Here is a 72,089-nt window from a genome sequence, read left to right on the forward strand (position 1 = left end):
ATTAAAACCTTTACGGGAACCCTTATAAGTATCATGATAGTAACTTAGCTCGTTTAATGTGTAGGCTAATGAGATAGAGGACCCAGAGATGTTCGAGCGTGAGCATGATGAGGCACAGCTAGATGCCGAGGATCAGGAGGAACCTGAGATGGAGGAGGAGGAGGACCCCTCAGAGGAGTCAGAGACGGAGGTTATTGCGAGTTCAGATGAGGAGGACTCAGATGAGGTCCTAGTAGTTGAGGAGCATATCGGAGCTATGGTAGAGTACACTGGTACCCCTTTACCCTCACTCCCGGTGGTCAGAGCTCCTACCCCTCCACCACTATCTTGGAGACCCTATGATGACAACTCTGAGAGCCATACTCCCGAGCCTAGGCAGACCGAGGAGGCACCCCCAGCGGCTCCGGATTCACCACCTCTCGACCCTGCCCATAGGCAGTCTTTGTTAGCTCACGGCTATGTTCAGGATGTACTGAGAACTCGAGTGGCTGTTGCTGAGGCCCGGCTGGATGAGGTCGGGAGGGAGTTGGAGGTGGAGAGGGCTGGTCGACGTGCCCGATCTTATGAGTCTAGAGCTACCATACCCCGATCCCTGAGAAGGTAGCTGAATAGGATAGAGCTCACGGCCCGTGCGAGACTCCAATCACTCCAGGGGGACAGGCACGGCAGGATCTCTAGGAGGCAGGCTGACTACATCTTCCGTCGTGTGATGGAAAGGGCGTGGGAGCTGACCCGCTCCGGTGTGTGATTCAGGACCAGTGATGGGGTAGTCTAGTCGTCTAGTTAGTCGAGGCCATAGTAAGAGCCAATTTTCCGGGATATTTGGCTTGTATATAGCATCCCTTTCTCTGACTAGACAGATAGACTCTTGTGTATCGCTTTTGGGCAGATGGCTGTAGAACTGTTGTACTTTTGACCAGATCAAACTATGTATTTCTCGCATTATGTATATATTTTTTTCCTTTCAGTTCAGTTCCTTAGTGACGAGATCACTGTTTTTATCATTATTATTACTGTACTTCTTATTAGAACTGTCATAATATAATAGAATTATGAGATACATTCTCCCCATTATAGAACTGTGCAAGGCACAATTTTATGTATGATTGTGACATAACGTTGAATTTTCCAAAAATTTATCAGTATCATTCCGCCAAGAAAGATTGGAACTAGGGCGAACCCTGGATCTGAGGACCAGGGAAGCCATAACCAGGACGGTAGGAACCCAGAACACAGTGAAGAGGAAGATGAGGATTATGTTGAACAGGATGACTCCCTGTATGAAGAGGAGGAGGAAATATATGATGTTGAAGGATTTGACATAGAGGCTGAAGAAGGAGAAACTGAGGTTGAGCAACCAGTACCAAACACAGACATGGATCCCATGGGATAGTTCATGCAACTACTAAGGCAGAACTTGGAACGGTAACCCAACCCACCCCCTCAAGGAAATAACAATGTTGTGGCAAACTGTTTCAGGGCTTTCAAGTCCCTTAAGCCCCCCGAGTTCCACGGATCAGCCGACCCAGTTGAGGTAAGGGCATGGATAAAGGAAATGGAGAAATCCTTTGAGATTCTGAGTACCGATGAGGCACAGAAGACTGTATTTGCTACCTACCTTCTGAAAGGAGAGGCCAACTACTGGTGGGAGGCCAAGAAAAACATGGAGACAAATGCTATTATAACCTGGGAGAAATTCAGTCAGTTGTTTTTGGTAAAGTATTTCCCGAGGTTTATGGAGAACCAGATGGAGCTCAAGTTCTTGGAGCTAAAGCAGATTAATTTATCTGTGGCAGAGTACGAAGCAAAATTTACTGAGTTATCAAGGTTTGTGCTGGATTTTGTGAGCACCGAGAAAAAGAAAGCTAGGAGGTTTCAGAAGGGACTGAAACCGTGGATTCAGAATAGGGTGGCAATCCTTGAACTTACTGATTATTCCACTTTGGTGCAGAAGGCAACAATTGTAGAAGCCGGAAGTGAACAGATGCAGAAGGAAAGAGAGAAGAAGGGAATAAAGAGGAAAAGTATGAGCATGGGTGGAGGTTCCGCAGGAGGGAGCTTCCCAACTAGATTTAATCGAGGAGCAGTGTCCCTACCGGGAAAGAACATCGGGTTTAAGCGGCCAATGAGTGTGAATGTGAGCCAGAGCGGCCAGAAGTCAAGAATGTCCTTTTCCAACCAGTCTCGACCCCCATTACCAGCTTGTAACACTTGTGGAAGGATGCATACTGGGGACTGTAAAGGAAAGCCAGTAACGTGCTTTAAGTGCGGTCGAGAGGGTCACTATTCAACTAAGTGCCCTTCATCAACCCCTGCTGTCATTCCAACCACCACTTGTCATCAGTGCGGACGCCCGGGTCATTGGAAGAGGGAATGCCCAATGAACAAACCAGCAGCTTCAGGAGCAAGCAGAGCTGCTTCTAATAAGCCACCTACTGCGAGGACTTTCAACATGACAGTCCAAGATGCTATGAAAGACTCGGATGTGATAGCAGGTACCCTTTCTCTCAATTCAATCAGTGCAAATATTTTATTTGATTCTGGAGCAACTAAATCTTTTATATCAAAGAACTTTGCGCATAAATTAAGACTTAAGGCTGAACCCTTGATAGAACCCTTACAAGTGGAAATAGCCAACCATGAAATTATTCATGTTAACCAGATTCACCCCGCCTGTGAGATAGGCATAGGGGACCAATCTTTTAGTGTTGATCTAATTCCTTTTAAATTAGGGGAGTTTGATGTAATTTTGGGAATGGACTGGCTATCTAGCAATGATGCTCAGATAGACTGTAAGGGGAAGAAAGTTAAGTTGAATATCCCAGGGAAGAAAGAAGTCATATTTAGAGGAAAAAGGCAGACACAAAAATTTTTGACCATGGCCCAGGCCAATAAGATGCTACGAAAAGGAAACGAGGCTTACCTAGCCTATGTGGTGGACACCCAGAAAGAGGTGCCCAACTTGCAAGATGTTCCGGTAGTCAACGAATTTGAAGATGTATTCCCACAAGACCTTCCGGGATTGCCACCCGATAGAGTGATTGAATTTGCTATTGAGTTGGCCCCAGGGACGGCGCCAGTTTCAAAGGCACCTTACCGGTTAGCCCCATTAGAAATGAAGGAATTAGCTACCCAATTGCATGAACTTTTGGATAAGGGTATGATAAGACCCAGTATGTCTCCGTGGGGAGCACCAGTGTTATTTGTTAAGAAGAAATATGGGAGCATGAGGCTGTGCATCGACTATCGAGAGTTGAACAAGCTAACCATAAAGAACAAGTACCCGTTACCTAGAATAGACGATCTGTTCGACCAGTTAAAGGATGCTGTTTATTTTTCCAAGATTGACCTGAGAACTGGATATCACCAACTAAAGATTAAACCCGAAGTATTCCCAAGACCGTGTTCCGTACCAGGTATGGGCACTATGAGTTCTTGGTAATGTCCTTTGGATTAACCAACGCCCCAACGACTTTCATGGATTTAATGAACAGAGTATTCAAGAAGTACTTGGACAAGTGTGTGATAGTTTTTATCGATGATATTTTAATCTACTCAAGGACCGAGGCAGAACATGCAGAGCATTTGAGGATAACTCTAGGAATACTCAGAGAGGAACAGTTATTTGCCAAATTCTCGAAGTTAGAATTCTGGCGGAATGAAGTATAGTTTTTAGGACATGTGATCGATAAAGAAGGAGTATTGGTCGACCCCTCCAAGATAGAGGCGGTCTCAAATTGGGAAAGGCCAACCACAACCACAGAGGTAAGAAGTTTCGTAGGATTGGTCGACTACTATCGTAGATTTGTACAAGACTTTGCGAAGATCGCAGCCCCTTTGACACGACTTACTCGTAAGACAGAGAAGTTTGAATGGGCGGAAAAATGCGAGAACAGTTTTCAAGAATTAAAGAAAAGGTTGGTAACGGCCCCGGTGTTGGCATTTCCATACGGAAAAGGAGATTTTGTGATATATAGGGACGCGTCGCACAAAGGATTAGGGTGTGTGCTTATGCAGCATGGTAAGGTGATTGCGTATGCGTCGAGACAACTGAAGGAATACGAGATTAGATATCCTACTCATGACCTTGAGCTCGCGGCAATAGTTTTTGCCTTAAAAATTTGGAGGCACTACTTGTATGGAGAGAAGTGCGAGATTTTCACAGACCATAAGAGCCTCAAGTATATATTTACGCAGAAAGAGCTCAACATGCGCCAGAGGAGATGGTTAGAACTAATCAAGAAAGCCAATGTGGTGGCTGACGCCCTTAGCAGGAAGGAAAGACTCAAAATGATAATGACTTCGGAGGGATTAATAAGGGATTTCGAGAGAATGGAAATAGAAGTAAAGGTAACCGGAGCCGGAACTGAAAAGCTGTTTGAGATCTCGATGCAGCCAGAGTTATTGGAAAAGATTAGATTGTGCCAAGAAAAAGTAATGAATGAAGGCAGAGAGTCAATGACTGGAGAAGAGATCCATACCGAGAGAGGTGATAAGGGGATAATGAGGTATTCCTATAGGATTTGGGTTCCGAATGTTCAAGAACTTAAAGACGAGATTTTGGATGAAAGCCATAGTTCAAGGTATTCCATTCACCGGGGAAGCACCAAGATGTATAGGGATTTGAAGGAGTATTACTGGTGGCCCAACATGAAGAGGGACGTAGCGGAATGGGTAATCAAATGTTTGACTTGCCAGAGAGTAAAGGCAGAGCACCAGAGACCCAGTGGACTTTTACGACCCCTGGAGATTCCCGAATGGAAATGGGAACAGATAGCCATGGATTTTGTTGTCGGCTTACCAAGGACGAAAGCCAATAATGATGTCATATGGGTGATTATAGACCGACTGACAAAGTCAGCTCATTTCATTCCTATCAATGAGATATACACGGTCGATAGACTGGTGGACATTTACCTTAAGGAAATAGTAACGCGACATGGAGTCCCAACGTCCATTGTCTCAGACCGAGACCCCGGGTTTAACTCCAGATTTTGGAGGAGCTTTCAAGAATGTGCGGGGACCAAGTTAAATATGAGTACCGCTTACCATCCCCAAACGGATGGGCAGAGTAAAAGGACCATCCAGACACTAGAGGATATGTTGATAGTCTGTGCAATAGACTTTAAAGGAAGTTGGGATGATCACTTGCCGTTGATCGAGTTTTCTTATAACAATAGCTTTCATGCCAGCATCGGAATGCCGCCTTATGAGACCCTGTATGGAAGAAGGTGTCGATCTCCCTTATACTGGGATAAAGTAGGAGAGCGGAAGATGCTCAAACCCGAAGTGGTCCAAAGGACCAAAGACATATGGATCTCATCAGAGGACGGCTAGTAACAGCCCAAGACAGACAGAAGAAATATGCAGACCTAGCCCAAAAGGACAAGGAGTATGAAGTAGGGGACTTAGTACTGCTAAAAGTATTCCCTTGGAAGGGATTAATGAGGTTCGGAAAGAAAGGAAAACTAAGCCCAAGATACATTGGACCTTTTGAGATACTAAGACGGATTGGGAAGTTGGCTTACGAGCTAGCCTTACCCCCGAACCTACAACAAGTTCATAATGTGTTCCATGTGTCAATGCTAAGGAAGTATCATCGGGATGCCAGACACATAGTGGAGTACGAGCAGGTGGATATGCAACCAGATCTGACTTACGTGGAGAAACCAGTAAAGATTATGGATAAGAAGGAGCAGGTGCTTCGGAACAAAGTGATCAAGCTAGTCAGAGTGCAATGGCAGAATCATAATGTGGAAGAATCAACTTGGGAACTAGAGAGCGCAATGCTAGAAAAGTACCCCCATTTGTTTTCTATTTGATTCCGGGACGGAATCCTTTTAAGGAGGGGAGACTGTAATAACCCCAAAATTTTGAACTTTTTGTAACCCTTATGAATAGTGTTTTTGCTGATTATGCTGAATAAGAAAACTTTTCATGCCACACATTGTAGAGGTTCTTCTATTGTTATTCTGAGATCTTATTAGTACTCTATATGGTATATAAGTGTATGTAAAGATCGTCAGAATCCAAATTCGAACACTTTGATTTTTTCCCGAAAATCCACCAGATACCGAAAGAATTGAGTATAAGGTAACAGGATAAAAATGATTTAAATTCAAGGATTATAAGAGAGGATCATAAAAGGAATATAATGTATTGAGACAGGTTAAGGAAACCCAAGTAATAAGATCCCGGGTATGATCCCTCAAACGATAAACGAGAACGAAAGTTAAGCGAACCGTATACAGATCAGTGGTCATTAGCCAAGTAATTAGGAGTTAATCAAAGAGGTTAATGATGATGATGTCATCACACCAACAAGAAGAGGACAAGTGTGGGAAGATGACATAGGAGGATGACATAAGCATGACCAAAGAGAAGGAAGTGTTGGTTGATTATAAACCACACAAAATTTACCATGGATAAAAGGTAATTAAGCAAAACAAAAGGCAAAACAACCAACAAAACAAATCACAAATCACAAAAACACAAAGTTGACCTTCATTTCCAACAAGAAGCTCTCGACCTTGTCCATTTCAAAGGAAGAAAAAAACTCAAATCCAAGTTCCAAGCTTTGTTAATTAGTGAGGTAATTATCTAAAGATCCTTGTACATAGATATAGATATAGATATCCTATAAGTTTAAGCTTCAAATTCCTTCACAATCTCTTCCTATAATTCATGGAAGAAGAGAGTGAATAGTGTTTTTCAAGAACTTGAAATTTTGATCTTGTGTTTTTGTTTAGATAAAGCTTTAGTAAGGATTTTCCAAGGTTGTTTCAAGCTCATTACTTACTCCTACTCACAAGGAAGGTATAATCCCTTAACCTAGCATTGTTATTGAATGTTAAGAGCTTATTATGAGTAGTATAGTTCATGAGAGGCATGATTATTGGATATTTAGAGATTGGTTAGTTTTGTGATATTTTTGGAGTTGTAAATCTTGATGATTAGTTAATAAACTTAAGTAAGCTCTTAGTTCATGATTGAGAAGTAGTATAAATTGGAAATATTGAGTTGTTGGGGCTGTTCTTAACATCAGGACCCGAGAACTCACTATTAAGTTTTTACGATTACCACGATTAGATAGTTCATGTTACGAGCTTCGTTTTGATATATGGTTCGCTTGAATCCGATGTACAGTTTAGGAGAAACGACCGTTTTAACGGCGTTTCGCGACCGAACCATTACCCCTCGCCTTACTTTAAAACCTTGGTTAAGGACCTTAAATGACTAATTGGGGTATAAAACAATTATGTAAAGTGGATAGGGCGGTTGGTAGGGTACTCGCGAAAGAATCTCCTTAAAACCCTTAATGGTTAATTTATTAAAAATGGTGGAGCCGAGGGTACTCGAGTGACTTAAGTGAATCGTTAAGCGCAAAAGCGAACATTAGGGTCTAATTGGTTAAAGTATAGATTCATAAGCGACTTTGGTTTAATTCCAACTTATATGTGGTTTATAGGTCACCAGACTCATCCCAGGACTTTTACCACCCCCAGTCGCTCAGGCAAGTTTTCTACCCGTTATACTGTTGTTGTGATGTATATATGTATATGCATTATCTTGTGATAGATGCATGATGGTTAATTAGCAAATCTTGTGATATATTGGAGCATGCTGATATGGTTTATATGCATGTCTGTTTCGTAATCTTGATATCTATCTGTTGATTCCAATGCTTATAATTGTATAATACCTATGCTAGAGATAAGCAGTAGTTGCGTATACCCTTAGTATAGGGGACCCAAAGACGAACATTTTCTAAAACCGGGAGTCGATGTTCCCGAGTATATTATATAAATATTTTTATATATATAGAAATAGTTTTCAAAACTATTAATCGAATAAGGTTTATTCTATTTAATGAATATTACTTTGAATATTCATTCGAGGACTTATGACTCCATTATTTACTAAATAATATTCTTTATTTTATTAAAGAATAATGTTTCGATAATCAAACTTATTTTCGATTATTCAAATAAAGATAGTACTTTCGTATAAGTATATCTTTGGTTATTTAATATTCATTTCAGGTATGATTTTAAAACTTCTACTTCAAATTATTTATATAGAGATTATCCTTATGGGAATATTATTTAAATAATAATATTCAGATATTTTCTAATATATCGGGACTGATTTATGTCATTAAATCAGCATTACTCCAAACATTCTTAAAAGTATTTTCGAGTCTTTAAAATGATTTTAAAAGTTAGAGCGGATCCCAAAACTCATTTTTATATTTAAGATCTTCCTTTCAAAGGGGATTTAAATACTCGCTCAAAACCTAAGGTATCCGGCTCCGTGGTGTATTTATATTCGCAACAAGTTTGCTGTTTTGATAAATGAATTGATTATTTACCCAACGTTCGGGAAGTAAGTCCATATATTGAGTCGGCATAAGCAACATGGGCTCAGTGGGCGTCCATGAAAGTGTAAGTGGCTCAGTGGGAGTCCATCAAATACGTAAGTGGCTGAGTGGCAGTCCAGCATAAGGTCCTATTGCGGCCAGGGTGATGACCAGTGGGGAATTCGTCCATCTACTAGTAGAAAAGGTTACTTATTGGTATCTTTGCTTGATCAGCAAGATATCGGGTTTATGCCAAAATTCTTTTCTTTCCAAAATTCATTGGATATTACAAACTCTGGTCATACTTTAAATGACAGAGGTCTCCAGGAAATTTATAAGAGATATATGTGGATATATATCGAGACTTAATGAAGTACCTCGTAACTTCATTTCATTCAATAATATTTCAAAGATTGAATCTATTCAAGTCTTAACTTGTGGTCTCATCTATGGGACAAACTTTTGAAACTTATTATACTTTGAATAGTGGTAGTTCAAGTAGTTTTCTAAAAATGGTATAAGTATAGTGAAGTAATTGGTAACTTCATCTTTCTTTAAGCTTATATCCAGTAAGTAATTACCTTACACTTGATAAAGGATTCTAGTAAGTTATCCATTTAGATACTTGCATTATTGTTTACACTATATATTATCTTGTGAGCTGTAATGCTCACTCTTGCTTCATTTCTTCAACACACAACAACAGTTAGGAAGGATGGCCAGACTCAAGCAGACCCAGCGCAAGCGCGTGGGAAGCGTCCCGCGTCTTCCCGTTGATATCGTAGCTGCTATAGCTGCAGAGGTAGATCTATTTGTAGATCAGGCATTCTACTTTTGGGAATCAATTATGTATAGTTATAACTTGTGGCAGATAATGGTAATTAACTGTAAACTTATCAAGTAATCATTTTGGGTTGTTATAACTTTTAAATTGTGGATTCAAGGACTTGTACTTATTTCAATTTCATCTCTGAGACTATAACGTGTTGTTGTGTGTGTTAGTGTGGGGTCACAGCATGAGGTTATTTATTATTAATTAAGTTAAGTGATATTTTGAAAAGAAAGACCGTGGCGACCCGGATCCCCGACCCCGGATCTGGGGGTGTTACACCCCCAGCCCCTGTACCCGCCCTTGTCTCAGTCTCTCTTATTATCTCATCTCGTCTCTCTCTTTCTCTTCTTCTCCGCCGTTTCTCTCCTCCTTTGTTCTCTATTTCGCCGTTGTGTTCATTCCGATTCATTTTCCGGTGAGTGGTCGTGCTCGGTTGCTTTGGTTCTCCATGTTATTGTATGCTAATACATATATATATATATATATATGTATATGGGTGTGCAATTAGTTGTAGCTTCTGTGTTGCCTTCTTTTTATTTTCCAATCACCGCCTCCTTTCTCCGATTCCGGTGAGGGCGTGTGGCGTTGTGTTGGTGTCGCGCGCGTGTGCAGCGGCCGTGTCTCTGTTGTTCTATTGTTGTTGTTGGCTGGATTAATTCGGTTAATCTGAATTTAATTCTAATTATTTTATTTAATTGCAAGAATTTTGATTGTTATTCATGATATAAATAAATTCAGTGTGATTAGTTTAATTCGAAGGAAATTGGTGAAATTTTACGTCGGAAATCTGAAATTTAATCGGGTACCCGTAAAATTTCGCCGTCATCGACGATGAACCTCGGCGAGTCGATGGTGAACGGTGATGATTATTATCTAAGTCTTAAATTTTATAAATATATAAAATAATTCATATAATCGGTTTCGAATGTAAATGATTATGGAGTTGTGGAAATTGTGTTGCGAGTTGTGGATTGTGAATTGTTGTGAAATTTGGACGTCGATTGTGATCGATGGGTAGGCTTATAAACAGAAAAATTGTTGTCAAAATTTTCTAAAAATTTATTTTGAATACGAGAAACGTACTTTATAATATGAAACATTTTACCCTTGTATGAATATGGATTACGTGATTATGTGTATAATTATTATACGAGTCGGGTTATCGAATTAGGTTATTATGATTCGAGGATATCAAGCGTGTCTGTATAACTAATTAGGGTATTCAGTTACTGTAGATCTCATTCGAGTATCGCCAGGACCGAAGTCAGCGTAAAAGCTACTTAGGGTTTCCGAAAGCATTGCAAGATAAGTACCCTGACCATTCTTTTATGGTTCAGTACGTATGAATAGATTGTTGTTTTAATTTCGTGAATGAACAGAAACGTTTTAAGTTACGTGTCTCCTGTAGTTATAAATCATTATTTTAAACCTGTTTTGGGGAAAAGTAACTTTGAAAGGTACCTATCTCGAATGAAAATGATTTGTGAACTAGTTTTACGTGTGCTGTTAAAATGAATGGTTTTGAAATGAGATAGGTACAAGTGTTTCGATAACTGGATAAAATGATCAGATATGGGATACATAGGGTCAAAGTAGGTCTATTGAGTTGGCGTAAGAGGCTAATTCAGTTGCGCGTATTACATAAGTGATTAGTCCAGCAGGTCAGAGACCTAGCTAGTCTCTGAGTTTTGGAACAGGTGTATGGGATGGCAGTTGATCGCCTGATCAGCTGTCTTCACATATCCGTTATGTATCTGATTTGGCTTTGAGATTCCCGTAAGGGAATACGTGATTGATACAGTTGATTAATAAATATGAATATCATGCTAATATTGGACTCTGGTATTGACACAGCACACAACTACGTTTATTTGTTAAAAGCATGTTAGTCGGTGATATCCAGTTTCTTTATTTACTATTGTTTGAAATGATTTACAGATTTCGGATTTGATGTTGAATTATAGCTCTATTCCTATAACTGTTTACATTACTGTTTTTATCTTGATATTCATATATTGATACTGCTGAGCGATTTGCTCACCCTTGCAACCTATTATATATATATATATATATATATATATATATATATATATATATATATATATATATATCGTAGATGCCTAGAAGACCAGCCAGACCTTTGCAGAACCGTATCTCAGCCCCTTCAGGACCCGGCTCCTCATAGGTAGTTAGTATCAGACCATGTGCGGTCTGATGAGTTGATGAATAAGTTTAGTGTGTCGGACTTTTGAATAAGTGGTTTGTAATAATGTGTGGCTTGAATCATACTTGAACCTGGATCGGATCTTGGTTTGGGGTCGTGATAGTTTAGTAATAATAATAATATTGTAGTTTATATTTCTGTTTGTTGTGTTTAGTGACGTCAACTCCTGACCCCGGGGTTGAGGCCATCACACTAAGGATAGAACAATGGAATAAGATTTTATCTTTAATCAGTGATAGTGGTGAATAGAATTTCAACTTCTAGCTTTAATCTGTGAGTTTGTCTTGTTATAAACAGAAAGGTACAATAAGTTTTTGTCTTGTTATAAACAGGATGGTACAGAAAGAATTACTGATCATCTTTGTTATCTATTTATTATCTTGTCTTAGTATTGATTTTATTTTTGTTGGGTTTTTATTTAAGGATTTAGAACTTACAATCTAGAACAGTACTGTATGTGTATACTTTAAATCTAAATTATTATGATAAATACTCTGTTAATGCTAGTAAGTGTATAGGTTTTTAAATTGAGATAATAGCAAACAAAAGAATAATATTAGATAGTCTGATTTAGTTTTATTCTAGGAAAAATTCTAATGTAAGCAGAATATTAACCAAGTTTATATTCAAACTTGCTTAAACTTGCTTCCTATATCCAAACTTTAGATGTAGTAATGGCTTACCTACTCTATACTACAAATAAGAAGAGAAGTTAACAAGAATTTCTTTTTTCTTTTTCATTTTTTGAATAGTTTGTAATCTGGTTTATGGTTTGTTGTTTCTGAGTGTTTATGCGTTAAATCTTGTGTACTAGAAACTGCGTATTATAGAAAATGCATTTTTATATTAATTGGCATAATTGAGCATCATATTTTTTACAAAATTCTTGTGAAATCACAATAAAAAAAGTCATTATTTATGAAACAACTGCCTCGACATACCTCAGAAGGAAATTGTTATAAAGTCATATTATTAAACTTACCTCCATCATAGTAAGTCATATTATTGTAACGCCACGCCATAAATTCATTCTATATTGACCCAAATTTGGATTGTCACATTTACCTGTTATCTAACATAATACAACCAACACCCAAATTTCATAATACGCTAGATATATATAATAATACAACTATATTAAAAGAACATATCATAAGTCACGAATTGCACACACGTGCTATTTTGAGTTATAAAGTGACAGACTATTCCATTACAAGACTTATAGTCTAGACAAAAGTATATTTCCAACACTCAGCGTGTCACACATCTTTGTATTTCCCTTTTTACTTTATTTGCTTGCACTATTTTCTCTTCCTCGTGATTAACTGCTCAAAGCATGATAACATATAAAAAGTGAGCAACGAATGCTCAACAAGCACACTAATAATTTATCATTAAATTAGTAAGTTTTCATAAGGAACAAGTGCAATAATTAACTGATAGAGATATCCACAAAAATTTATGCATTATTCTCCTGATAAGTAAATAATTCTCAAAACAAGTTTACTGAGTCGAACATTCTCAATTTATTTTCTGTTGGAAAATGTCTAAGTCAGAAATCAGGATATTGCTGGGATCAGGATCTGTCAAGTCAATCATTATCTGTCATGTTCGTCAGAATTTGCTAAAGCGTCAGGATCTGCCTGCAATCAGGATTTGCTTCAGGGTGAAGACTGTCAGGATATGACTGGATTACAGGATAAATCAGAATATGTTGATTTGTACAGCCCTAGCATTAGAGAAGTATTAGATATGCATAAAAACTAGATAATTCATATTGTAACATATCTTGTAATTGATAGAAATTGATTTAGTAGTTGTGTGTTATATCAACACAGAATAGGTTATTCTTCTGGGTGTGTACACCACTACAAGAAAAATATCAATAGACAATGGTTACGCACTAATGTGAAAAATGCAAAAAACCGATGCCTTCGTGAGTGTAGTAAAAGGTTCCTGTTTTTCACATCGGTTCTGGACCGATGTGAAACACCATATAATACATCATTTCTAGATAGATAACTGATGTATTAGATATGCCAAGACATTTGTTAGTAATTGATGTGAAAAACAAGAAATGATGTCAATTATATATATACAACAACGATTCTGTAAATAGAAACGATGTATTAAACATAATAAGACATCAATCATTAACCGATGTATATGGTTACAAATTTAACTATTAAATAAATATATATATATTATACACCAAAAATACTAAAAATAAAAACAAGAGTAATCAATGAAATATAAATGAATAAAACTTTGATTATTATTATCAAAACAATACAAAGCATCCCATTGACGAAATTAAAAACATAATTCTTAAATCTATGCCATTTAATGGTTCAAATGTCAACTGTTAAATTCTGAAAATGACAAGAAATTGCTAACAAAAAACTGCTAGTTTACATATCAAACCCTAGACAGGGTCATGTTCCACTATCTGCATACTTGAAGATGTCAAAGGTTATTGTGACTTGTCCATTCAGATCCAGGGGTCATAGCAATCTGCAACCAACAAAGAATAGATAAGTTATCATGAAATAAATTCTTTCAAGTCTTAAACTAGAGAATCAAAAAGAGAAAGTAAGATGCCTGATAAAATGAAGTATCTTGATAAAATGAAGTATCTTAAAATATACTCGGTGGAGATATTATCCGCAAACAGAATACTTTCTTAAACAAATATTAAGATATACAAAATGCCTTGGAGGAAGAAGGACAATCTATAAAACGAAAATGCTTTTATAACAATTTACCGGAAACTAGTCATGCAAATAGCAACGAATCCAGGTTCTATAGTTACCTAATTTAGATACATCTTAATCAATGATGGAATATCATATTTTGGTTTCCATCCACCAAGCATAGAACTTTTCAACGTTTTTCCAAACATGAATGCCAAAAAGTGAACTTTTACTTCCGCATTTGACTTTGGGAGTCCAAGGGTAACAGTCAAACCCCGGCCCTGTACACATAAATAATTAGAAAAAAAATGAAGAATTGGTACATATCCGTGCAACTTCTTCACCAATAAATACAGTTGATCAAGAACCATCTTCAATCCGATCACAAGAGAAGAACAGTTCTTCAAAGGTAGAAAGATAATGATTATCCAATATTTTCGAATGAAATTGCATTATATGCTTGTAGCGTACACATTCTTTTGTAAGCAAACTTTTAGTTTGGGACTACTGTGAGCAACTGTTCTGGACCTTTAGTAACCACTCCAGTTTGGTCTATAGTAATGTGCAGGGAACATGACACAGTTGTTAAGTAAATAGCTTTAGTATAAGTTCCTGATGTTGATTTATATTTAGCTCTTACCAACCCCTAATTTATCATGCATGTTAATTTTTTGTTTCGTCCAGTTAAGTGGCTAATGCAAACCAGTAAAATATTGGAACAACGTCTCAGTTTGACCTAAGGTATGTAATTCGAGCCTAGGCTTTTCCCTTATTGCTTAAATTCTAGCTGAATTAAAAAGAAAATTTTTGCTTCGTCCAGTTAAGTGGCTAATGCAAACCAATAAAATATTGGAACAATGTCTCAGTTTTACTTAAACCAATAAAATAGATAATATGAGTGTTAGTGAAGTTGAGCAGGACAAAGATGGAAAGATTGTTGTAACTTCAACTGAAGGTATCGTGTTTTATTATCTTATATAAGTTTAGCTAGATGACGAGTTTACATAGTGTATGTGGATTTCCTTTCAAACAGAGGCAAAGGTTAAAAATTACCACGATAAATTTAAGCTCAATCAAACCTTCTTACATTCTCATCTGTACATAGTTTACATAGTGTATGATGACTTGCACGGTGGTATTCTATTTTACCGCATATTTTGCTTCTTCAACACATCTTTCATCCTCAATTCTACAACACACAAACCTTCTTACATTCTCATCTGTACATGTTGAGCTGTAAAACTTTCTAAATTAAGGTTGTACGCAGTATTACCTGTTGAATAGGTTCATCATGGTCATTTGAATTGATAAAGTCTGTAACTCCAAAAGCTTTTGCTGCACCGGAAAAATATGATTAAACCATGAGATCTTGTTTATATACATTATTCTGCAAACAATGTCTTAACTGCATTTTACAGAATCTATTAATAAAAATAACTTTTACACTTTGGGATTGGTAAACAGTTCGTAAACCTTAGAAGCATAATTTTTGTAGACTAAATTATTTGTTGGACAATATATTTATTTTTGAGCATGTAGGATATATGGAGTAACAGATATGTTACCTTTGACGCTCTTCTCAGAATTAGTTTCCACACCAACTATGCGAGATGCTCCCCTTATTTTAGCTCCTTGGGCCACCTTCTCAGAAAATATAGTTGAACTATTGGTAAGGCTTCAAAATTTAGCTTACTCTAGACAAGCAAAGAAGAATAAGTAGCACAAATCCCTGTACTTACAGAAAGGCCCAAAGTTCCCAGACCAAAGATTACAATTGTTATCATCTACCATGTTTAGCAATTGGACACAAGTAACAGTGTAAGACAACATTCCAAAGAAGATATTAAAATGAAATACTGTAATTTTAAATCTTCAAAGAACCTGGTCTGAATGAAGTTTTAGAACAGGTTCACTACACAACAATCCATTAACAAAAATATACAGTAAATTGAATCTAAAGAGCTTCGTAACATAATACTTCACCATACAAGGAACTAAAACAACCACAAAAAAAGAAGAAACATATACAAGAACCGAGTAAATTGTTCAATATACATTTCGACACCCCAAATACAAAAACAACAAAAAACCCACATTAAAAAAACAACCGAGAACCAAAATCAAGCAACCCATTTCACAAAAATACAAAAACAAATCACAAAAATATACCACAAATCTTGAGGGTGCTTCAAGTTCCAACAAATTAGGCTATTGCATAAACACATCTTTAGATTGAAGACAAAGTTGTCTAACTCCAGACTCAGATTGCACTTGCTTCCCTGGCTTGTTTCTAATTTCAATGACACATAATAATTTATGCTTATTATGTGTCATTGAAATCGATTGAACTATTTTAGATCTAGGGTTTCAATATCAGAGAGAAAAGTTTGGATGTAAAAGAAGGAAGGAGGTTTGTGTAATTTGATTATATGTGGGTGTGTGTCATCTGAGAGAGAGAGACTTGTAAAGAAAGAAAATTTGGGGGAGGGGATAAAAGAAATCTGGTGGAGGAATTGTTTTATTGCAAATGGAACTGTCAGTGTATGTTTTTAGAAGGAGCCGAGACATCGGTTTTATTTAAAACTAATGTCTGAAACTCCCTTTAACATCATTTTTTAATGAACCAATGTTAAAAATACTTTTAACATCGGTTATTATTAACAGCGATGTATATGAGGTGATGTCTATTGATCAGTTTCTTGTACTGTACTCGAGTATTATCATAACCTAGCAGCTCTCAAGAATATTATTTTTCTTGAGAATATTGTGTAACAATTACCAAAAACTAATTGTTGGAGGTTGTTCCTTATTATGAGGGTTTAAATTTTCATGTTTGGATTTAAGACATTTTCTTAGTGTAATCCATAAAGAAATTGAGTTGAAGTTAGTAACTTGAAATGGGTTGTGCAGGTTTATCCCACATTGATGTTGTAAAGAGAGGTTGTGTGCTTTATAAAGTACTATGAGCAAGAGTACTATATAACTACTAAGGCATGTGGTTGTGCATAGTGGTAGTGTGAGCCTCGCGCGCACGCGGTGTCGCCTTTCCTGGCCACGCCACGTCATGACTCGAGTCGGTTTGGGTCGAAGGGCGCTTTGGTAGAATGTCTCACTGGGAGAGTAATTTTACTAGTATTTTAATTAAAGTATTTTATGACTTGTATATTATTTTATATAAATATTAAGTCAATATTTAACTATAACATGGGATATCAGTATTTGATGAAGGGTTGGAATAAATACTGATATGGATATCAACATTTGTTGATCAGAGTTTAACAAACTCTCATATGGCTGTTAAATGCTGATATGCATGCGATCAATATTTTTTTTTAAATACTGATATTTCTGTATATTAGTTTTGGCTGATGGCTGACTAAATGCTGGTATAATGATCAAACTCTAAACTATGATATGTGCTGCTACATTTCTGATTCTGAGAAATATTCTATTAAATGCAATTTAAGTCAGAATATTTACTTTAATTAATGACATATCCTTCGTTATATTTTGGCTTGTATTATATTAATACAAGGTTAACATTTGAGACAGGGGTACTGAACAAACGAGACTTATTTTGTGAAAACCCTAACTGTTACTTCTCTCTCTTTAGTCCTACATACCTACAGTGTCAGTGTATAGGTTTTCTGTATGAACTGATGTACATGTCATTTTTAAGAAACATGTGATTATGGACACATTGCTCTGTGATGTTTGATCTTGGAAGTGATATTGTTGCAACCCAACACAATGTAAGTGGGGCAATAATCTCTTTAAGAACTGATTAGTCTTCTCGAGGGTTAGGCGACTCCGATGTTGATTACTCTTTCAGAATTTGTTAAAGCTTCTATTAGAGATAAGTGATTCTCTCATTTCTTTGTCAATTCAATCTCTAGTTACATCTTGTTTTGTCTTCGTATTTTATTTCGTTATATGTTGCTTGCATGTTTTTGTTAATACCCGATAATACAAATATACCATTGTGGCGTGTAGTTAAATATTCCCAACAACCTAGATTTACATAATACAAATGAAGAACGGAATACAACTTATCAATGACAACCTGAGAAAATTAATGAAAGAGGGAAGATGTAAATGTGAGTTCTAAATACTTTTATTACTCGGTTAAATTAATACACATACACACACACATATATATATATATATATGTATATATGTATATATATATATATGTATATATATATCCCATAAATTATTTAAAATCCATTGTTGTGCAAGACATGCCTCTACATAACAAGACTAAGTCACTTCAAAACCCTAAAATTTAGTTGTATGATAATCTTCTTGTATTTTGTAATTGTATTTATTGAGTCTATAAAAGTGTTAAGGAGATTAGACTAGAGGATTTTTATATGAACAACCATCAAACTAAGGAATAAACTCTGGAAGAAGATTAAGCATGATCAAGCCTCATAGAGAAGTGTAGAAGCTTGGAATTGAATAATATTGTGGGAAAAATGTTCAAAGTCATATATTGACAAGTCACAGATCAAGATGTACATAGATTTCTATCAAGAAGTCGGAATAACTTGTAGAGAAGTCACTCTACTTGCAGAGATGTCATTATACTTGTAGATGAGTCATTCCACTTGTAGAGATGTCATTCTACTTGTAGAGAAGTCAAAAATGCATGTAGAGAAGTGGAGATGTCGACAAGTCAAATTTGCATGATGAGAAGTGGAGATGTCGACAAGTCAAAACTGCATGTAGAGAAGTGGAGATATTGACAAGTCAAAACTACATGTAGAGAAGTGGAGATGTCGATAATTCAAAACTGTATGTGGAGAAGAGGAGATATTGACAAGCTAAACTATATATAGAGAACTAGGGATATCGATAAGCCAGTCTACATATCAACATGAGACATCTCTACACAGTAAAGAAGATCTCGATAACAGCTCAAATTTACAGAATATAACCAACTTGAAGATTTAAGATTGTCAGTCAACAAACTATTTTATCACTAAACAGAAAGTCTATAAATATAGATTGAAGAATGCAAGATCAAGGGTCAAGATGAACTTGACAAAGGAGGGTTACAGACCTAGTAGATTCTACACATATATATTGCACTAGAAATAAAAACAGACAAATGAGCTTTAGAAATTGTGTTAGTCTATTTTAGTGCAAGTTCTGTAAACTATGTATGTTGATCTATAAAACATGTCACGAGTCCTTTGTTTAGAACAAAAAATAGATCTAGAAATCTTGTATTCTCTTAAGAGAAGTAGCTGAGTTCTTATTTTTTTAAGAACACAGATTTGTAGCACAGCTAATTTGATTTAATATAAATCAAGTGGGTTTTGATAATTACTTGTATTGTTTATATTGAGTTATTTATCACTACAAATTCATAACTAGTTATTTAGTTCTATAGCCTAAACACAATCTGATTTTCAAGATAGTAGAAATCAATAAAATCAAGAAAACACATTTACCCCCTGTGGTATTGGAGCAAAATCTGAAAGTAAACAGATTAGATCTTGGAAGTATGAGTGCACAGAAACTTAGCAGTATCAAGATTTTTGTCTTTGACAAAGTGAACTGCACTATGTGGAAGAAGAAAATAATATTGTCCATCAGGATGGCTCGTTCGCTATATCTTGAAATTCTTAAGCATAGACCATTCATTCCTATGGCGGGGATACCTAAAACAACTAAAGATGATATGGTCATTCCTAGTCACTTTGGTCCTAAAGATCCATCTACATACACTGAACCAGAAAAGAAGAAAGTTTCACTTGACAGCAGTCTGCAACTTATTTTGATTGAATCTCTTGATAATGTTATATACAACAACATTATCAACTGTGAGTGAGCAAAGCAGATCTGGGGAAAGATAGAGATTTTGTGCGAAGGTACTGAGGAAGTGAGGTCAAACCAAAGAAGAATTCAGGTCTCACAATATGAGGGTTTCATTGCAAAGCCTAAAGAAGGCATTACTAAGGTTTTTGAAAGGTTCAATAAATTGATAAATGACTTGCAGCTGTATGACATATTCTATGAAGCTGAGGAAGTCAACTTAAAATTCTTGCTCACTCTTCTGGACTATTTAGAATAAAAGATCTCTGCAATAAGAGAAGGAAGAGATCTAGGGAGAATAAGTTTGGATGTTTTATATGGTATCATTAAAATCTATGAGCTAGAGATGATGCAGAAAAGATCATTAAAGCTGAGTCAAGAACATGTTGTGGATGTGTCAAGTGTCTTGATAGCTAATAACAAGAAAATTACTGAAGATGAAACTGAATCTCAAACTCAAGTTATACAACCTGTTGAGCAGAAGAACAAAGAACCAAAAAAGCAAGTCATTCCGGAGTTAGAAAAGGATGAGTACTACACTCTTGATGTGTTGGATGAAATGGACCAGTCTATGGCCTACCTGGCAAGGAAGTTCTCTAACATAAGAGTCAAGAAGCCCATATATTTTAAGGGTAAAGGTCAAACATCCTAAACAATAATTGTAAGGGAAAGACTCAGACAAATGCAACTGGCAAAGGTGGCTATATATCAGGATCTATGGACAGGTCTAAGATTAGATGCTACAACTGTGATGAACTTGGTCACTTTGCCATAGAATGCAGAAAGCCAAAAAAGGTTAAGAAAGACAAGGCATATTTGGAGCTTGAAGCTAAGTATGAAGCATTTTTAAAGAAGCAACAAGGAAAAGCTTATATTGCTGAGGGAAAAAGTTGAAATGACACAGATGATGAGGATGACAGTGAAGAATATGGAAATTATGCTCTCATGTCCTTGGGGGAAGGATGTTAGATACAACTGATGATATCAATATTTAGCTATCAGAGTTTTCCAATCACCATTTGATACCAGAGTTTGACAAAGATGATGTCATCAACATTTAACCGTCGGTATTTGCTGATCAGTATTTGTCATCGGTGTTTGTTCATATCAGTATATGTCAAGTTGTAAATCAAGAGATATCAAAGGAGGATATATCTGCAGAGATATGTCGGTGTAGGACTTTACTTATTGTACCAATTAGTAGATGGATATGTATCGAGGATGTAAATTCAGCAGCATTATCTAAACGAATTGATTTTATAGGATGGTCAGGGAATTGGGCTGGTAACTTTATTATTTGGGCAAGCAGTTTGGCAAAAGCTAAATTTCGGCTAGAAAGTAGACATACATGAGACCATCTGGTTGATACATCAATTAAAACCATGAAATATCTAAACGGACCTGAAGATGAATGAATGGGACCACAAATGTCACCTTGGATCCGTTCTAAGAACTCGGGGGATTCGGTTTGAAGTTTAATAGGAGATGGTCGAAAAATTAATTTTCCTAGAGAACAAGCTGAACAAGGAAGTTCATCTTGTGGTATGATCTTATGGTGTCTAAGAGGATGTCCCGTAGAATTTCCTATAATACGATGCATCATAGAGAATCCTGGATGACCAAGTCTATCATGCCACAGAATAAGGGATTTTGGATCAACGATTTTGGGAATAGTGATACTGTGAGTCTCAATGACCTTTATTTTTGTGGTATACAACCCATAAGACATTGATGGTAATTTCTCCAAGATTTTCTTATAGCCTGAGGTAGATGAAGTGATTTAGAGATATTCTTTTCCAGCCTCACTAGTAGTTTCCACGTGAAAATCATTAAGACGAATATCCTTAAAACTTAAGAAGTTCCTAGTTGACTTACTAGGGAATAGGGCATTTGGTATATGAACCTGTGTTTCATTTGGTAGAGAAAATTAACTTTCCCAAAACCTTCGATTATATTAGACGTACCCGAAATTGTCCATACTTATGAGTTGGTTTTAGTTGACTGAGAAAAAAAATACGTTTGGTTTTGTAGAATTGTATGAGTAGTTGCGAAGTCAGCAATATATATATCTCCCATAATTGTGTTGTGTACATATATATAAGTGAAAAAAATGACTTTATTAAGATAAACAAAGTACAAAAAAAAACTATAACGTAGAACAAGAACATAAAACAAGTACATGGAAGTAGATGCATCACATGACATAATGCATATGAAAAAGAGTCATCTAGGCCATAGTAGATATTAACACCATTTTCTAGTTCATTTGTGGTCTTAATCATCGGTTCATCATTATAGCTAGCCAAGTTTGTTTCCATCATTTCTCCATTCTTCTTTTTAGATGACTCGTAAAGTTCTACAAGATGTTCGGGTGTATGATAAGTACAAGTCCAATGCCCATGAGCCCCACATCTAAAGCAGATATTTCCAGTATCCCCTTCTAGTGGTGCCTTCCTTTTATTTGGCATCTCATTCTACCACTTCTGGTGGCCAGAGTTGTTGTTGTATCCATCACGCTGCCACTTTAGGTGACCAGAGTTATACTGATTACGAAACCGACCACGAAAATTTCGGTGTCCACGATTCCGTCTGTAATCTCGTCCTCCTCTATGCCCTTTCCCACGTCCATTCTTCCGGAATGACGTGTTATGTACTTAGGTAACTGGGTAGAGCCTGTGGGACGTATCTAATGATTTTTCAATAACAACTCGTTGTTCTTTTCAGCTACAAGAAGGAGAGATATCAACTCACTATATTTTTGAAAGTTGTGCTCCCGATATTGTTGCGCCAGAATCATAATGTTGGGATGAAAGGTTGAGAGCGTCTTTTCAATCATGTCAGTATCAGTAATATTCTCACCACACAAGGTCAGTTTTGAGCTAATTTTGAATAAGGCAGAATTATACTCAGCAACAGATTTGAAATCTTGTAACCTTATGTTAAGCCAGTCATACCGGGCATGAGGTAGATGAACAAGTTTTTGGTGATCAAATCTATCTTTGAGATTATTCCAAAGGGTGAGTGGGTTTTTGACGGTTAAGTATTCAGATTTTAAATTTTTCATGAATTTGATGCCTAAGAAAAATGATAGCCTTGGCATTTTGATCAACGCTTAGAGTTTTTCCCCATTCTATGGTATCTTTTAACCCGTTAGCATTAAGGTGTAATTCAGCATCGACTATCCAAGATAGAAATTATCTCCAGATACATCCAAGGCAACAAACTCTAATTTTACAAGATTCGCCATTCTGAATAGATTTTAAACAAGATATAATATGTCACACAATATTTAAACAGGCAAGTTGAAAGAATAACTTTATACAAAAGTTACGACGGCATAGCCGGCCATAAAACTTTTGATTATTACTTGACGGCACCGCCATTTTTATAGTAGTATTACTTAACGGTAGATCCATCTTTATAGTATTACTTGACGGCATAGCCATCTTTATAGATTTCAATCAGTAACATAAATAAATATGTAACAATAATTAGAATAAAATGAGTAAAAGAAATCGTAACTCTTTCATGAAATAGTTTTAGTTGATATAAACTCGTGGGTCAGAATAAGTCGTACCTCTTTCGAGAATCAAGTTTCAGTTGGCGGAGACTCGTGCTGATAACGTGATATAAATAAACTATGAACTATAAAGTAAGAAAGAAAGAAAGAAAGAAAGAAAGAAAGAAAGAAAAAGAAAGATCTCAAAAGTATTATTACTTCTTCTGTGATTCTTCAAGTACAAATGACTAGGTAAAACTTCTATTTATAGTAGACTTTTATCAACTATACTAAGAAAATTTAATAGAGGTTAACAAAATATTGATTTTCGTGACAAGCTTTCAATATTAAATTAAGTCTTTCTTGATAAGTATCGCGCGTCTTCCTTAGTAAGTATCGCGAGTCTTCCTTAGAGCATCTCCAACTACATAGAACTCTTAACTAAAAATCATTAATACATACTATAAATAAAAAATATAGAGATCATGTTAAAAAAATCATCTTCAATGGTACATTACTCTTGTTTATAAATATATACAACCTCTTGATATTGACTATATTTGTTGAACCACTATAGACCTGTAAGAAATCTGTAAAAAAAAATTAATCATTTATTACTATATTGAAGTAATATATTTAATTTATAAGAACATAAAATTTTAATAACATACTATTTTTAAAATATAGTTAATCAATGTAGTCAATACCATCGAAATACAATGTTTTACAGGTTCAACAAATTTTACATATTGTTCAACGGGTCCAATTTAGCCAATATTGACTAATACAATTGGAAATGTTGTTAGTAAGATTTGACAATCATTATCATAACAGTAATATTAAATTTTTTTATTTTTGAATTGTAATCTCTTGGATCATTTTAATATAAATTTCCTCTTTCTTATATTTTATCCACAATTCTTGAAACAACTTGATTTGTATGAAAGCTATCTGGGAATTCGTTGGGAACAAAATAGAGGATTTTCAAAAATATTCGCACTTTATAAATCTAGGTTTAAGAACAGCAAAAGTAAAAACACCTGATCAACAATCAATTCAATTTATTAAAAAAAACAATCAATTCGATTTCAGAAGTAAATTATAATGTGTTTAATAATGGGCCTGGGCCTATACAGACAAGCTGGGAATTAGTAATTTGCAAATCAAGCCCATTCAAAAGGCTATATATTGTTGGATTGAACACGATGTTTAACACCAACAAAAACACATCATTCTCTGTCTCAGTAAAACCCTAATTTAGGGTTCAGCCGCTTCTCCTCTTTTGCAATTTACTCTTTCTCTCTCTCTCTATCCAATTGAGCCTATTCTTATTATATATAAATTAGTATTTTGATTTGTGTGTATATAGTTGTGGGCAAAGATGATTGATGCTATATTTCTGACACCTCTTGTATGAGAAAAGCCTTTGCTTTTCCTTGAGCACATTTAGCAACACTCTGAGCCATACTTTTTATTTGATTTTTGGTGATTTATTTAATTATTTTTTAATGTTGATGTATATATGAATTACACGGATGCGAGTGGAAATTCAGGCAGCCTCTTTTACTAAAGAAAAAAGAATAGAAAAGAAGGTGTTTATCTGCTCGTAAATTATACCAAAACAGCTTTTGCTCTTCAGATTTGCTGAGATTTTTATTAATCTTTGAAGCTGGTCTAGTAAGCATTAGTACATTTTTCCTTATATTTTTATATTTTTATGTGACACTTTATCTTATTTTATCTAAACCGGAAAGATTACCATTTTGAATTGTTGTAAATCAGGTCATTTTTATTTGTTACTATTTAAATTGTTTAACTGTATTAGCATAGTTATTGTAGTTCTGATATTTCAGTATTAAGCTAGCGATCTCAAAGAAACTAATGATTAGTCGGTGTTTTGGTTTATTTTTGTGTAAAACGTGTAGATACTAGATAAAGACGGATTTGTAATGTGGGTTAGATGATTTAAACAACGGTTAAAGCCTAAATTGCAGGCATAATTGTTTAAGTGGTTTTGTTGCTTGACATTGGGAAATATTGTCAGCTACGGAACCAATGATGTGCTGGTTTTGTTTTGCTTCGGTTTGTTTTGTAGTTACTCCCTCCGTCCCAAAAAACCTAAAAACGTTTTCTATTTATTTTGGACACGTTTGTCAATATACATTTTTATTGTTAATATCTTTAAATTTGTATTAGTATTAAATATAAAAATTTCACTGTATTAAAGGACTGATAATTATGAATCCAACGAGATCATTCATGACTGTTTGATATTATAAATTAGACGTAAATTAGTAGTCAATAGCTTACCGTAAACAGTACCGAAAGTCAAAAGAGACAACGTTTAACGGGAAGGAAGGAGTAATAATTTCTCATGCTGGTGAAACTGAAGGTCTTGATTTGAATAATAATGATTGTTAAACTTATTATTATAAGCCTTGAATAACCAAAATGTGACAGAAGACTCACGAAATGGATTCAGGCAAACTAAGATTAGCTAAAACACCAACTGTAACTTGTGATGAAACAATTCTGTAACCAAATGAATTTGGGCGACCTCATTGGCAAAAATTATAACAAATAAATCTCTGTACCATAACTAAAAAATTCTTTTAGCCCTGTTTGAAAGCTAATTTTTTTTCTGGCAAAAAAATAGTTTTTTGAATGGAACTATAGTTTTGACCAAATTAAACATTTAATAGCATTGTATGGTAATTACTGAATTGAATAGCTTTTTGTTTTAAAAAGTTTTTTTTAAAAAAAAATATTTGAAAGAGGATTTTCAAATAGATAATAGAAAGAGTTGAGCACATACTTATTTGTAAGGTTATATAATAAGTCATATTTACCAAAAAAAATAAATAATACAAAGAGTTAGATGAAACCATTATTTATCCAGCTTTTAGCAGTTTCTCGAATATATAAAATATAGTTGGACACTGACTTTTTCATGTGCCTCTTGAATAATTAGTCATTCCTTCGGAATTTTTATAAGCGAATGAATGAAGTGATAGCGAGATAAACTACTTGTATATTATTTTTAAGATGCAAATTTTAAATTGAAAATAAGTAAAAATTATGTTTATCATCTTTTTAAAAATCCGGAACATAATTATGAATAAAAATAAAATTATTTTACTTGTCTTTCACTAGCCTATAACAGACATCCCCTCCCGTACAAGTACCGCAAGAGATTTTATTTTTTTAGTAAATTACATGAGAATGATCTCTAAAATATGAGCAACCGACCTCTTGTAATTGCACAAAAAAATATCGTTCTAAAAGATCTTCTTACAATTTCTAACTCTTGACATCAACCTAGAAAGTTTTAAATTTGAGAGTTCAAGCTGTGTAGGAGCATTGCCAGATGTATTTTCAGTTTCAGATATCACATTTATGTGTATCCCTGTCTCCTGAGCCAGCGTCTCCGCCTCTTCCTCGTTCTTGATCACTTGGTCGAAGCAGATATACCTTCCGGACGCTGTCCTGTTCAATTCCTCAAACACACATACATGCGCCTCCGCTAATCTATTTACATCAACAGTTGCCAACAGTCCTCTTTCATACATTTCTTGAGCACCTGTACATACAATTCCGTCATCGTTTGCCCGAATATCAATGTACTGATGTTGCTGGTTGTGGCCACTACAACATATGTTGCATGGAAAGAAGTTGATGACGGAAAAAGTTACCTTTTAAATAAGCAATCGTTGATGTTGTATTTCTGTTAAAGAATTCAGAACCTTTAATAAGGCCTGGGCAGATTGTGGCCAGCTTAAGTCCCCTCTCCTCGGCTACTCTCCAGGCAGCCTTTTCTGCCCTCAGCTTGCCCAAAGCATACCAAAGCTGCAATTTTAGAAACAAGCAAGCTTAAGAATGCAAGTCTGAAGAGTGTCGATAATACCCATCTTCCGGTGTGTTGATAGACTTGAAAACTCTTAGAATGCAAGAATTCAAGATATACTAAAAGAAAGTCACAATGCTTAGGTACACTGTTTAGAGATCGAGAGAAATACCTTTCTCTCTATACAAAGGGATTCATCACTCCAGCAAATATGATTAATCACAGGAGATACATTGTCGAGTGAGTAATCTTTCCATGTACAAGCCAAAAGTGAAGACGTAAGCACGCAATGTCTTATTGAAGGTGTTGCTGCACATGCCTCGATTACATTCTGTGCTGCCTTCACCTCTAAATCAGCCATAAATTTCTAACCAAAAAACAAGAAAAAAATTTAGAAAACCTTCTACATTACTTGCTATCTTGTCCTGTCTAAATCATGTCCTAGCATGTACATCATTTGATTCTTGAAGATATACACCGTTCTTCCTATAGTATTTTAAACTATGATTGCCAGAGGGATCCTTCAATTCGGCAAAAGTATAGTTGTTAATTTTGATATAACCACTCTTTTATGCACATGTGTTAAGATTGTCAGCTACATGCTAATAGTGTTAAAAACGTTCCAAATTATGGGTGTGAAAGAAAATGCAACAAACATAACAACTGCACCTCCAAAGAATATTTTGAAAAGGCAGTTATTGGCAAAACTAATGAACTGAATGAATACGAGACTTACAGAATAGCCAGAAAGCCCAGCAGGATCAATAAAAGCTGAAGTGTGGAAAACTCCGCAGCAACCACTAAATACGTCAGATAAACTCTCAGCTTCATATAGTTTGGCCATGACAATTCCAATCCTGTTATTCGTTCCCCTCATCTCTCCAGATGTTTCCATCTCCCTTAGATTCTCTACATCATCTACATGAAGAAATAAACTTCAATGACTGCGTTGATTTATATTGTGGATGGGGAAAATAAATAAATAAATACCCAAAAGATTCAATTACATTCCTACATATATAAGATATCCAGCCTACTATCTAATCTATGGCCAAAGCTAGTTATTTGCACTCTTTCATCAGCAAATCTACCACAGAATGCATTTTTAAAAACAAAAATGAACAAAATATACCACCAATAGCAGTGGAATACAAAATACTCTACTTTAGCGGTTTTGCATTTTAGTATTTGTTTTTAGTCTTAATGTTTGCCTTTCGATCAGTAGTGACGTTATCTGCCACAAATTATGGGCCTAACCCAACTATTGGTTATCGATATGATTACATAGACAAAATCCGTAAATGACACGAAATGAATATGTTAACCCCGAATTGACACTTTCACATAGACGAATATGACTGAAAACCTGAATATTACCACTGTAGTTTAGATACTTGTTAAAATGAAACAGGATGCTTTACACTATCCAGAGTATTAAGATTCTGCCTACCAAGTACAAGAAATGAAGAAAATGATTACGTATCTGATTAGCATTGCCTTTAAAGAGGTATAAGTTACTAAGATATGCCAAACGCTAATTAAGGTTAATCAGATACAAGCCTTTCCTTAATAACTACATAATAAGTACCCAGATAGTTACATCTTAATTTTTTTATCAGGCTAGTTACATCTTACTGAAAAGATGACAGAAAGTGATACCTGAATGAACAATTAAATAGTTTTTATCTTTTATACATTGTCGTCTAAACTAGGGGTGATCAAGATGCGGGCGGTGCGAATATGCGTCTAAGATAGGACATCGATGCACAAAAACTACATCCTTGTGTATTGTCCTCAATTTCCTTTGTTTCGAATAATTTCAATCCTCTGTTAAAGAAAAGAAGGGATATCCACTAAAGCTAAAACCTCAGATCAAGTTAACACTATCCTTCCTAAATTTCATCGAAGCAAGGTAAAGTGCAAACAAGAGAAGTTTATTTAAACTTCCTTTTGTTTTATAAAAACAAGTATGAACAGAAAGATAAAAGTTAGTAAATTAAGAGCCCTCATTCCTCTTATTTCCCAATGCGACACCGCCCGAAACTGGACGCTGTTATTACTTTACAAGTACAGAGAAGGACTAACACAGATGCAATGAACTTTAAAGAATCAAAATTATTTTCCACGAGTTCAAATAATTGTTGAATATCTTTAGTTGTAAAATGACGATTCTCGTGTTATTTCCACAACTGGAATATAATTGTTTCGATTTTTTTAGTCATAAATTGACAATTCTCACATTATTTCCACAGGTTGAAAAAATTGTTCAAATTCTTTAGTCATCACATGACACCCAAAACTGAAATACAAACATGTGGCACACAGTTTCGGAAATTTTACTCTTCACCATATCAATTCACGTAACAAAACAAAAAAGATAATGGACTTTGGTTTAAAAAAAATTAAGTAGCGGAAAATTCTTTCTTTCTTTTTTAAACCACACGGCTGGGGACCTTGAGATGATAAATCATAAAGTCTCGGTCTCAACTGGCTGAATTAACGATATTAATGGACTACTCAAACTAATGTTAATCCCAATATTTTGCCATTAAAAATTACAGTTCATATTAAATCCTGATTCGACCCGCAACAACCTATGAATTTACAATGTAAGCAAAGGATATTACCTTGATTATCAACGATAATACGAACGTTATATCCACGGATTAATAGCTGGTTGACAATAGCAATTCCCAGGTAAGATACGCCGCTGGTAACGCACACCACCTTATCCTGCACCACATCGTCGTCAACGTTCATGACATGATTTTTTCCGGTGTCTTGCTCTTCTTTACTTTTACAAGCTCCGGCGCAAGAAACAAGAAGTCGCCGGAAACTTTCAATTTCCGATTGGCGATGTTCATCGGTTCGGACAATACCCATTTTCCGACAAAGTGTATTTAAATGAGTGAAATTCAACGAGCTCAAACAAGAGGCAACACTTATTTATAGCAGTATGTACTTTGTAGTTGCGTGATATTAAGGGTCTGTTTGGCAACCACTAAATAAGCCGCTTATTGGCTTATAAGCCCGTAAGTACTTATCGATGAGTGTTTGTCGACCCAACTTATAAGTTGTATTTATAACTTATAAGCTGATAAGTTGAATGTTAGTAATGACGTATTTTTTCTCAATTTATTATGGTTTTTTAATTTTTTATTAATTTTAGTTTTCAAATTTATGTTTTTAAATGTTAAGTTAATTTAAAAATCATGAATTAAGATAATTATATTTAAAAAATATTTATTTTAGTTCATTTAAGTTAAAAAAAAATTATGACTTATAAGTAAAATTAACCAAACACTTAACTAACTTATAAGTATTATCTACTTATCACTTTTAAAACACTTATTAATTTTAAGTCATAAGTTACTTATTTTAAAATTCCCCAAACGGTCACTAAGATGACTTAGAACAGTCGGGTGGTCCCCGGTCCAATTGTAGGCTAGCTAGAATTTAACGGAATGCATGCTAAGTATGCAGCTCACTCTCTTCGGCTGCCTTGACTTATAAGCTGCGTGCAAATGACCCAAATACTTTCTCACCTATTTAATTAACGGTCTTTCCCGTCTGTCTATGGACACAATTTAAAGATTTTTTTTGACTTAATTTATTGGTCGATATTTTTGTGGAGAGATTCATTATTTTTTTAATAAAATATTTATTATTATTAATAACACAAAGACTAGTCATAAACTGTCACTTAATATATTATTATTCCCTCTGTTTTTTATTATATGACGTTTAACTTTTGTACACACACTTCTAAGTGCTTTGACCGCATAGTTAGAATAATAATTTTTAATTTTTTCTTTTTGTGAATAAAAATATATAACTAAAATTTTAATTTAGAAAAAAAAAAATTTAAAAATATTTTTTATCAAAGAATTTAGAATTCTGTGCAAGAAAGTCAAACGACATATAAAAGAAAACAAAACAAGTATATGTTTGTGAATACATGATATAAAATCTTTTTTAATGTATTAACCCAAAAAATTTCCCGATAACGTGACATTTCATTTATAATAATTTATTTTATGAACGCCTATATAACGGTATTTCATCGTACACTTTACTTGTGAGCATTTGTTAACAGTTTTGGGATTTTTAGCATTTTTTAAAAATTCAATTTGGACTTTTCTCTATTGGATTAATGAGCAAGTTTCGTAACTATTTTTAACAATTTTAGGATGTAATTTAAAAAACTAGCGAGCTTCCAATTAACAGAAAATATATTTCTTTTTGTCAAAAATTAACAAAAGATATTTTTAGTTAAAAAATTTCTCTCTATTCCATTGAATTCTATACATTATATTTTGGCACACTTTTTAATGCTCTTTTAAAACATAACTTTACAATATTTTTCTAAATTTTTTTTCTGAATAAAATTTTTATGTTTAAACTTTTATTAAAAAAATAAAAAATATTATAAAACTATATTTTATATCAGACTCAAAATTTGTGTAAATAATAAATGGTACAGTATTACTTTAGTTAATTATCTGTTCACTGTGGAGTAGCTTTCTTGTGGGCGTGCAGGGCTAGGCTTACAGCTCAGCTGTAGCTTGCAGCTCTTTACATATAATAATTTACAATAAATACAGAGAAAAATCCTAGAAATCGATACGTTCCTGAAAATCAATCGTATAAACGAAGGCGTTATTGAAAACCCTAAGCAACATTTCTTCTACTTAAAACTTTCCTTATAATAATTTACCTAATTAATAATATATTTATGTATTATTTCGTATAAAGTATATCACTCGTATTACTTGCAAATAACTAACGTTTAGTAACATGTTGATCAATTAATTTTGCAATAATAATGTTCATTGTAAAATAAATAAAAAGGATTCAATATTATTTTTAAAGGAAATCAATAGACAATCTATTAAACCGTATGATAATTTCGTGATTATTTAATAAAATATAAAATGAATTTAGTTATTGATTATCAGATATAATTGTTTTACATTATATAATCGTGAATGTAAAATCGTGTATATATATTGATGCGTTTTGGACTGGAAATGGGTTGGATTAAGGCCAAATCAAAATCAAACACATAATCCGCGGATTTTTAAAGTAGTTAAATCGTAACCGTAAATCACATTTCAGTTTGAGTTTAGGTCGTTTAAATATCGATTCAATTTATAATGCTTATACAATTTAACCGTAATCACTTAGATTTTATACATCCCAACGGCGGCTTGGCCTTCTAACCTACAAAACCTGAATAATGTAATTCACGTGAGTTTTAGGCATCCAACCCAACTGCTTGGCCTTCAACCCTGCAAAACCTGTACCAGACAAGAAAAATGTACAGGGTCTTTAAGCTTTGAATGTCAGATAAAAATCAGCTAAAAAGCTGCGGTGGTAGCTGAGACGTGCGGTGTGTTACCCAACTTACACTCTCCGGTAGTTAAGGTTAACCAAACAGAAGTATCCAATCATGTGACTTGCATCTATAGATGCACAAAAAGCCCGGGCCGAAAATCTGGCCCGACTCATCCGGTCAAGATCCAGTCAAGTTCCCGGCCCGAGCTTCGGACCTCAACGGACCCTATATTTTTAAGCAAAGTCCGGCCCGGACCGGCCCGGACCGACCCGGACCGGCCCGGTTAAAAGGCCGAGCTTCAGTTCGGTCCGGCCCGATTAAAAGCCTGAAAAAACCCGGTTAAAATCTGATTATTCTAATATATTTTTTTATATGTTTATAAATTCACATTTACTATAAATATAAATAATAATTTAAACACATATATATTTACATATTTGTGATTGATAATATTATTTATATACTTCGTTACATAAATAACGAAAGAAGATATAATAAGCACACTATATATATCTAAATAACAATCATAAAACATATTATTCTATAAACATGTTTATTTTTTGCCGAACTTAAATGTTTTCAACAAAGTAATGTTTTCATAAAATATTCCATGTAAATTAATACATTTTTACGATGATCTATTTCTTAACATATGTAATCTTCGGAATCTCTTACAAAACTCGATCTGATATAAATTAGAAAAAAGCCAGACCCGAAAAAAAGCCCGGTAAGACCCGCCTCGAGTACCCAAACAGGCTCTGACATTTTCGGAAAGCCCGGGCCGGTCAAAATCAAACCTTTAAAAGCCCGGCCCGGTCAAAACCCGAGTTTTTTAAGCCCCGGTCATAACCCGGCCTGTTGGGCCTTTTGTGCATCTCTACTTGCCTCTCCTTTCTATTTAAGTATTTATACAACAAATTAGTTATTTTCTGGTTCCATTAAATTGTACTCCCTCTGTCCCTAAATACTTTTCCCATTTGTGTCGGGTCAATACACGTTTTTTATTGTTAATATCTTTAATTTCGTATTAGTATTAAATATAAAAATTCACTGTATTAAAGTACTCGTAAATACGAATACAACAAGATCACTCATCACTTTGTTTGATCTTACAAATTAATACTCAATCGCTTAAGTTGAACAGTGACAAAAGTCAAAATGGGAAAAATATTGTGATATGGAGGGAGTTTATGTTTTGTTTAAGTACGGAGGTCAAGAAAAAATATAATTTTATGAGAAAATGTAGAAAGGTAGTAGGATCGCTAATATTTAAATATATAAAGAAGTTATAGGGAAAGAAAATAGTGGTTGTATAAGTAAGATACATTTTTTTTTTATTTTTTTGTAAACCGCATTTGGCAACTTCAATAGTGGAAGGAGTTTTTGGCGTAAATTTGGACCTTGGCAACTCTCTATTTCAATAGTTCGGTCTAAATTTTGACCCAAATTTATATATCAATATTTTATTCTTTCAATGATTAATATATTTTTATTTTAATGTGTTGATATTAATTCACATACCTATTAATTCAATTGGACGCGGAATGAATAAAATCATCTTAATTTCAAACTTAATAAATTTATTAAATTAAAAAAAACAATACCTTTAAACAAGAAAAGTGAAGAAAAAATAATATTATATTTAATTAACTAAAAGAAAAGTAACAAATATTAAACTACTCCGAATTAATATATTGTTCCCACAAATACTCGATTAATGAATTTCCAAAAGCAATATGAACTTTTTTAATTTTAATGTATTATTATTTTAAATTAAAACAATTCATGGTGTTTAATCTATTTTTTGTTAAATAACTATTATATATAAGTGAAAATTAAAAAAAAATAATAATTAAAAACTACTTAATATATAAATAATAACATTCAATTAACAAATTAACGAATATATAAAACATTAAAAGATAATATTTTATTATTAAAAAGATTTAGGCCGGTGAATAGTGTCGGCCTAAATTTAGGCCGACACTATTCACTGTAAATTTAGGCCGACACTATTCACTGTAAATTGGAACGAGACAATAGACCACTGTTGGGTAGATTTGAACCGAAATCGGTCAAAATATAGGCCAATAAGCCACTCTTTGAGATGACCTAAACGATAACATCTGACTCAACATTAAATTCTCGTCATGTGGGATTCAAACTTGTGGTTAAAAGGATAGTTATCCTTGTTTAACCAACTGAATCAACCTTTGCGAGTGGATGTATTTACTTTTTATATTATAAAACTTTATCAATTTTAATAAGTTTTGAAATATATAGAATTAATGGAACATTAAAAAAATGTATAAAAATAATTGAAAAAGAGGTAGTATTATCATTATCCATATCCGTCCAGAAAATATATTCGAGATACAGTATTGTTGACTCGAGTTTAATTACGGGATATCACATAATATAATGATTAACTTTTAACCTGCAGAAAACTTAAAATATAATAAAATTGAAATCGAAAAAAAAATATTACTCATTTTTATTTTATTAATTATTTATATCCATAGAACGTCCATAGTGGGTGACAAATACAAAGGCTGGGGTAATCGTCAAAAGTGGAAGAAATGACCACGTGTCTGCATTTCGCCCACAAGATTTAACTAACACACATATGAATGTCAAAGGTACACCCAACGTTTTTCACGAACGTCAAAACATTTTATCTACTCAAAAGAATTTGAAATATCTTACAAATAATTTATAAATTAAAAAAATACATTTTATTGAGTTACAAGCATGATTATAAATAAATGTCTTATTCGATAAATTACCAATAAATTATTAATAAATCATTTAATTTTATAAAAAAATATCTAAAAATTATAAATTGATATTTCAACCGATTAATTTCAATTTTTGAAAGATAGAATCATACTTGCAAGTAATTTATACTCCCGGGTAGACCTGACAACGTTTCGTGTAGAAACATTCCATGTACTCTTATGTTTTTGTGTATCAAAACTTAAATCTGAACCTGGGTCGTGTACCACTTTGGTAACACTAACTCGAAACGAATATATCCATGCTTACCCATCTTAATATACTAAAATATACAGATTATATATATAAAAAATTAATTGCTAAAAAATATAATAGATAATTAAATGATCTTGAATAGTGAATAATAAAGTTCCTAATAAAAAAACATGAAACAAGTGAAAATGTTCTTGTAGACAACAAACTACAAATTGTTCAAAATTCAAAAGAAATTAAAAATATAAAGTCAACGACTTGATCTTACTTGTTTTTTTTTTGAATCAACGACCAAGAATCTAAAAATAAATAGCATAAATTTAGTTTACCATTAAAGTGTCTTAAAAAGAAATTAACAAATTTAGTTTACTGATAACAAATGTTTTAAAACCCATGAATGCCCAAATTTAAAAGTGAAATAATGAAGTGCTCACATAGTTAAGAAATAATAAAATATAATTTAGTATTGACAGGGTCGACACGCACTTTAATACTCTTATTAAATGTAGTTGCATAATAATTTTTTTCTTTTAAATAAAAATATAATGTTCAAACTTTTATAAAAATAAATTTAAAAATAAATTACGGAAATATACTTTATAATTGTCTTAAAATGCGTGTCAAATATGTGAAAAAAATCTAAAAAAAATGAGAAGGACGTATGTAGTTTTTGTTATTCAGAAATAAAGAATAGGTAAATTCACATTTGATATGTGGTATATATACGTATATTATATATTTTTAAAATTTTAACTATTTAGTTATTCCGTGTACTTTCGTTCTGTGTTGTGTATCTGGATCGGAAACTCAAGCCCGACACTAATCATATTCGTATTTTTTTGTATTCGAGTACTTTCATGTTCGTATACCAAATTTTTAAATCCAAATACTAATTATTCATGTTATTTCGTACGGTGTTCAAGTATCGTATATCAGTATTAACAAGTCTGCTCCGCGGTGCCACGCACGCTGAAGAATCAAGATGATGCATGATTTTTTTATGCATTTAGATATGCTGATATTAAACAAAGTACAGAGATAGGGAGAGTATCTCAATATGAGCATTTAGCATAGAGTCAGGGGGATCCCCTAAAACGATTGACACGTTTGTTTACTGCCGGCTGCGGATATAGAAGAAAATTTATAAGGACACCAAATGCATATAATATAAAGTATGTACATAAAACAAAATAATAATATACCAAAGTCCCAAACCACTAAAATTAAGAAACTAGGGAATGACAAAAACGAGAAGAGTAAAATCATACCAATGTCAGGCGGCCCGCTCGAGCGAAATATTTTGGGCTTTTGTACCTAATATATAAGTTGTGTGATATATATAGGGCTGCGTACATTAGTTTTTAAGATTGAACCATTCCGTTCCTGATTGATTTCACTTTTCACTCACCGGATTAATCTTACGATATACCTGCCGATATAATTTTAATATCTAATTAATGACTGCATATTTTTCTCAAACTAATATATTAAATAATATTATTTCTTTTATATACATCTAATTAGTATTTTGATTAATAATTGATTATTCGATTAATTACTACAAAAAATCTGTAGCAATTAATTTCGATTTCCATATTTTAATACACTATAATATAAAATAAAAATATAAGGTTCATTACAACTATCATCAGGCATATCAGAAGAAAAAATTACAATAATAACCATTTTTGTAAAACATTAACCAAAATAATCATTATGAAAAAGTGGCCAATTTTAGCCTTTCGGATACTGCAATAACAATTCGGTATCCTAATTTATATAAAATACTACACTAGTTGTTGGTTATCTCGTATACATGTATTTCATTTAGTTGGGTTTCCCAAAAACTAAAGTTGATCATTTTTCTTATAATGATTATTTTTATTAATTTCATATAAAAAAATAGGTTAAAGTTGAAGTTCTTTCTATCCGTGATATCTTAATTAATGATATTTTATCATGCCGCTTAATCGAAAGTCAAGTCTAACCAACGAGGGTATTAATGGATAAAATGCTCAATGTTAGTTATATAAAAAAGAAGAAGCAATATCCAGATATTGACAGTTTGGGGTTGGTGTTTTTGGAGGTATTGAGGCTGTGTTGCATGCAGTTCATCGATTGTAGTGGCTCACTGGTCAAATAATATTTTTTTAATATTTGTGGTTGCTTTTAAAAATGCATTTACTATGATTTATAGGAGGAAGATGTTACATGAGGTTAGAATTAGATGTCCGTCCATCTTTCCTTGGGTGGAATTTCTTTATAGACAACCAATCATGTTATTTTTGGGAACGTGTTTCATTTGGCGGCTTGCGGAATACAATAAGGAGACATCTGAAGGACCTGATTTGGCTCTCTTTTTTATTCCCTAACAATCTAAAAACAGAATTACAGAAGGGGGGTTGAATGAAATTCTGGTTTCTTTTGAAAATTTCAAATCTTTTTTGAATATATATATAGCTGTGAATGAATATGCAGTAGTGCGGATCAAAATAAATTAAGTATTCAAACACAAAGTAATTAAATAAGATGGTTTTAAAACTTTTCGGTGGATTGATCTTTCCACCAGAGATATATATAGATTCGATAACTTTGTGATGCTGCACACAGCTGCTTACAAGTGTTTTTACAAAGATGAGCAGAGAGAATTTCTAACAGATTTAGCTTTATCTATTTCTCTGTTCAACTCCTATTTTTTGTTCGATTGATCGATCAGTGTTAAACACTTGTTACTCTTGGTTTATATACTACCAAGTTACACATGAATAAGGCAAACAGTAAAAACGATAATCTAGGTCTATTCACATGTTGCTTCATTTCTCTATCCAACATCTTTGAATATCTTTAGTTAAGCATGTAAATGGAAATATTTCTTTGTTCACTAAAACCTGCAAACAGGCTTCCACATTTCTTTTGTATACAATCAACCCATGTGACCGTCAAGTCGCTTTCAAATGCTATTTGAATCTGTTATCCTTTGAGACTTCGACATTATCCGTTGATACTTCTCTTGAGTTATCAGTTGAGTCTCAAGTGGATTATCCGTTGAAAGTGTCTTGAGTCATTTATTGAAATTTTAAGTTTATCTGTTGATGATGAATCCTTTAGCAGTTGACACTCTTTCACTTATACAAAATTATAAGGCATCTTCTATTTACAATTAGCCAACCTATTTTGTATATCTTTCTAGTAGTCAACATGACTAATAGTTCACCACAAATTCTAAACTACTAAATTGTTTGTTGCATACAGAAATGTGCTACACACTTATTTAATACAAGCTACTCCATTTAATAATGGTTACAAAAATCATTTAACTTATCTACTTAGAGTGTTTTGTTAAGTCATCATCAAGCCTACAATATATTCCTAACAATCTCCCCCAATTTATGTCTAATAGAATTATAGGCCTAAATTTAGGTTAACTTGATGATAACAAAATATCCTAAAAAAAATTAAGACTTTAAGTAGTAAATAAATTTCAAAATGCTTCAAATAAAAATTTGAACAAAGGAAGTTGAGTATAGTTACATGTCATTTCAAGATTCTCCTCTAGTCTGAGCTGATTATTTCTTTTTCCTTAAGTCCCTTGACCTCTTTTCCAGCCTCTTGTCATTCTCCTCAATTTGGTGTTGGAGTTGTCTAAAAAATGCAGCTTCATTTCCATCATTGAGATCCAGCATTTTCTGCATTTCTTTGAGTGTATCATTGCTTAATATTTGTAGTTGATCTTCAAATCTGAAAAATCTTCTGACACCCTTTTATCTCTGAACTCCATCATCGAATAAGGTCTCAGATGCACTGTATCACCATTGTATTTAATAGTTAGAACTCTAGGCAGTGCATTTGGATTTCTCCAGCTTTGGTCTCAGATGATCATGCTAAGTACTTCAGATTTGGCAGCTTTGGTGAAGCCAAAATCCTTTTTCATTGCAAAGAACACCTTCACAAGAATATTGTGGCTTTAATTGAGAATTATATGTAAAGGCCAAGTGATCTCCTTGATGTCATAGATGAATAGTTGATACAGATTTGCCTTATATCTGAGAATTCTTTGATGTCATAGATGAATAGTTGATCATCTTTGTTGACTTTGGGATTAGGCTTATAAACCACTGTAAAGCATAATATAATGTAACATGTAATCGAGGAATTTTAACTCAACATGAAAACAAAAATAAATAAACAATATTAAACTGTGAAGCACAGGAACCCTACAGATGAAGACATGATAAACACAAAGAACCAAAAGATGCAATTGACTCTTTAAGTCCTCCAAACAGATCATGAGAAGAAGTTCATTAACATGTTCAATTAATCATGAAGAATAAAACAACAAAGGACTTTAAGCATCAGTTACATGAATTGATTTCAAGTGTTACAGATCAAGGGTTCATTGAAAGAAGCAACGAATATTCACAAATCTGTATCAGCTCAGAAACACAAGATAAACTGAATTAGGTTCTCTCAATGCTAGTTGTTTGTGAACCAGACCAGTGCACCAAACATCAGTATTCAAGAAGGAATTATGATTCAGTTACAGAAGTAAATGTTGATACAATGAAGAATGTTTAAATAGAAGCAAGAACATTCTAAGGCAAAATATTCTTCACTATGGTCACCATAGAAGTGTATACTACAAGTAGACTCTATGGTCGCCACATAACTGGTCACCATAGAGAATCTCTAAGGCACCAGTGGTCGCCATAGAGTCTGATCGCCATAGAAGGGGACTATCTGATCGCCATAGGGCTTCAAGACCACAAGGATTCACTTGGTCACCATAGGGCTTTGCCTGGTCACCATAGGACTTCAAGTTCATGGGGATTTACCTGGTCGCCATAGAGCTTTAACAGTCTCCATAGAACAATACAAGGTTACTGGTCGCTATAGAAGAGTTGTGATATCAGTGATTTATTTGCAGCAAATACAGAGGTTTGTGTGGACACAGAAAAGCCACATGTCCAATGAATTTGAAAGACTACATCAGCAGCTAAATGAATTGAATTCATTTCAGTTATCTTCTTCAGTTTCAACAGAGTGTTTACGTGAGCTTCATTAAAGCACCTCATTTATTAAGCTTGTAAACATATTATTATGCTGTTAAATTTATTGTAGCTAATCAATTTATTGATTAGATTGTAGCAACCTCAAGGATTATATTAATAAAATGATATATTCCTCGAATTGTTTTGTGTCCAATTTGATTCCGTACTTTCAACGAAGAAACGAATCGAAAAGATTGTAGGTATCGTATCCAACCCCCCCTTCTACGATACTTTGGGACTGACAATTGGTATCAGAGCTTGTTGATTAATATACAAATCAAGATTCGGAGAAAGAAACAAGTTCTTGAAAATTTCTTGAATTTTTTAATTTTAAAAATTTCTCATTATTGAAATTTTTGAACTTTAAATAATTTAATTCCGCCAAGATGATGAACAACCAAAGAATTGGAAGTATAAAGGTTCCCCCATTCGATAGAGATAATTACAACATATGGAAGAAAAAGATGATGTTGTTTATGAAAGCTTCGAATCCACTTTACATTGGGATACTACTGAATGACCCTTATGTTCCGATGGAAGTAATTGCTGAATCCATAACCACAACTGGTGTGAGAATTCCTTTCTTATCCACTCCCAGGGATCCGTCTAAATATACAGAAATTGACAAGGAGTTGATAAATCTGGACACAACCCTTTAACTCATAATTATGGAATCGACCGATAAAGATACGAGTCATCAACTTCTAGGAAGTAACAATGCAAAAGATATGTAGGAAACCATTGAGATTTTAATGGAAGGTATAGAAGAAGTAAAAAAAACAGGATGGATATTCTGATGACTCAGTATGAGGCATTCAAACTTCAACCCGGAGAAGCACTGTCTTCACTCTTTGAGAGATATACAAGACTGTTAAGTGAATTAAAGCTGCAAGGGAAAGTTTACCCTATACGAGAGTCTAACATATATTTTATGCTAACGCTCCCAGTTCACCTGGAACAAAAGAACACATCAATCAGGGAAATAGCAGATTTTGTTACTATGTCCCTGGATGTGATCTATGGAAAGCTAAGAACACATGAGTTGGAGCAAGAGCAGAGAGCTATTATCTATGGACCTGGTTCTATTGACAGTAAGAGTACGACACTTGCAAAAACCACTGCACTTGTAGCTCGTGAACCCGAAGCTCAAGAAGGCAAGGTTGCACCCTCCTCAACAATCAAGAAAATTATCGTAGCTGAAATTGCTCATGGTAAGCCAGAGGATGAAAATGAGTTCTACACTCAGGAAGAACTTGAACAGTTGGAGGATAAATATATGGCATACATGGCTGCAAAATTTAGCCATGTTAGATTCAGAAGGAAGCCCAATTATAAATCAAGGGGTTCATCAGGGAGATTTCAGAAAGGAAGCTACTAATCAGGGTCAAGCTCCAGAGGAGGCTACAAGTCAAATTGGGTAGACAAGAGTAAAACAAGATGTTGCAACTGCAATGAGTTAGGGCACTTTACATCTGATTGCAGAAAGCCCAAGGCTGTAAAAGCAAAAGACTCCCATGCCAACATCCTCTAAGCTTGATCAAGATAAAACTGGTAAGAAAGTTGACATCACAACCTACAGAGGTATGATAGGCTCATTACTTTATCTCACAGCAAGTAGGCCAGATATTATATTTGCAACATGCTTATGTGTTAGATTTCAAGCTGATCCAAAAGAATCTCATCTTATAGCTGTTACAACAATATTTAGGCATCTTAAGGGAACCCCAAATCTTGGTATTTGGTACCCTAAAGGTATAGGTTTTGACCTAGTTGGCTATACAGATTCAGATTTTGCAGGTTGTAAGATTGACCGGAAAAGTACACCAGGAAGCTGTCGGTTTCTTGGGAGAAGATTGGTATCCTGGCATAGCAAGAAGTAGCACTCAGTATCCACATCAACTGCTGAAGCTGAATATATAGCTGCTGGAAGCTGTTGTGCCCAAATCTTGTGGATGAGGAACCAACTCCGAGATTATGGTCTGTTGGTATCAAAGATTCCAATATTCTGTGACAATACAAGTGCAATAGTAATCTCAAACAACCCAATTCAGCATTCAAGAACAAAGCACATTGATATAAGGTATCACTTTATCAGAGAGCATGTGACAAATGGCACCGTGGAGTTACACTTTGTACCCACAGAGGATCAAATTGCAGACATCTTCACAAAACCACTTGATGAAAACACTTTCTCTAAGTTGGTTAGTGAACTTGGGATGCCAAATCTTTCTAATTAACATATTAGAAGTCAGAAACTGCAATTTCTCTTGGTTGAATTCACTTGTTATTAAATTTCAATATTTCAAGGACGTCTGAATTAGATGCCATTAATTATTTCTCGTAATTCAATCATTTATGTGCTTGCATCCAATAATATATATGTCTTAGCACATTATATTGATAAAGCTATGAAATTTAATTTCAGTGGACTTTAAATAATTAATATTTAAAGGGGTTCATTGAAATTAATTTAAAAAATTGCAGCATAATCATTTTTCACAAAAATATGGTATTATCAATGTAATGATAATAATTGTATAAGTGGTGAAAAATAATTGTGATTTATTAATTTTAACATCTTTTAAATTTATAAATATTTTAAAAAAACTGTTAAAATTGTGATTTTAGTGGCACAAAATTCTATTTTGTTAAAAGTGTAATTTTGTGGAACAAATTTTCAAGTGAATGATGTGGTCGCCACAGGTAGCTGAGAAATCTCTAAAGGGAATACTAGGGCTCCTTGGTCGCCACAGAGAGAACACTTAGAAAATTCTAAGTGATTCCTCTGTAGTTGCCATATGATCACTCTAGGGCTCCTTGGTCGCCACAGAGAGAACACTTAGAAATGATTCCTCTGTAGTCGCCATAGGATCACTCTAGGGATCCTTGGTCGCCACAGAGAGAACACATAAAATTTTAAGTGATTCCTCTGTAGTCGCCATAGGATCACTCTAGTGTTCCTTGGTCACCACAAAGAGAACACTTAGAAAATTCTAAGTGATTCCTCTGTAGTCGCCACATGATGATTCCCTGGTCGCCACAGGATGACCCTAACCCTCTCAGTCGCCACATAGCACTTGATCATTTCAATTTTTGTTATATGTGAACTATATATATATACATTCAACATTTTTCAGTTATATACACACAGTACAAGTCGCAAGGGAGGAAGAAAATTTTATTTCGATCAAATCCTTAACAAAACTCTGCCAAAATTTGTAATTTTTGAAGATTTTGAAAGCCCAGATCACAAGAATTAGTTTAATACCAAAATCAATAAATTTCACCAGATATTTGTGGAGATCGAATTACCCTAGCTTTTGGTTTAAGGCTTTGTTTGGCATAAATTGTTAATTGGATTGATTTTAATTTAATTTCTTCTTCAGGCCTCGTTTGGTTAATTTTTTAAAGTGTGTTAAAAGTTTAGTCAATTTGCTTTATCTTATAATTCGAAGGGCACAAATCTATTTGTTTTAAATCCAAATTTTATTCTCATTTTTAATTAAATGGCGGATAATATTCAGATTCTAAAAACAAATTTTATTTCAATTATTGAACGTGATCCAGTTAAAATGGCTTATTTTGAGACATTGATCTGTTTTCTAAATGAACACTCCATTGTGCGCCTCGCATTAACTACTAATGTCAAATTAAATGTTGAGCTTCTCAGGCATGTGCACAGAACAACAACAAACTCCTCTGCTAATGACCAACTGGAATTTTCTTTTGTAATTGGAAATGAGACCATCAGAATCACAGAAGATGAATTAAATGAACACCTTCAGCTACCTCATGATAACTTTGATGCCATTTCACTTGACTGGGAAATATTCAGTTTCTTCCGAGGTATGAGAAGCACATTAACAGGGGATGACGATTTTCCTAAACACTTCAACAAGAGTCACCTTCCCAAGGAATAGAATTTGTTCTTCAACATATTGTCTCATTGCTTGGCTACCAAGACCGGTGGATTCAATGGACTAACTCATTTCAATCAAATTGTTGGTGTTGTTGTCGCAAATAATCTTCGCATCAACTTTGGGCATATATTCATGAAGCACATTTTGGAGAACCAATTTCAATATCGCAATAATATATTATATACAAGGTTTCTTCAGATTGTTGTCAATGGAAAACTGTCAGAAGCACAAAAGATAGTAACTCACAGTGACATCATGGAAGATTCCCCTATCATGTCTCCGTTGATAGTGACTAAGTTGCACAGAAAAGAAAACTATCCAAATTCAAATGTTACTTTCCTAACAGAGTACATGACAGATGTCTTTGCCATTATTAATGCTTAACATGAAGATGAAGACAATGAATGTGAGCTTCAAGCTGATGATGCACAATAGGAGAACATTGTTTGTGCACCTGAAGAGAATGCAAATGAAGAAGCAGATCAACCTGAGCCAGAGGATGTTGATCAAACAGAGATTAAAGTTGAACTACAGCAAGAAGCTGTACCTGAACATGCTCAACAATCTCAACCTGAAGCTGCTAGACAACCTCCAGAAGTTGCCGAGTCTACCCACTCAAATACATCTGTCTACAGACCAGCTTTATCAGGTATGGGTACATCTGCTATGAGTAATACTTATGAAGCATGCTCTGATTTCATTAGTATAGATTAATTACAACTTGACACTTATCACACACAGCTGCTTGTTGAACAAGTAGATAGGAAAGGTAGTGAGTTTGTCATACCACAAATTCATAACCACCCTCTAGAGCCCAATCAAACACCTTCAACTCTCTTAGCCCAAACCCTAGAGTACAAGGACCCAATGCATATAGAGGGATAAACTGCACTAGATACAACAAATAAGGAATGTACTTTGAGAGAACCCACAACTTTGTCTCTAACGAAGAAAATTAGTATCCCCACTGAGACAACTGTAACCCTCCATGTATCTTCCCAAAAGGATACACTGGTTGAAAAGGCATATAAACAGTTACTGGATTCATCTTCTCAACAAGGTGGGTCTATTGAAATTTGCCTGTCGGCCAAGGCATCCTGTAATGAGTCAAACACACTCTCCAATCTTCAAGCTCTTGAAGCTTTAAATAAGTCGATAATAAGAGTTCTTTTTGGTGAGGAAGTATTGATGGAAACAGGGCATTCAACCATTTTACGGTTAGAATATCCTATTCGAGGTCCTTCAATGAATCAACTGCCTTCACATGTATTAGGAGAGAGTGCTGTAATTGCTGCCAAATCTAGCACAACACTTACCTCCCCAGGACTGATAACCCTGGATGCATCTGCGGATAGTGGATCCGACATAGGCGCGGATCGGCAACCCATTGGAAATGAGCTAGATTTAACTAGTGAGCCTAAGGGGAATGTATCTTCACAGATACAAGGGGAAGCTGGGCATCAGATGCCAAATATGACGGCCCTAGTGCTCCTCCCAGAGATTCTAACTCTGGATGAGTCATCTAATGATGACAGGAAACTTGTCTCAGATAAGGATCGGGAATTACAAACTCCCATTGCACCACTGCTGACCTCCTCAAGGATAGCTCCCGTGTCTTCTACAGGTACATTTGGAACTCGGAGCTCTGAGCGAAGTGCACATGTGAGAATGAGTGAAATACATCACCCCAAACCGAGTGCTAGAGTGATAAGTGATACACTACGAGAATCCTGTAAGACACCCACCATCCAAAATACACACATAAATCTATCAAACTATGTAACCAAGTCCTATCTTGAAAAGCAGCTGGCTTTCAAAGACAGTTATCTCAAAGAACAACTGGCTCTTAAAGACCAACATTTCCAGGAAGAATTATCTCTTAGAGATCATCAAATCGCCAGTCTTTCCGATCAACTTGAACATCAGCAAGCAACATTCCCAAGTTTATGGGAATTCATTGAGCGATCTCTATCTCATACAGGAAAAGGAAAGGTAATTGCCAATACTGAGCCAAAGCTCTCAGTTAGCAAGCAAGCACCGATCCCGGTCTCTTCGGAAGCAGCTCTTGCCAGTACTGGGCCAATGACCTCAGTCAGTAAGCAACTGCCTATTTCTATTGAGATCCCAGTCTCGACCTTACATGCTCAATCAACACCAGCTCTGAAGGATAACCCAACTGAGGGGAAAAAAGGTAGAATAACAAGAAAAAGTAGACATTGTTGTTGATCTACTTCAAGATGCCTTTCAGACTACTGGAGTTGCCTATGATGAATTTGGAGATGAGATAAGGGAAGAGCAAGAAGAGAGAATTTATGAAAGGGTGGTCCTCAAAGAAAGATTCAATAAGGAAAGTGCAATATCTCAGGGGAAGCAATTAGGGCATCTGAGCCAAATAATTACAATTTAGAAAAATATGTTATCTCAAATATATGTTCCAAGACCCTTATTCTTTGAAGAGGAACTGGAAGAAGGATAAATAGATGAAAGTGATGTTCCGATGGGGTGTGAGCTAAGATTTGAAAAAGTGACGACGAAAGAAAAGAAAGATCATTACTGAGGACGAAGTGTAATATATAAGTGATGATGTCAAAGATTACTAAAGATGACAATATCATTAGTGTTGATGATCATAGTGTGAAGCAAAGCTAAATGAACATCTGATCTAAGGAGAATAATGAACTGTTACATTTTATAATATATTAAACTTGGGGCCAGTCTTGTTAATATACATGAATTTGTGTTAAGCAATCTTCTCACAAATTGGGAGAAATTGTTGTATAAAACATGCATGTACCTCAACAAGACTAAGTCATATTGACAGCCCTAAGTAAGTTGTATTGTTATCTTAATTTGTATTTTATACTTGTAACATTTAAAGTCTGTAAAAATGCAAAGGAGCAGACTGAAGTCTTTTTCCTGAAACAATATCAAGCCTAAGGATTCTATCTGGAAGAAGATCAAGAAGATCATGCCTCAGAAGAATTTTGAAGAAGCTTGGAGTTGAATAAATCTGTTTGGATAAAAATACTCTAAGTCAAAATCTCTACAAGTTACAGATTTAATGTTATAGAGAAGTCATTCGAGAACTCCAAATGACTTATCGAGAAGTCAGGAAAGCTACTAGAGAACTCAGAGATATATCGACAAGTCAAGAAGACATGAAGGTTGGAGATATCGACAAGTCATTTCTTCACTAGAGAACTCAGAGTTATCGACAAGTCTACATTCATTAGAGAACTCTGAGTTATCGATAAGTCAAAGTCCACTAGAGAACTTAGAGATATCAATAAGTCAAAATTCACTAGAGAACTTTTAAGTTGTCGACAAGACAAAGTGAAGACATGATGCTGAGAGATCTCGACAAGCTAAAGTTTCATTCAAAAACTCAGAGACCTCTATAAGTCAAATTCACTAGAGCATTAAAGATCTCGATAAGTCCTTTGTTAGATATATTTGATAATGTCATGACTAATATGATTTATGTTTAGTTTTCAGATCTTACTTAAACAGGACAAATCAGTACTTAACTGAAATCATCTTAAGTCATCAGTACTTAAGGTTCATGAGATATTTATCAGAAGATAATATCAGGACTTAAAGGAAACGTTCAGATAAAGAAGACGGCTGATTGATTAAAGAGAAGATCGAGACAAACATAAGAAAAGATATGCATGAAGAAGGAATTCTATGAAGAATAGAATACTTGGAAGAAAAGATATCTGATTGATATATTTTAGGAAGCAGAATTATATTCCATATCAATTAGCGATTATCTTGTAACTGTGTAGTATATAAACACAGACATAGGGTTTACACTATAAGTCTTATCATTATCGAGAATATTATTCATTGTAACCCTAACAGCTCTTGTGATATTTGTTCATCACTGAGAGAGGACAGTTCCATATTGTAACAGAGTTTATTGCTTTGAATAAAGTCCATTTTCTGTTACTTGTGTTATATGAATTCAATTTGATTGTGCTATACACTGTATTCAACCCCCTTCTACAGTGTGTGTGACCTAACAAGTGGTATCAGAGCCTATCTGTTAACACACAAATAATTTAAGATCCAAAAACAATCATGTCTGAAGTAGAAACTTCAACTAAGCCCACCAAAACTGAAGAACCTCCAAAGACACAAATCCATAGTCAATATGAGGCTATTAGAGTTCCCATATTGAAACCGTCTGAATATCCCATATGGAAGGTGAGGATGACTATGTTTCTGGAAGCTACATATCCAGAATATCTTGACGGAATCAAGGAAGGACCTCACAATCCAACAAAACTCGCTGTTACAGTTGCAGGTGAAGCAGCAAAGTCTGTACCAAAGGAGAAGAGTGATTACACTGCTGAAGATATCACTTCAATTGCTAAGGATGCTAAGTTACGACACTTGCTGCATAGTGCCATTGATAATGTAATGTCAAACATGGTAATTAACTGCAAGACTGAAAAGAAGATATGGGATGCCTTGGAAACAAGATGTCAGGGAACTGATTCGATTAAGAAGAACAGGAAGACAATACTCACTCAAGAGTATGAACACTTTGACTCAAAGCCAAATGAGTCATTGACTGATTTATATGACAGATTTGTCAAACTCTTGAATGATTTGTCACTGGTTGATAAGGAGTATGATCTAGAAGATTCAAACCTTAAATTCCTGTTAGCTCTTCCTGAAAGCTGGGATTTGAAGGCAACAACTATAAGAGACAACTATAATCTTGATGAAATGACTCTTGATGAAATTTATGGGATGCTCAAGACTCATGAACTTGAGATGGAACAAAAAAGCAAGAGGAAAGGAGAAAAGTCAAGGACAGTTGCTCTTAAGGCTGAAGAAGAATCTCCCAAGGCAGCCACCTCAAGGAAAGGCAAGGGTAAAGCGCTCTTCACAAAGTCTGATACCGAGTCATCAAGTTCTGATAGTGATGGTGACTCAGAAACTGAAAGCTCTCCTGAGATGGATGCTGATGAAGAGATGATGAAGCTGTGTGCTCTTATGGTGAAAGGAATCACAAAGATTGCATACAGGAAGTTCAGGAAGGGAAAGAAGTTTTCCAGGAAAGGTGCAAGTTCCGATAAGAAGAATTTCAGAAAATCTGAAGGCAAAGGAGGGAAGTTTGACAAAGGAGATTACACAAATGTCAAATGCTACAACTGTAGTGAGAAAGTCCACATATCTCCTGATTGCAATAAAGTGAAGAGTGACAAAGGCAAGGCTCTTGTCACAAAGAAGAAAAGCCGGACAGACACCTCATATTCTGAAAGTGAGGAGAACTATGCCTTGATGGCAAATGCTGATATGGCAAATGCTGAAAGCAGTACTGAAGCTGCTGAGTTAAAGGTACCTCAAACTACTTATGCCTTTCATACTGATGATATTAATGAGTTGAGAAGATATCTTAAAACCATGTTCATTAGCTATAGAGATCAAACTTTAACATGTGAAAGATTAACTTCTGAAAATCTAGCTTGTAAGAAGAAGAATGATTATTTAGAAAAAGAGTTAGTCATGTTCCATCAAACTCAGAAAGATAGAGATGATGCTTTCTATGTTAGAGATGAAATACTTAAAATGAATGAATCTCTAAAAGCTGAGCTAGAAAAGGAAAGAGAGATTATCAGGACTTGGACTAACTCTGGAAGAACAACTCAGAATTTGTTAAGTAGTGAAAACTGGAAAGAGGGCTTAGGTTATGGAGATGATAAGAATGATAAAGGAACTGTAGATATTAAGCCTATAGTGGTTAAACAAAAGCCAAAGTTTAAACCTGTAAAGTTTGTAGATGTAAAGTCTGAAACTGAGAAATCAGAAGTTAAAGAGGAATTAACTTCTGACAAACTAAAACAGGAAAAGAAAACAGAAGTTAACATAGGCTTAATGACAAAGAAGCAGCTTAAGCATAAGCTGAAAGATGTTAAGAATGCAGACAAGGTAAAATCACCTAGGAAAAATAGGAATGGAAAGGAAGGTGTAAATAAAAGCAATGATTATAAACCTGTTCCTAATGCTCCTAGAAAAACATGTCATAACTGTGGAAGTTCTAACCATCTGGCTTCTTTTTGCAGGAAGAATAAGAACATAAACTCCTTACCTTCAAAGTCAGGAGTTAAGAGTCAGTCTGTTAGATATAAGCCATAAAATTCTTGTTTTCATTGTGGTAGTTTATAGAATTCCATTTATACTTGTAAGGAATATCATAGTTTGTACTATGATTATTATAAAATAAAACCTTCTTTAAAGAAAGTTAGCATTGTTCCTTCTAGTGTAATTTCTGATTCAAAGTCTGATAGTGTAAATTCTGATAAGAAAAATGTTAACATAAAATCTGATGCTAAATCCGCTGAAAATGAACAAACTTAATAAGGCCAAAGGATCCAAGCAAGTTTGGGTCCTTAAAACTAATCATTAGTGGTCTTTATGATTGCAGGGCAACAGGAAAAACATCGTAGTTCTGCACAGTGGATGTTCAGGACATATGACTGAAAATAAAGCCCTGCTATCAGATTTTGTGGAGAAGGCTAGCCCAAGTGTTTCTTATGGAGATGGCAACATTGGAAAAATATTGGGATATGGCATTATCAATCTTGGGAATGTCATCATTAAAGAAGTAGCTCTGGTCTCAGGACTTAAACACAATTTGCTGAGTGTTAGTCAAATATGTGACAGAGGTTATCATGTGGATTTCTTTGAAGAACACTGTGAAATTGTAAGCAAATCTACAGGAAAAGTTGTTCTGAAAGGATACATGCATGGTAACATTTATGAAGCCAAGCTTTCAACAAGTACTGATAGTTCTGCAATCTGTCTGATGAGTAGAGCATCAATTGAAGAAAGCTGGAACTGGCACAAGAAACTCTCTCTCTTAAATTTCAACAATATAAATGAACTAGTCAAGAAAGATCTTGTGAGAGGACTGCCAAAGTCAGTATTTGCTCTTGATGGCCTTTGTGATTCTTGTCAGAAGGCTAAACAAAGGAAATCTTCATTCAAGAGCAAGACTTAATCATCAATTCTTGAACCTTATCACCTTCTACATGTTGATCTATTTGGTCCAGTAAATGTCATGTCTATTGCAAAGAAGAAATATGTTATGGTCATAGTGGATGAGTTCACCAGATACACATGGGTGTATTTCTTGCACACAAAAAGTGAAACTGCATCTATCTTGATTGATCATGTCAAGCAACTGGATAAATTGGTTAAAGACTCTGTGAAAATAATAAGAAGGGATAATGGCACTGAGTTCAAGAATTTTACAATGGAAGAGTTCTGCAAAGATCATGGAATCAAGCAGGAATTTTCTGCTCCTGGAACTCCACAGCAAAATGGAGTTGTTGAAAGAAAGAATAGAACTCTCATTGAAGCTGCACGAACAATGCTTGATGAAACAAAGCTTCCAACCTATTTCTGGGTTGAAGCTGTGCAGACTGCTTGTTTTACTCAGAATGCAACAGTTATTAACAAGCAAGGAAAGACACCATATGAGATGGTGAAGAAAAAGAAGCCAAATCTGAAGTATTTTCATGTATTTGGATGCAAGTGTTTTGTTCTTAAGACTCATACTGAACAGTTATCCAAATTTGATCTAAAAGCTGATGAAGGAATCTTTGTTGGATATCCACTTTCCACAAAAGCCTTCAGAGTCTACAACTTGAGAACAAGGATGGTCATGGAATCTATCAATGTCTCTTTTGATGATAAGAAGATTACTGGACTTGAAGATTTCAATGATCATGATCAGCTGAGATTCGAAAATGAAGAATTAAATTCTGATACTGAAAACCCTGACAGTCGAAGTCCTGATACTGCAAACTCTGATGGATTAAACTCTGATGTCATTGAAACCGTGGTTACTACGTCAAAGGAGAATGCACCTGTGCAGGGGGGCATACTGAAGATACAACAACATCTCAAGAAGCATCAGAACATACAACTGGCTCTTCAAGTTCTGATTCATCAAGTTCTGATAAGCCAAGTTCTGATAGTTCTGAAAACTTAAATTCTGAAGGATCCAACTCAGAGAGCATAGTTTCAGGGGGAGCATCAGAAAATGTTGATGAAGATAGCATGGATCATGAGGGAGCATCCAGTTCTAGAGAAAATCTTCCATCTGCAAGGAAGTGGACTAAATCACATACACCTAACTTAATAATTGGAAATCCGGATGCAGGTGTCAGAACTAGAACAGCTACTTCAAGTGAATGTCTTTATAATTCTTTTCTTTCTCATACTGAACCAAAGAAAGTGGAAGAAGCTCTTCAAGATGCTGATTGGGTGTAAGCAATGCAGGAAGAGTTAAATGAATTTGAAAGAAACAAAGTCTGGACCCTAGTACCAAGACCAAAAAACAGATCTGCTGTTGGTACAAAGTGGGTGTTCAGAAACAAAACTGATAGTGATGGCATAATTACAAGGAATAAAGCAAGGTTGGTTACAAAAAGATATTCTCAATATGAGGGAATTGATTATGATGAAACATTTGCACCAGTTGCTAGATTGGAAGCCATAAGGATATTTTTGGCTTATGTTGTTCACAAAAAGTTTACTGTCTTTCAAATGGATGTGAAAAGTGCTTTTCTCAATGGAGAATTAGAGGAGGAAGTATATGTTGAACAACCTCCAGGCTTTGTAGATCCCAAATATCCAACTCATGTTTACAGGCTTGATAAAGCACTTTATGGCTTTAATCAAGCTCCAAGAGCATGGTATGAGACTATATCTAAGTTTTTTCTGGAAAGTGGATTTAACAGAAAAAATATAGACAAAACATTATTCTACCTCAACCATGGAAATGACTTACTTTTGGTTCAGATATATGTTGATGATATCATCTTTGGTTCTACAAATGACAGACTTTGCAAAAAGTTTGCCAAATTGATGCAGTCAAGATATCAAATGAGTATGATGGGAGAACTTAGCTATTTTCCGGGCCTTCAAGTCAAGCAGAATGAAGAAGGCACTTTTATTTGTCAAACCAAGTTCACCAGAAACTTGCTGAAGAAATTTAGAATGCAAGATTGTTCAAGTGCATCCACTCCCATGGCCACTGCAACAAAACTGGATAAGGATACTGGTAAATCAGTAGATATTACTGATTACAGAGGTATGATTGGCTCTTTACTCTATCTAACTGCTAGTAGACCTGATATCATGTATGCTACCTTTCTTTGTGCAAGATTTCAAGCAGATCCAAGAGAACCTCACTTAACAGCTGTTAAAAGAATCTTCAAGTATTTTAAGGGAACAGCTGATCTGGGATTGTGGTATCCGAGAGAATAAAATTTTAAACTAATAGGTTACTTAGATGCAGATTTTGCAGGTTGCAAAATTGACAGGAAAAGCACAAGTGGAAGCTGCCAATTTCTTGGAGGCAGATTGGTTTCTTGGTTTAGCAAGAAACAAAAGTCAATTTCCACATCAACTGCAGAAGCAGAGTACATTGTTGCAGGAAGCTGTTATGCACAGATTCTTTGGATGAAGAATCCGTTACTGGATTATGGGTTAACATATTTTAAAATCCCTATTTACTATGATAATCAAAGTGCTATTGCTATGACAGGTAATCCAGTTCAACACTCAATGACAAAGCACATCAGCATTAGGTACCACTTTATAAGGGAACATGTGGATGAAGGTACAGTGGAATTACACTTTGTTCCAACAGATCAACAACTAGCAGATATCTTCACAAAACCACAGTGTGAAGTTACTTTTACAAGATTGGTAAATGAACTTGGAATGGTTTCAGGTTCTTTCTCTAAATCTGCTTAGCTTTTGTTCTGCTGCATCAGACTTTATTATCAGTATTTACAGATATTACTATCTTTGTGTATTCTGTGCTTAATTGAAAATTGCTTAAGTACTGATTGTTGTCTGATGTGAATTTCTAAACTCTGATAGTGATATGAATATTTCTGTGACTATTCACTTCTATGAGGATAACTGTGTTAGATGCTGACCTAGTAGTCTTTAATATTCTAAAGATCCCATGTTAGAAGTAATTATTTATGTGGAAATCTATTGACACAAGCAAATTCTGATATTGAGCTTAGTTAAGTTTACTTTGTCTATCTTATTACTAAGTTAAAAACTAGAATAATGCTTCTCATCTGTTGAGTTCTGATGTTAGTAAATCTGCTGAATGTACTAAGTGCTGATAAACCTCGCTTATTAAAAGAAAAAGGAAAAGAACAAGGAATAAAAATCAGGTACTCCTTTGAGATCTAGAGTAAAAATGTGGAAGGGACGACCCAAGTGTATTGCTGGTATTAAGTAATATGCATCAGAAAAGCAAATAATTATTTTTCTTGGTGACTTTTCACACTCTATGATTACTGGAGAAATACTCTGATAATAGCATAAATTCTGATAAGCAGTCGTGACTCACTTACACTGAGAAGCCACTGTAAAATGTAATTTCAAAAGATGCATAAAATAAGCACAAAACAGTTGAGGTGGACTCATGCATGAACTCATTCAATAGCAGGCTTCATAATAATGACAGATTTTAAGTAAAGTTCTTAGTTATGCCTTATTTCTAAGATGTACTGAAGTGAATCAGACTTTACTCCTTGTCTGATATTTAGCTTAAATCACACACTTACACTCCATATGAATGATGAAAATTACTGTGGTGATCCATGTTATTTTAGATGAACAGTTTATGTGTCAGATTGCATACATTTTGAGGACAGGTTCTGATGAAAGTTCTGATGATTAAGTTCTGAAGAACCAAAATCAGAAATCAGGTTCAGAAGAATTACAGAGATAGGCATTCACTTTTCGGGTTTAGAAATCATGTTCTGATGACTGTTAAGTTCTGATATAAGTCTAAGTTCTGATGTTAAATTCTGATTCGTTATTTAACTTATTTATGGTTTAAATCTGAAACAGTCCCATTTTATATCAGAATATGTTCGGGTGAGATATTAACAGTCACTACAATTAGGGTTAGTGGTACACGTCCATGCCAAGTAATGTTTACTTGTTTCTTGTGCGCATTAAACCCCGTTTTACACTTCCAATGGCTATTTTTATTCTCCTCAGTCTAGGGAGACGAGGTAGAATTATTTCTACCTGTCAGCATTAATTTTTCCTTGCGTCTCCTGGCATTCTATTGCCTATATAAACCAACACTTCACTCCAGCCAGCACATCTCTAAATTCCTTACAAACTCACTCTCGTTTTATTCTTAACACCAAAAATGGCTGCGTTTGCCTGGTTTTACAATTATGGCGATGAGACTGTACATGTCTTTATAAATGGAATTCCAACTCCATACCCTATCACCGACATCCCTCATAATCTCTGGATTCAATTTCCAGAGATTATTAAACGTGATTTGTTGACAGTTCGCAGAGAACTACATCTCCGTCGTCTTCGACAGCAGGAGCGAATCATACGACTCGCTGTTCTTTTTGTTGAGAGCAGGAAGAAGAAATAGTTTCTGCTCCCTGTTTCTCTTCACCGTCAGCTTTGTCAGGCTTCTTAGCTTAGGACAATAGTTGTTGCTGTTAAGATTTGTAGCTTAGGACAATCTTGTAATTTTGTGATGTAATTTCAATTTCATGAATGTATTTTCTCAATATATTAATGAAATTTTATATATTTGCAAGATTTTGTCTCTGGGTTGTTTGAAATTCTGATATAAGTTTAAATCCTGATTTACCCATATTCTGATGACCGTTTTTATATCTGATACAAATCAAGTTCTGATTCTGACGTGGCAGTACCTGTTTACTTGATTTATATTTTTGGTCATTCTCTCACTTAGTGTATTTATACAGAATATTGGTCTTGCAGTAATTTTTTTTAAGTGGGAACAGTTTAAATTTTAAATTAAAACTGAACTACCTTAATTAATGGGATTACTTGGTAAGTGGAACGGTTTTTCCTTGAAAAACTGCATGTGATAAGTAACGATTACTGTTTTCCCGTGCCCATTAATTATTCTTTACTGCTGCATGTCTAATAGGTGTCCAACAGTTACTGTTTCTACCATGTATAAGTAAAAGAGAGAGAAGATTGTAAAATCTTTTATTTACTTTCACACTTTATCTCTCTTTTCTTTACTTCTATTCTATCTCATCTCCTGACTTTTTTTTCATACAGACATTTTGTCAAACACCTTACAGGCAAACTTATTTCTCAATTTTTCTCATGGCACCTAAGGATTTGATCATAGATGGAGCCAAGTTTGTACCCAACAACTATGCCGCAATCTTAAACAATGATGAAGCTCCATCTGATTTGCACTTTGTGCAAGATCTTCTAGCACACAGTGAGAATGGGTATGCATTAACCCGGCCTCAAGTCATTTCCAGCCAACAAGTTCTGACATTTTGGCGGACTGGGCATTTTGATAATGGTGGTGCTACTGGTACTCCAAGCATTATTTTTGAAGTCAATGATGTTGAGCATGTGGTAACTCCTGGAGCAGTTCGCAAAGCTCTACATTTACCAGAAGGCTGCATTTTCTCAACAACGGAGGAACCAGTTCTACAGCAGCTCATGGCCAATTTGGGGTATGAGAAGAGTTTGGCCAAGCTTGGACAGTTGAAAAGAGCACATATCAGAAAGGAATGAAGCTTTTTCTTCGACTGCATCACTAAAGCATTCGGCAATAAGTGTTCCAACTTTGATGCCATTCCTATTATGATACAGCACATCGGGTATGCTATTATTCACCAAACTCATTTTGATTTTGCAAGTACTGTGCTAGGCTTTATAGGGGATAGGATGACAGAGGATAGAAATGTAGTATACTTTGCTAGATTCTGTCAGCTTATATATACTTTTTGTTGTGCTAATGAACCTCAACCAACCAGTTCTTTATTTCCACCCTTTAAACTTGCAAAACGGGTGTTTAATGACTTGGTAAATGCTGACCTTAAGAAAAAGGTGGTTAGACCCTTACAGACACCTCAGTCTGTAAAACAGATCCTGGTAAATGATGATCCTCACACTTACAGATCTGTTTACCCTGATATACAACCCACCAGCACATCCCAGACACCACAACAACCATCAGAACATACCACATGTACATCTCAACCTACTCAACCCTCTATCAGACCACATCTCAAACTTCACAGATAACTCAACCTTCATCATCAGCACATACTGTGAAGCCTTCATCTTCCAAGCCCAAGAGGACAAAGACTGTACCTCAGACACCACAGAAGAGAAGGAGGATTGTTCTGAGAGATGAGTCATACAGTGAGGAACAGGTTCCTGCATCAGAACCTGTTGTTACAGAAGCTGAGAAGGTCTCTTCTCAGAAGGATACTGGAATTGGGGGATCTAAGCTTCTCAAAAGGCTTAGAAGAATGTCTTATGCTGAAACTCCCAAGGAATCTCCATCTTCAAAGAAAAGAAAGAAACAGATAGCTCACAGGCCAGTTTCAGATGATGAGGAAGCAGCAGCTAAGGAAGGAGATCAGCAGTCTCTGATCTCACAAGAGCCAGAATTTGCTGAAGCTACTGCTACAGATACAACATCTACACCACCTGTGTCTCCTGTACATGAACCAATATCTACTGCAGACCTAGGCGCAAGTGCTGAAATTGATATTCACAACCTAGTTGTGCCTGAGGTTCTCTACTTAGAAGCTCCAACAACTCCAATTAATCCATCAACAACACCAATTACCGATGCTAATGAAACTCCAGAATTGTCTGCTACACCTTCTCTGCATCTAGACATTGAAGATCTGATTATAGGTGAGCATCAGACTATGGCTGTTGATCAGAACTTGGAAGCAGATCAGCACTTAGAGGATGATGTTGAAGCCTCAATTGCTTCTCATACTGTTCTTTTATCGGAAGATGCCGAATCTGTAAGTTCTGATGCTGCAAATGCTGATTCTACTGGTGATGCTGCTATAAATGAAGATGCTACTGCAGCTGGTCCATCAGGACATGCACCTCAACAACCTGTTCCTAAATCTGAATTAGTCAAAAAGTTTGTTCGAGGAGATGCACCAGTACCTTGGAGTGAAACTCCTAGAGGACAGGAGTGGACTAAGGAGTGGAACACAATTACCTTTGTTCCATCTGAAAAAATTCTTGCTGAGCACTTGGCAAAAGCTGATGAGATACTAATTAATGATGATTTCAAGACACAACTAAGAGTTACTGCACTTACTACAAGGCACCTTCAAGGTCAACAGTCTGTCACTCAAGACAAGTTGAACAGGGTTCAAGAACTCTTAATGCAGCATGATACACTTGTCAAGATGGACAAGAATTTTTTTTTCAAACCTACCTTTGACAGAGTTGCTTACATTGAGAAGACCCAAGAGAAGCAACAATCTCAGATTGATGAAATTTTGAAAAATCAAGCTTCTCAGCAATCTCAACTCGATGAGATACAATCCTCAGTGGAATTGCTTGTCTCTCTTCTTTTACCTGCTGATGCCAAAAAGGGGGAGAAGGTAATTAAGTCCAAATGCAAAAATGTTAAGACACTGAAGGGGAAAGATGATGAAAAAGATGACCAGGGAAACTCTGGAATGGGTGGAGGTCATGGTCAAGGTAGAGGTCTCTCATCAAGAAGAGCTGAAGCTACAAGTCATAGAACAAGTTCTGATACTGGAAAAAGAATTACTTCTGATACTAGTAAAAGGATAAGTTCTGATGAACTTTTGGATCTTGATGAAGAAATTTCAAGACAGTTATTTCTGAAAGAAAATCCAGGAATGGAATTTGAGAGTCTATTGGAAGAAGAAGCTAGATTTAAGTCAGAAAAAGTTAACTCTAAATCTGAAGCTTTTGCTGGTAAAAAGAAACTTCCAAAGGTCAAAGGCATTGTGATAAAAGAAAGGACAAATATTGAGGCAACCAAGGCCAAATCATAATTGTAGATAGATCCAAGGTCTAAGGTCAAAAGAAAAAGTTGGTGAACCTATAAAGGTTTATATGCCTCCTATGGATGAAGAAATTTCTGTTGAAGATGCTGATCTTACTCTGACTTCAAGAAAGATTTCTAAGACAACCTCTGACATGGCTCAAGTTGTTCAAAGTCAAGATATAGTTAGTTCTGATATTACAAAGAAGCAAGTAACCTCTGACATAGCTCAAGTTGACTTGATATCAGAAGATAAATCAAAGGAAACCTCTGACATTGCTCATGTTAAATCCTCAAAGTTACTCCTACCACGATTCACCAAAGCCAAACAGACTCAACCTTTGAAGACTGCTGCAAGTGGTTTTGAAGCAAGAGTGGTTACTGGAAAGGAAGCAAGAGATAAATCTGGATTGGGTAGTGCTGATGAAAGAAGAGTACAGAACACAACCAATGATCCAACTTCCTTAAGTGAACCAGGTGTTGGAACAACTCCTGAAAGATTGAATCAACTAGAATCTGTATAGATGGTTTACCATACCTACTTGAAACAACACATCTTGTTATACTTCATGAAAGATGGTAGGGTTTACCATAGAAGGGAAAATGGTATTCCACTGAAGTATTTTGAAGAACTGGAACATGTTTTATTTTTACTTCAAGTGAATGACAGAATAACATAAAGTGCTGCAAACTATTTGAAGAATCAAATTCAGAGACAGAAAAGGCTTTATTCTGTAAAGTCTGACATCACATATCTTCCAAAGTACAGAGATCACAAGGGTGATATTGTTGAGATGAAGCCTAACTCTGCTAAGATTATAACTACCTTTCTGGGTTATAAGGCTGTAGAATTCAATCTTGAGTTTGAAAAGGCGTATTTGATCAGACTGGATCAGGACATAAGGAAAGCTAGAATAAATGATCTCAGGGCTGCTATCTTCCAAACTGGTGAAGATTCTGCAGAGCTTAAAGATGCTAAAAGGAGGATTATTGATGAACTCAGATATGCTGAGAGATGTTTGTTAAAGAACTATCTCAGAACAACTCCTGACATCAGAGAGATCAGAAAGTGAAGCCAAGTTAAGATCTACAACCGCTCAAATTCTGATATGAATACAGACTGAAGTTATTATCGGAAGTTAAAGTTGGTAAAGCTTTAAGGACTGTAAGTTGTAGTTATCAAGTCAAATTCTCATGCATTTGTACTTAATGTTTTTGACATCATCAAATATTTGTTAAACTTGTATATTATGCTAATTTACAAGTTGGGGGAGATTGTTAGATATATTTGATAATGTCATGACTAATATGATTTATGTTTAGTTTTCAGATCTTACTTAAACAGGACAAATCAGTACTTAACTGAAATCAACATTTATACTGAAGTCAGAACTTAAGTCATCAGTACTTAAGGTTCAGGAGATATTTATCAGAAGATAATATCAGGACTTAAAGGAAACGTTCAGATAAGGAAGGCGGTTGATTGATTAAATAGAAGATCAAGACAAACATAAGAAGAGATATGTATGAAGAAGGAATTCTATGAAGAATAGAATACTTGGAAGAAAAGATATCTGATTGATATATTTTAGGAAGCAAAATTATATTCCATATCAATTAGCGATTATCTTGTAACTGTGTAGTATATAAACACAGACATAGGTATTACATTATAAGTGTTATCATTATCGAGAATATTATTCATTGTAACCCTAACAGCTCTCATGATATTTGTTCATCACTGAGAGAGGACAGTTCCATATTGTAACAGAGTTTATTGCTTTGAATAATGTCTGTTTTCTGTTACTTGTGTTATTTGAATTCGATTTGATTGTGCTATACACTGTATTCAATCCCCTTCTACAGTGTGTGTGACCTAATATCCTTATACTTATCGAGATGTCAAGATCTCTATATGCCTAATTGGAGATCCGTGTAAAATTCTCAAAGTACAAAATCACAGACCAGTTCAATATTCAAGATTAACAATCAACAAATAATCCAAACAGCTGGATTGACAAGTCTACAAAAAGCAGCTTGAAGAATGTGCAAGATCAATGGCGAAGATTAACTAACAGAGGAAGATTAAAATTATCACAGGATGCTAAAGATATGTTAAGCCAGAAATGAAAGATCTACTAATCTATAAATAGAAATGACAAGTGATAGTTTAGAAAAGCTAATAGCATGTCTTATTGTACACTGTGTAAACCAGCAGTTAACTGAATTATAAAGTTAACACTGGTCCTTCAGTCAGTTGTAACAATTTAGATAAAAATTTCTTGTAACAGTTTCAAGGAGAAGCTAAGCTCTTTATCTACAAAGATCCTAGAAATTTTGTAGCAAAGCATTCTTAGTTTTAATATAAAATTAAGTGAGTTTTGAAGATTTGTGTTCTTTATTTTCTGCAAGTTTAATTTCTGCATGAACACATTTTGCTACAAGATTTAATTTACTTTGTTCAACCATAAACATTTAAGAAAAGCCTAAAAATAGTAAAACACATTCACCCCCCTCTGTTTTTTATTCATTTCTTAACAAGTGATATCAGAGAAAAATCTGAAAGTAAACAGATTCAAGATCTTGGAAGAATGAATACACAGAAAATCAGTAGCATCAAAATTCCTACCTTTGACAAAACTAACTACACTCTTTGGAAAAAGAAAATGATGATGTTTATCAGGATGGACAATTCACTCTACAATCAGATCCTCAAGAATGGACCCTTTACTCCTATGGTTAGAGTTGAGGAATCTACAGATGGAGATATGGTTATTCCAGCTCATTATGCTCCCAAGGACCCTGCAGAATACTCTGAGTCTGAGAAAGAGAAAGTCTCCTTGGATAGTGGCTTGCAGTTAATCTTAATTGAGTCACTTGATAGTGTAATGTATAACAACATTATCAACTGTGATACTGTAAAATAGATCTGAGAAAAGATAGAGATATTGTGTGAGGGAACTGAAGAAGTTAGATCAAACCAAAGAAGAATACTGATTTCACAGTATGAGGGTTTTATGGCAAAGCCAAAGGAAAATATAACAAATGTGTTTGAAAGGTTTAACAAGCTAATAAATGACTTGTAACTTCATGACAAATACTATAAAGTTGAAGAAGTGAACCTAAAGTTCTTGCTTACTCTCCCTGATCATTTGGAACAGAAAATCTCAGCAATCAGGGAAGGGAGAGACTTGAGCAGAATAACACTGGAAGTTCTATATGGAATTCTCAACAAATGAGCAAAGAACAAATGATTCACATGAACAAGTCATTCTGGAATTGGAAAAAGATGAGTTCTACACTCTTGAAAAACTGGATGAGCTAGATCAGTCAATGGCCTATTTGGCTAGAAAATTCTCTAATATTAGAGTAAGGAAGCCAAGATACTTCAAGAGCAAAGGACAGTCTTTCAACAAAGATAGCATCTGGAAAGAAAAAGGGAAGTACAATTCTGATAGCAAGAATGGCTACAAAACTGGATCTGTTGACAGATCTAAGATAAGGTGCTTCAATTATGATGAACTAGGCTACTTTGCTACAGAATACAGGAAACCCAAGAAGGAAAGGAAATATAAAGCTTATCTTGAACTTAAAGCAAAGTATGAAGCTTTTCTGAAGAAACATCAAAGTAAAGCTTATATTGCAGAGGGTAAAAGTTGGGATGACTCTGAAAATGATGAAAATGAAGAATTTGGAAACTATGCACTCATGGCCTTGGAGCAAGGAGAATCATCCTCATCTAAATCACATGTACCAACTCTTACCACCATTGATTTAAATGTGAATCAATATAAGGAAACTGTTGAAAAGATGAGCACATAGATGTTTCACATTCATACAAGCATGGTGGCTGCAAATGAAAAAGTGAGCAGATTGACAAAAATGAATGAGAAGCTTGAGAATGAAAAACAAGGAACTAAATTATTGATAGTGGAGCTTGAATCTTTAAGACAAGAAAATGTATATCTCAAGAACAAGCTCAAGTGTGCAAATGAAATTGAAGCAGTGTTAAGGGAGAAGCTGGAAAAGAATGCAGTGAAGTTGAAGTCCTTCAGGAATGCATCTGAATTGGTTGGTCAGTACCATGAGAAAAACAAACCATGTGCAAACATTGCTATTGGTCTTGATTATGATGCCTTGAACAGAAAGAAGAAAAACATAAGTGACAAAGGAAAAACAACAAAGAATGAAAATGTTCCAGCAATGCTGAAAAAGGCTGGGTCACCTGTGTTCAAGGCTTATGAAGTAAACTTCAGTGAAGAAGAGTTGATTATCAAGCAAGAAATTGTAGATGAGGATAATGAAAGGAATAGTGCAGACTGAACTCAATCTTCTAAGACTGAAGAAAATCTTATGGGCAATCAAAGCACCAAGACTCCTGTCAAAGAAATTAAGATTGAAGATGTAATAAAGAAGAAGAAAAATAGAAATGGGAAAATAGGGATAAACAAAAACAATAATTTTGCTTATGTTGCAGATGCTCCTAGAAAGAAGTGTGAAAAATGTGGCTCTGTAAATCATCTAACTCACCTTTGTAAAAAGGTTATTAGCAAGCCAACTGAAGGAGCATGCAAATATAATGAAGCAGATTTAAATAATCCCTACTCATTCTATGATAAGTTTGACTGCATTCCTTGCAATTTTAAATTGATGAAGAGTTACCACAAACTGAGGGTAGACCTTAAAGAAACAAAAATTGGGTTTACATCAGATAGGGAAAATGCACAACAGTCATTGAACTCTATTTTATCTGAAACTACTCTTTCTACTTCTGCTAAATCAGTTAACAAGAAGAAAGTACCCAACACTGCTTGGGTTGCTAAACACACTTAAAACTCATTGTGTGCTAGGAAAAATGAAGAAAGTCATATGGATCATAGATAGTGGATGTTCCAGGCATATGACAAGTGATAAAGCCCTGCTATCACAATTTGAGGAGAAGGCTGGCCCTTTGGTGACCTTTGGAGACAACAATAAAGGATTCACAATGGGATATGACAAGATTGTTTCTGAAAATATTGTCATTGATGATGTAGCACCGGTAGCTGGTCTTGAAGTGAATCTTCTCAGTGTTAGCCAATTTATAGACAAAGGCTTTAAAGTTTTATTCAACAAAGAAAAATGCACTTTTATCAGCAAGAAAACTGGTGAAGTTGCTCTGAAAGGAGCAAGAAAAGGAAGCTTGTTTGTTGCAGATTTTGAATCAACAAATAAGGATGGTATTTGTTGCTTCTACACTGTTGGGTCAACACTGTAGAATTGGGTTGAATAAAGTGTTTATACAATCAAATCGATTTAACACAAGTATGTAACAAAGATCAAGTATATTGAATAAACTCTGTTACAATAAGAACTGTTATTCTCTCTCAGTGATGAATAAATATCACTAAGAGCTGCTAGGTTATAATGTATAATCTTCTCGATAATGATAACACATCTAGTGTAAATCTTAAGTCTGTTTTTATATAGTACATATTTACAAGATAACTTCTAATTGATATGGAATATAATTCTGTCTCCTAAAATATATCAATCAGATATCTTCTACAAGTCATCCAGTCTTCTAACTCTTTCCATGCATATCTTCTTTTATTTTAGTCTCGATCTTCTACTATAAATCAGCTTCCTTTCTTATATGAAAGTCTTCCCACACTTAACTTATGATATGACCTTAAGTTCTGATATTAAGTTCCGACTTCCGGTAAGTCCTGATTTCAGTAAGTCCTGATATGTCCTATTTGTTAAGATTTGAAAACTAAACATGAATCATATTAGACATGACATCAAATATATCTAACAATCTCCCCCAACTTGTAAATTATGCAAAATATACAAGTTAATAGATTTGATAATGTCAAAAACATTTAAGTATAAATGCAAATAAGAGTTTAACTAGATAACTAACTACAACTTACAGTCCTTGTAGCTTTTACCAATATCACTGAGTCAATCTGAATCCATAATGATTCTTGACAAAACTTGATATCAGCTTTTCTTCTTTAATCCTCAGGACTTGAGAGAGTGTAGTCTTGACTTGCTTCATCTCTTCATTCTGACTTCCAATCTGATAGATTGCAGTCCTTAAAGCAGAGATATGGTTTCTTTCTAAACCATCATTCAGTCTTATTACCCTAGGATGAGAAGAATCTTCATTGTAGCATAGATATTTCCCTTTCAGAATCACTTCAAGTTTAGCAGAATTCTTCTTCATTGGAATCTCACTTCCATCATCTTCAACAATACTAGGAATGAATTCTGTAACTCTTGAACCACAAATTCTTGCTTTATCTCTGATGGTCTTCAATATGAAATTTGACCATCTCCTGGTAATATCAGACTTTACCTCTAAAAGGTAATGAAAGAATTGAAGTTCTTTCAGTGATTTATTCAGCACATCTGATTCTGACATCTAATATGTCCTTCCATCTTTAAGAAATAAAATCATATTTTCCTTGACATTGTGCTTGTCATGAGCATCCAGTACCACTTGAACAGAGATAACCTTATCAAGATATTTCTGTGTAACATCTTCAAGAGGTCTGTCAGTCAATAGAAATGGATCTCTAGTAGCAACTTCAACTCCTATTTTAATCTTAGCTTCATCAGAACCTAGTCCAGCCCTGTCTCTTGGTTCTCTAGCATTTAACCCAATAGTCATGAAAGTAGACAACAATCGGCTTTTCTTTGGATCTGATGGTTTGACATTTTTCCACAGAAGTTTCTTTTTATCAGCTACTTCCATCTTGTCTAAATCAACTTGAGCACTATCAGAGGTTGATATCTTGATAACTTTATCAGAACTTGCTGTTTCTGTTATAGCTTGCAGTTCTTCACTCTGAACAACTTGAGCCTTGTCAGAGGTTGTCTTTGATTCTTCAGAAATCTTCTTTCTTTTCAGAGTTTGAACATCTTCATCTTCAACAAGAGTGTCATCAATAACTTGAACCATTTTGCACACTGGTTTTATCAGAATTTAAGGAATTTTCATCTCCAGTGGCTTGATTGGTTCATCAACTTTTCCCTTCCCTTTGTCTTTGGGATCAATCTCAATCTGTGATCTAGTCTTGGGCTTTGATGCCTCAGTATTTGACTTCTCCTTGATCACAATGCCTTTTTCCTTAGGCCTTGAAGGTTTCTTTGTAACAGAAGCTTTTGGCTTTAGATTTTTCTTTTCAGCTTTAAATCTAGCTTCTTCCTCCTTGAGATTTTCCAAATCCATTCCTGGATTATGCTTCAAAAATAATCTTCTAGCAATTTCCTCATCAAGTGTCTGAATCTTGGGATCCTTGTAGTAGACTGTTGTCTGCTTCCCCTTGAGCTTCAGAGTTTGCATGAACTTTTGAGAATCTTGACTTCCACCTTGTATCAGAACATCAGGCTTTGCCATCAAACTTTTCTAATCAGAACTTGATATCAGATTTTGAGTTTCAGTACCTGCTATCAGATTTTGAGTTTGAGCAGCTTCAGAACTTGTCTTCTTTTGAATAGAAGATTTGCTTGCATCAGTAATTAATTTCCTTGAAGAAACCTTGCTGCTGAACTTGACCTCTACCCTTGCTAGGGTTTCCCCGGTCATCAGTTTCATCATCTTTCTTCTTCAGTATTTAATCATTAGAGCATTTGGACTTAACTATCTTCTCCCCCTTTTTGGCATCATCTGATAGTAGGAGTGAGAGAAGAAGTTCAACTGAAGATTGGATCTCATCCAATTGAGCCTGTTGAGAAGCTTGATTAGCCAGGACCTCAGAGATTTGGGCCTGTTGCTTCTCTTGAGCTTTCTCAATTGCTTCTACTTTCTCAAGTGTAGGTCTGATAATCCTTGTCTGGTCAAGCTTGATTTGCATATCTAGCTTGTTAAATGATTCTTGTAGTGTATCAGCCTTTACTTGAGTTTTTGAGTGAAGACCTTGAAGGTTCTTGGTAGATAGAGCAGTGATCTTGAGTTGTGTCTTTATATCATAATCTAACATAAGCTCATCAGCTTTAGCAATGTGCTCTGTCAGAACTTTAGAACCTGGAATAAAATAAGAATCATTCCACTTCTTGGTCCACTCTGCTCCTCTATGAGTTTCATCCCAAGGTACATGAGCATCCTGTTCAACAAATTTCTTGACCAATGCTTCCTTTCCAACTACAGGAGCTGGAGTATGAACAGAAACACTGTCTTCAGAACTTGAAGAAGATTCAGTATGTTCTGACAGCACTAGAGTGTGTGAAGCAACTAGAGATTCAGGAATGACTTCATCTGGATTCTGAGCATCAAAATTTATCTCCAGAATAGGTGTTGTTGGAGTAGATGGTATCTCAGCATCAACATTTAAAATTGGAGAATGAGTTGGAGATTCTGAGCTGCTGTAGGAGCTTCCAAATAATGAATAGTAGAAGTGTGCGGCCTGTTGATGTTAATTTCAGGACTTAAGCCTGAATCTTCAACTGTAATATCTTCATGAAAGGAGAGACTGGAGGTGTAACCCCTGTATCAGGAACAGTGTCTTGGGCTGTAGCTGGAGGTGGTAGAGATTCAATCATAATTGGATTTGAGATCAGAGATTCCTGATCCCTTTCCTTAGCTTCTTTAATATTCTCTGATGGAGGCTTAGCCAAATGCCCTTTAGCCCTAATTTTCTTTAATCTCCCTGCAAATGAAGGAGTTGCTTTATCATCACAGTTTACAGTTCTCTTTCTCTTTAAAGTATCGAAACCTTCAGCTGCAGTTGCTTTCTTAGAATCCACAGTTTCAGCTTCAGCTGTCACAGGTTCTGATGCATGAACCTGTGCTTCCTCCTCATCATCAGACTCATCCCTTAGAAGCATCCTTCTTCTCTTTATTGGAGATTTAGGAACAGATTGAGCCCTTTTTGGCCTGGAAGATGAAGGTCTGATGGTATGTGCTGATGGTTGAGGTTGAGATGATTGTGTTGGTTTGAAATATTTCCTGATGGAGGGTTGAGTTGGTTGAGGTTGAGAAGTTTGAGATGTTTGTGTAGTGGTGGTAGGTGCTGATGGAGGTTGGGTTGGTTGGACATTCGTATTATGGAGGTGTATGTGGCTGGATCAGAGTTTACTAAAAACTGTTTGACTGAAATTAGAATTTGGAGGGGTCTCAAAACAGTTTTCTTATTATCAGTGGATAATAAGTCAATGAAAGCTCTCTTAGCTAGATTAAATGGTGAGATCAACTCATTGGAAAGCTATGGTGCATCAGAGCAACAAAAACTGTATAATAGCTGACAGAATCTAGCAAAATAGACTGTGTTTTTGTCTTCTGTCATTCTATCACCAATAAAACGTAGTACAACACTAGCATAGTCAAAATGAGATTGAGTTATTAGAGCATACCCAATTTGATGACTGAGGATAGGAATGGCATCAAAATTTGAACACTTGTTTGTAAAGGTTCTTGTGATGTAGTCGAAGAAGAAACTCCATTCCCTTCTTATGTTCAGTCTCTTCAACTGGCCCAGCTTTGCCATCATTTGTTGAAGAGCTGGCTCCTCAACTATTGAATAATTGCAGTTTTCTGATAGGTGGAGTGCTTGTCGAACTGTGGCCACAGTCACTACATGTTCATCCTCCCCAGTTGTGAAAATCAGACTAGGGGACCCATTTTCTCCACCATCATCATACATACCTGACCTCCAGAACTCCAACACTTGAGTCCCTGAGATAGCTTCAGGTTGAGTCAAAGCATAGCATATCTCACTGTAAGCAAGGAAATCCTGGATGAAATGAAGATCTGTTGGGGCTTCATCCTTGCTCAGAATAACTAAGTAACTATTAGGAACAAACTTAGCTCCATTGAAAATCAAATCTTTTGGTGCCATTTCTATTAAAAATCAAGTGAGAAAAAGAGTGTTTGCAAGGTGTTTGATAAAATGCTTGTATGAAAAAGAGCTTCAGAGAATATTAGTGGGTGAGAGAAAATAAGAGAGATAAGAGAATGAGAGAAGTATGTAAAAGATTGTAAAATCTTTTAACTTTCTTATTTATACAACCCACATGAAGTATGGCAGACAGTTTACACCTGGAAATATGTGAACAATCAATAGTTAAATCAGGAGTTAGTGGGTACAGAAAATAAGTAATAATTACTGTGCACATGCAGTTTTTCAAGACAGGCACGTTTACCACTAACCCAAATGATTATGGTTGTTTTTATCTCACCTAATTATATTCTCATTAAATATGACCGTTACAGTATTTGTCATAAATAAGTCAAGTAAATAAATAATGCCACGTAAGTATCTGAGTGTCCATCAGGATTTAATATCAGAACTTGACTATTATCAGATTTTAACAGTCATCAGAACATGTCTTCTGTACTTAAAAAGTGAATGTCTATTTCTGTGATTCTTCAGACAAATACTGACTTGTTTCTTCAGAGTTTAATCATCAGAACTTCCATTAGAGCTTGTCCTCAGAATTTATGCATATGACACTTAACTTTTTATCTGAAACAACTTGATCACCACAGTAATTTTTATTATTCATATGGAGTGATAGCGTGTGCATTAGCAAAATATCAGATAAAGATTAAAGTCTGATAAACTTCAGTACATCTTAGAAATAAGCCATAACTAAGAAAAGTGCTTAAAATCTATCATTAATAATGAAGTCTACTATAGAATGAATTTATGCAAAAGTCCACCTCAACTGTTTGTGCTCATTTTATGCATCTTTTGAAATTCCTTTTTACAGTGGCTTCTCAGTGTAAGTGAGTCACAACTGCTATCAGAATTTATGCTATTATCAGAGTATTTCTCCAGTAATCAGAGAATGTAAAAAGTCACCAAGAAAAATTTATTTTCTTTTCTAATGCATATTACTTAATACCCGCAATGCACTTGGGTCTTCCCTTCCACATATTTACTCTATATCTCAAAGGAGTACCTGACTTTAATTTTCTTTTCTTTTCTTTAGATAAGTGAGGATTATCAACATTTAGTTTATCCTTAAGATTTACTGACATCAGAATTTGACAGATAAGAAGCAAGAATCTAGTTTGTGACTTAGTAATAAGATACACAAAGTAAATTTGACTAAGCTCAAAATCAATTTTTTGCTTGTGTTAATGAATTCCATATAAACAACTAATTCAAACATGGGATTTCTAGTATGTTAAAGACTACTAGGTCAACATCTAGCACAGTAATCCTCATTGGATTGAATAGTCACTAAACATTCAAATCACTATCAGAGTATATAGATCCACATCAGATAACAATCAGCATTTAATGTATTTCCATTTAAGTACAGATTACATGAAGATAAGATAATCTGTAAACACTGATCATAAAGTCTGATGCATGAGAATAAAAAACTAAGCAGATTTAGAGAAAGAACCTGAAACCATTCCAAGTTCATTTACCAGTCTTGTAAAAGTAGCTTCACATAGTGGTTTTGTGAAGATATCTGCTAGTTGTTGTTCTGTTGGAATAAAATGTAATTCCACTGTACCTTCCATCACATGTTCCCTTATGAAATGGTACCTAATGCTAATGTGCTTTGTCATTGAGTGTTGAACTGGATTACCTGTCATAGCAATAGCACTTTAATTATCATAGTAAATAGGTATTTTAGAAAATTCTAACCCATAATCCAGTAACTGATTCTTCATCCAAAGAATCTGTGCACAACAGCTTCCTACAACAATATATTCTGCTTCTGCAGTTGATGTGGAAATTGATTTTTGTTTCTTGGTAAACCAAGAAACCAATATGCCTCCAAGAAATTGGCAGATTCCACTAGTGCTTTTCCTGTCTATTTTGCATCCTGTAAAATCTGCATCTGAGTAACCTATTAGCTTAAAATCTGATTCTCTAGGATACCACAACTATTAAATGAGGTTCTCTTGGATCAGCCTGAAATCTTGCACAAAGACAGGTAGCATACATGATATCAGGTCTACTAGCAGTTAAATAGAGTAATGAACCAATCATACCTCTGTAGTTAGTAATATCTACTGATGAACCAGTATCTTTATTTAACTTGGTTGCAGTGGCCATGGGAGTGGATGCAGTTGAACAGTCTTGCATTCCAAATTTCTTCAGTAAATTTCTGGTGTACTTGGATTGATTGATAAAAGTACCTTCTTCATTTTGCTTGACTTGAAGTCCCATAAAATAACTAAGTTCTCCTATCATACTCATTTGATATCTTAACTGCATTAGCTTTGCAAATCTTTCATAGAGCTTGGCATTTGTAGAACCAAATATGATATCATCAACATATATCTGTAACAAAAGTAAGTCTTTTCCATGTTGAGGTAAAAAGAGTTTTATCAATTGTACCTCTGTGAAATCCACTTTCCAGAAGGAATTGAGCTAAAGTCTCATACCATGCTCTTGGAGCTTGCTTAAGGCCATAAACTGCTTTGTCTAATCTGTAGACATGATTTAGAAATTTTGAATCTTCAAATCCTGGAGGTTGTTCAACATATACCTCTTCTTTCAATTCTCTATTGAGAAAAGCACTTTTCACATCCATTTGAAAGAATTTAAACTTTTTGTGAGCAACATAAGCCAAAAAGATTCTTATGGCTTCCAATCTAGCAACTGATGCAAATATTTCATCATAATCAATACCCTCCTGTTGAGAGTAGCCTTTAGCAACCAGCCTTGCTTTGTTCCTTGTAATTATGCCATCACTATCAGTTTTGTTT

At 34.9% G+C, this 72,089-nt stretch overlaps 1 protein-coding gene, 1 long non-coding RNA gene and 2 other non-coding genes across 4 annotated transcripts; 2 read left to right on the forward strand and 2 right to left on the reverse strand.

Moving 5' to 3' along the window:
• Positions 1 to 15,413: 15,413 nt before the first annotated feature.
• LOC141684086 (uncharacterized) lies at positions 15,414 to 15,865 on the reverse strand. Its single transcript, XR_012560540.1, has 3 exons — positions 15,848 to 15,865; positions 15,674 to 15,749; positions 15,414 to 15,443 (listed from the first exon to the last, which is right to left on the reverse strand). It is a non-coding gene; the product is annotated as an uncharacterized LOC141684086 (long non-coding RNA).
• Positions 15,866 to 24,804: 8,939 nt separating this feature from the next.
• LOC141688260 (small nucleolar RNA snoR1) lies at positions 24,805 to 24,894 on the forward strand. The gene has a single exon (XR_012561716.1). It is a non-coding gene; the product is annotated as a small nucleolar RNA snoR1 (small nucleolar RNA).
• Positions 24,895 to 24,981: 87 nt separating this feature from the next.
• Positions 24,982 to 25,124, forward strand: LOC141688266 (small nucleolar RNA snoR77). The gene has a single exon (XR_012561722.1). It is a non-coding gene; the product is annotated as a small nucleolar RNA snoR77 (small nucleolar RNA).
• A 1,415-nt stretch (positions 25,125 to 26,539) lies between these two features.
• LOC141684858 (cinnamoyl-CoA reductase-like SNL6) lies at positions 26,540 to 30,214 on the reverse strand. The gene is made up of 5 exons (XM_074489993.1): positions 29,902 to 30,214; positions 28,011 to 28,192; positions 27,447 to 27,641; positions 27,123 to 27,276; positions 26,540 to 27,010 (listed from the first exon to the last, which is right to left on the reverse strand). Exons 1-5 carry the CDS (start codon positions 30,155 to 30,157, stop codon positions 26,709 to 26,711), a joined length of 1,089 nt encoding a protein of 362 aa, XP_074346094.1. The 5' UTR covers positions 30,158 to 30,214; the 3' UTR covers positions 26,540 to 26,708.
• Between the last annotated feature and the right edge of the window lie 41,875 nt (positions 30,215 to 72,089).

This window comes from Apium graveolens, chromosome 9 (genome assembly GCF_009905375.1).
Source record: "Apium graveolens cultivar Ventura chromosome 9, ASM990537v1, whole genome shotgun sequence".
NCBI classification, from domain to species: domain Eukaryota; kingdom Viridiplantae; phylum Streptophyta; class Magnoliopsida; order Apiales; family Apiaceae; genus Apium; species Apium graveolens.

Coding starts and splice junctions, on each gene's coding strand:
- LOC141684858 (XM_074489993.1), bottom strand. CDS start 30,157: ATGGGTATTGTCCGAACCGATGAACATCGCCAATCGGAAATTGAAAGT. Junction 28,193..29,901: donor TATTATCGTTGATAATCAAG/GTAATATCCTTT, acceptor TTCTTCATGTAG/ATGATGTAGAGAATCTAAGG. Junction 27,277..27,446: donor CCCTTTGTATAGAGAGAAAG/GTATTTCTCTCG, acceptor CTAAAATTGCAG/CTTTGGTATGCTTTGGGCAA.